Genomic DNA, 72,089 nt, shown 5'->3' on the forward strand with positions numbered 1-72,089 from the left:
ATGGCAAGCCTATGTAAATCTGATGAAAAATGATTAAAAGTGCCGCAGTTGGATGATCAAAAGTATTTTGCAAGGAAAGCAGTCGCGCATATCTCGTTTCATTATTATTTATATAATATAGCAAAGTTTTTTTTTGCCTAGGAGTGCATTTTGTATTTCCTCTCATAGTCTGTTACATAAAACTGCAAGCATTTCAGGTGTAACCCCAACCCAAAATTAAAAAAAAAAATTTGAATTTGTTTGCCTAATTTCAAATATTTCTTAAAAATAACTTAATCATACGTTGGACACCTTTTTTAAAACCTTCGGTTGGGAACTGGGGCTGACCTTTTTCCGTCCCTATTCATAAATCGATAAAAAATTAAATTTTAGGCAGCTACCTGGAAGCTCAAGCCGAGTCGTTAGCTATAATAAAAATATGTTAAATTCACGTCCAAAGACGAAAGGTGTCCAGGTGGCCAAAGGAGGATTAAGATGCTGCCGTTAAGTAACACTACCAAAAAAAAAAATAATAATAATAAAATTCCGACAATTCTAATAGAGAAAGGGAGAAAATATGCGTGTTTCGGCGATTTGAAAGCTTTCACCTCTTTGCACATTCTTCTGGTAAATCGACACAGCTCAGCGGCTTTATAATTTCCCTCAATATCTCTATACCCAGGAACTCAAATAAAGCTGACCTTCAATATGAAACGAATATAATTTACGGCTGCCCGGAACTCCTGTGCAACCTTTGGTCTTAGTATAGCCGCATTCATTGATTTTTGTGGTACATTTTAACTCTCTAAGCTCTGTAATAGGTGATACTTTCTTGTCTCCTTGGCGTTGAGTTAAAATGCACCACAAAAATATTTATTAATATATAAAATTCTACTATAAGTCTGGTAATGCACCAAAGCTAAAAATTTAACGTCATTTTTTTTAAGGGGGGAGCCTGCTTCAGAGGCTTCAAAATATCGATTTTTTTTTTGGATAAATGTCTTTCCAAACTATCCAAGAATGTGTCCTCAAAATTTCAAAATATTTTCGGAGTTGCAGAAGAAATTGTGAGCAAGCGTCGAGCAGGTATACAAGCGGCCGGATCGCCCGAAATGCGATTTCTCGGATTTTTATTTTTACGATTTTTCCTAATTGGCGGGAAAGATAGGGAAAAAGTTAAACGTCCTATCGAAACGAGATAACATTGATTGTATTCGGAATTAAATTCTCTTCTAGTTGAACCTAAAAAACCTTAAGAAAGTCATGATTAACCCACTTTTTTAATAATAATCTAAAGTAAATATGTTTTTCCAAAAAAAATATTATTTTTTTAATTAACGAAAAATTGTTGAATTTCTCACTTTTTGTTGAATTTTCTTGGTTTAACTATAAGCTATACTATACCAAAATAAAAATTTTTTTGGGTTTTCGGTTTCAGGCATAATATGACATATATTTTAATGAAAAAATTTGAGAAGACTGTTGAAATATAGAACAATAAAACCTGAAAGTTTCGTTTCAATCGAATATTTCTTTCCTTCCCAAAAAAATCCACGAAAAAATCGATTTTTGAAGCCTCTAAAGCAGGCTCCCCCTTAATGCGTAATAACGAAGTTAACACTTAACCAAATTTTTTTTTCGAAAACGGTTTTCTAATATATTTCTATATTTTGTGTTTTATATTTTCGAAAATTTTCATATTTTTGCAATAAAAAAATTTATTTTTTCGAAATTAATAAGACATTTTTGCGATTTACATTTTTTTCCTGGATCCAAAACCATTTTTCGCCATATCTCCGAAACTGATTGGCAGGAAAATTATGGCATACTTTGGGACTCAAAAACTTATGGTGAACTTTCAGACCTTACGGACAGTGACTTATTTGTACATAGCAATTGGGTGCTCTGGTTTTTGGGTGTTTTCGTGGTTGTTTTAGTTTGGCTAGTTTTATTTGAAAAAAACGCTTCAAAACAGCGCGGAGAGCTTTTTTCTATGTTCATTTACGTTTTTCAATAACTCAAGCAATTTGAAACCAATGCTTTACATTTTTTTGTGGAAAAAAACTCCCAACACCGTCAACATTTTTTTCCATGAAAGTTTTTTGAACCGTATCGTTACTGGTGCTGAAAAATGGGTCCTTTACAATAATCCTGTTCGCAAACGCCAATGGTTAGATAAAGATGAAACACCAGAACCGACCCCTAGAAGATTCTCTTGTCAATTTGGTGGGATATGGCCGGTATTGCTTATTATGAACTTCTGGAACCAAGCTAGACAATAACTGCTGATTATTATTCCCATCAACTATTAAACCTGAATGAGGCACTTAACGAAAATCGACCGTCTTTAGTGAATAGACGCAAAGTTTTGTTTCACCACGACAACGCAAGACCTCATACCGCAAGGCAAACATTAGGCAAGCTGAACGGGCTCGGATGGGAGCTATTGCCGCATCCACCATACTCTCCGGATATTGCACCTTGTGATTATAACCCCTTCCATGGACTTCAATCCCATATGAGTAACAAGAACTACTCCTATAAAAGGGATATCGAAGCGTATTTTGGCTCCAAGGACAAAAAATGTTTTGAGCAGGGAATTAAAAATTTGCACAAATATTAAAACTTAGTCTTTTAGGGTTTTTGGTTTGGACTACATTTTCATAAAAAGGTTATTAAAATTTAGTAAAAAAAAAATTTAAAAAAAAACTTGGCGGTAAGTCCCAGTGCTATAGTTATTTAGTTACATATAGTAAGTTTTTTTTTTCTATTAAATCATTTATAATTTTTGTCTATAAACTTTCTTAGCAACTTTATTTCTTTGCTTTTGTAAAGTGTTTATATTTGCATGCATTTTTTTCCAGAAACGGTTACGCCACTCTGGATAATAAATATATTAGACTTCAAAAAGTCTTAATTTTTCTTAATTTTGATCTTTATGCGTGCGCTCCAGAGAAGCCTCTGCTTGTATAATGCGGCTGTCTAGTTCACAAATGTCAAATATGATTGACGTACGACGTCATGTGCAAAAGTTATAAATCTTCCGATAGGGTGATTAATTTCGCGCCACCTTTTGAATACATACTACGCAAAACATTTAGAAATCTTTACTTCGCCTTATTTGTTTTCCACGTTCACCCCTGCACACATTCTCGACTCTTGGTTTTGAAAATCCTTGAAAAGATTTATAAATCAACAATGGATTTCATTATCTTACTTCATTACTTCAGCTATCGCCTTCAAGTGGCATAGAATCCAAAAACAAAAAAAACTGCTGCTACTTAGCACACCACTGACTGCGTACTTGCTACAAAAATTCTGCCCTATCACGCGCGGTAGGCGTGAAGTTCCCAATTGCCTGCCGTGTACAGGCAGCCGCTTCACTTGTTGCATTTAGTGGCCATATGAAATTCAAGTGCGAGATCAATTTGCCGATAGACATAGAAAAAATTCATTAAGCGAATAATTCAATCAGAAAGTCACGCAAATTCTCAGCAGTCAGTCAAAACAAAATCCTTCAGTCATCGTTTAACATATGAGTGCAACAATTGTGTGGCATATTGCAGCGCCTCTTCATGCCACATGTGCGTGTGTACGTAGCTTGAAAAATATAAAATTTTTTCTTTCCAATATTTTTATAGTCGATTAGCTGTATGTTGGTTGCCGTCTGCCAGCCCTCATGGGAATGACGGGCGAGAACTTGTCTAGGAGTATTTGTTGCAGGCAACATTTCAGACACTCGATTGTCTTTCTCTGCATAGCTCACTACAAACCTTCAGACAAACATGGACACTCTGTGCCAGCCATTTTTCTTTTATTCAAATTATGCAGCCATTGGTGCACATTTCAATGCTTATTTTCTGCATGCCTTTTCCATATTCGAATCCGCTTCAGCATTCCCTTGACTTGGCTGTTGGCTGTTGGCTGTCGACTGTTGCTGCTGCACGTGCTACGCATGCATAATGTGTAGCAATGCATGCGGCATGTTGCATGTTGCATATAGAATATGCTTTGCGCTACAAGTGCCAAGCACCCGTACACCACCGATGATGAGGTGAATGACATTTAGTGTTTAGATACAAATTGAAAATTAACACCACTTCTTTCTATTTTTACATAGCATTTATGTGTTTGTACTATATCTCTCTGTGTGTGTGTGTGTGCAAGTGTTTATAAAAATTTTTAAATGCGAGTCGATTGAGCTTTCCATATTTACAACTCTGTTAGATAGTAATCCATATTTCGATTTATATTTTTTTTTTTTGGTTTTTTGTTTTATTTACTGTGCTACTTAACAGAGTTCGCTTGTTTGCGTGTAAATACTGTTTGAAGCATCCAATGCATGTCGCATATGGGTTAAGTCAGAAATGAGTGCTGTGAAATGTTTTTTTATAAACTCTAAAGCATGTTTTTTTTAATTCTCGTTTGCAACTGAACATACAGTGCGTTTCGCTGAATGTCGTACAGCGATCAGGTGAGTCCATAACTTCGTGCGTTTTTTAAAGGTGGTTTTAAAATTAATAAAAAAGATGTTTAAAGTATTTATTAATCAATAATATATTTTCCTTCATTATTTACAATAACTTCCCAACGTTTAGGCAAATTTTTAATACCCTGCTCACAAAAACTTTTTGTCTTTGGAGCCAAAATACGCTTCGATATCCCTTTTTATAACTTCTTTTGAGGAGTAGTTTTTGTTACTCACATGGGATTGAAGACCACGGAAAAGGTGATAATCACAAGGTGTAAAATCCGGAGAGTATGGTGGATGCGGCATTAGCTCCCATCCGAGCTCCTTCAGCTTGCCTAATATTTGCCTTGCGGTATGAGGTCTTGCGTTGTCGTGGTGAAACAAAACTTTGCGTCTATTCACTAAAGACGGTCGATTTTTGTTAAGAGCCTCATTCAGGTTTGATAACTGATGGGAATAATAATCAGCAGTTATCGTCTGGTTTGGTTCCAGAAGTTCATAAGAAACAATACCGGCCAGATCCCACCAAATAGACAGGAGAATCTTCTTGGGGTGAAGCATTTCTAGGGGTCGGCTCTGGTGTTTCATCTTTATCTAACCATTGGCGTTTGCGGACCGGATTATTGTAAAGGATCAATTTTTCATCACCCGTAACGGTTCAAAAAACTTTCATTTTCAAGCCGTTGCAGCAGCTGAGAACACACATTCACTCTCTGCTGAAGGTTGGCGACGAAAAGTCTATGCGGAACCCATTTTCCCAGCTTTGAAACCTTTCCCAACTGAACGAGGTGCCTGTGAACTGTTCCATGCGATGAATTTAACCTCAGCTATCATATCGACTGTCAAATTTGGCTCAGCTTCCACGAGTTTGAGCAAGGCGTCGGAGTTAAAGACTTCAGGACGACCAGCGCCCGGGGCATCCTCCACGTCGTAGTTACCACTTCGGAATTTTGAAAACCACTTTTGCGCAGTCCTTACACTCTCGGTATCCTCTCCGTGTACACTGTTTATTTCTGCAGCAGCAGTTGTTGCAGTTTTAGCACTTTTATAAAAAAAATACAAAATATGCCTCTTATACGCGTTCGAGGATTCCATTTTATTTTTTAAGAACACGTGATTTAAGATTTTTCTTTTTAATATAAAATTTTATTTTCTTTGTTAACTTATGGAAAAATTATAGTTAATTTCTTAACGTAAACTGCATAAATCACCAAGGAAAAATCGTTAATATTTTATCAAAATTTCAACATTTTCAACCCATTCTGGTAAGATTACGAGATTCTCTCGCGTCATGAGGCTAAAGTTACTATTGAATATTTGTTTTTATTTATTTATCAGTTTATTTTAAAATTTTAAGTGTACTGTAGGTGACAACATTTTTGTTACTTGCGCAAATATTACAAACTCTATCACAAATTCAGTATCTTGAATTGCTCACCTGCAGTGGCCCTCGGTTGGCTGAAATTGCCCCTTTTTATGTTTCTGTTGTCGGTTCTCGGGCCTTAGAGCGTCACTTTGACGGAGTAATTTGGGTTTCTCAGTAGCGCGCTATTTCACGACTATTTCACGCAGAGTTCTTCATTATTAAAACGCAACGAAAACGCAATCTGATGAAGCTTTGAGTTTGAAGTAGCTGCGATTAACAGTTTAGGAACTGCGCGGCTTTTTTGCCAAGCATTTTCTCCATGAAACGCATTTACGTATTTTTTTGTTTTTTTTTTTTTCGACCGAACCGATCCAATTTCAATGTAAGGTTTGTACAAAATGCGTTTTAGTTAAGCAAATTTAGCACAAATTATGAACCCAAAAAGAAAAAAAAAACAAAAATACAACGCTAACTTTTGGAAAAATGTACGCTCATCCACATTTAGTTTAATGTAAACAGTTTTATAATTGTTTCCCTGGCAATGCAAGTTCTCCGTATAAAATGCGCAACACCTTCAGTGGAAAAAACTATTAAAAAATTATCAAAAATCAATAACAATTGTTCGCCACTTGAAGCTTGCACTTTATTGCACTAGAATTTAATTAACTGCACAACTGTCCAAATCAAAAAAAAAAAAATTGTTATTAAAAATTTTACAATTTTGGTGAAAATGAATTTTTATGGTCGAATTTTTATAACTCATAACTCTTGCGCAAAGTTTACAACTTGGATTAATGTGGTCTTCATTGCAGAGTAAATTACTTTTTTATAGAAACAAATAATTTAAATTAAAAAATAAATAAGTAAATAGTCCAAACATGTCCATGTGTTACCCACCTTTAAAATAATCTCTTAATTATTCCAACTCTGGTTTCTAGACTTTACAACTAGTTTTTATACAAAAAATATGAAGGTTTTTCATAAAATTTTTTGAATATGTCTTATTGAAAATTAAATAAAGTTATTTCGGCCGCCGTAGCCGAATGGGTTGGTGCGTGATCACCATTCGAAAATCACTGAGAGGTCGTTGGTTCGAATCTCGGTGAAAGCAAAATTAATAAAAACATTTTTCTAATAGCGGTCGCCCCTCGGCAGGCAATGGCAAACCTCCGAGTGTATTTCTGCCATGAAAAAGCTCCTCATAAAAATATCTGCCGTTCGGAGTCGGCTTGAAACTGTAGGTCCCTCCATTTGTGGAACAACACCAAGACGCACACCACAAATAGGAGGAGGAGCTCGGCCAAACACCTAACAGAAGTGTACGCGCCAATTATTTATTTTTTTTTTTTATTTCCACCAAGAAACAATTTTTCTTTCAAAGTTTTATTATTTCTTGCAATAAAAAGTTAAATTAAAATTCCATTTGTTTTTAGCAATTTTATGAATTTTTTTCCATTTTTCGTAAATTTCTATAAATGTCTGGAACTTTTTGTAAAATTTTCGTAGTTTTCGCACATTTTAACTTCGTATCTAATCAGTAGGAGCTTCAAGATCAAGCGCGATGGCACATCTACAAGCCTGAAACCAATAAACCACACAGTTCCTTGGCCCTATACTTTATGTGCTTTTCACATCTGACTTTCCAGTCTATATTACAATAAAAATAACACAACGGCTACCTTCGCTAACATACGTGCATTTTAGCAATCGGTGATGCTGAGACTCTTCCCACTCGTAAACCCCAGGAGAAGGTTAAAAAAATTGGTGAATGTAATATGAAGTGGCTTATAAAGCTTAATGGCACTAATTCTATTCATGTAGATTTTACCAACAAAAAAATCCAATATCCGCCTTATAAACACACAAATTTCCCACTGCAACTCTGCAAAAATTAATTTAGCTTATAGGAAGAACTTCACCTCTTTCCATTCAGAAAAAAATTTTAATTTATAACTAAGTATTATGTTGGGGAATAACTCGTAGCGCTTTTACCGAAGACTTTTATTTAAACAAAAAACAATAATTATATTAATAAGTTAATCAATTATATATTCGTCGTTCCTATTTACAACCTCTGCCCAGCTCTCGACCAATTTGTTGATGAAATCGCCTGGTCAAAGAAGTTGGTAAAGAAGTTGTTGAGCCAGTTTTTAAGAACCTCTTTGTTATCGAAAGTAACGTCCTTCATATGGTTTGACAGAGAGCGAAAAAGATGTTAATCGGTCAGTGCAAGGTCCGGATAATACGGCGGATGCTAAAGGACCTCCCATTCGAGCTTTTGGAGTGCGCCTTTAACGACTTGTGCAACATGGGGCCTGGCGTTGTCGTGAAGGAGTATAGTTTGATTAAGTCGATCAGATATTTTCAGTCAAATACCCTCATTCACGCGTTGTAGCCGGGCAATGTAGACCTCCTTGTTGACCGTGTCATTCTTTTCAAGCATTTCCCAGTGCACCATGCCCTCCCGGTCCCACCAAACACATATCATGATCTGCTTTGGATGAAGATCTGGCTTGACTCTCAGCTTTAGCGTATCTCCTGGAGCAACCACTCCTTTTTTTGCTTCATATTAATGTATAGGCACCATTTCTCATCTCCCGTGACGATTCCGTACAAAAAACGCTCTTTATGACCGCATGTTGCTCGATGGCGGGCGAGATGCTGAGAAGCAATTTGATGTCGACTTTCTTTGTTTTTATTCGTTGAGCTCGTGAAGCACGCAGGCTCCCAGGCTCCAAATTTTTCGGTAAATCCTATTGAATGAAGATGATTGAGAATCGTTTTATAATCGCAGTTCATTTTTTCCGCCAATTCTCGACAGGTTCGGCGACCGCTCACGTCCTTAAAAAGTGATTTGAGACGTTCTTCATTGAATTCAGAAAGCCTTCCGCTGCGGAATCGACGTCAAAGTTGCCATTTTTGAACTTTGCAAACCATTTCCGTGTTGTAGATTCGCCTATGACACCTTTTCCAAACACGTCGCAAAGGTCCCGGGCTGCTTCGGTTGCTTCGGCAGCTTTTTGACCTCGTTGAAAAGGTGTCGACCAAAAAAGAGTAGGTGTCGAAATGCTGATTTTTGCCTGCTGGAGATTCCATTTCTAAGGCTCAAAACTAATAAAAAATTAAGTAACTCAAAAATACAATTAATATATAATTTTGTAGAGGAGAAAGAGTTGTGTTAAATGAATATTTTCCCTTTGCCAAACAGCAAAGAAATCGTTGTGAATTAAATGCAAATATAAAAACGCTATGAGCTTAGTCCCCAACCCAATATTTGGTTGCCACTAAAACAAGTTAAATCAGTATACAAAAAAAAAAACGAGAAACGATAATTGTACGATTTTCAGTGGCAGTCACTGTATGCGGTTTTTTTCTTTTTGTTTTTTTCTTTTTTACAGTTAGATACATATGTAGGTATCATGTCGCTAGTTAGGTTATCTTTCATTTTATGACTGCTGTTTGTTGGTATAAATGAGTAGGTAAGTTTTACCAAATATTTTTGCATAAAAAATGTCTTCGCTCGGCACGCATGCGCACATATGAATTGGGTTGGACTAGAAGAATGTCACACTTATGGTATTTCGAGATGGTTGTTTATGTCATAAGCAAAATTGTGTTTTTTTTGTTTGTCTTTTGGATAGTTTTTACATGTGAGGTGGCTATTTTTTTTCAATCATATACTTTTTTCGACACTGCTCCTAGCAGATTCAGACTCAAAATAAAATTATAAAAAATACTCATTACTACATAACTCTGAAGTCAATTTCGAGCATCCCAAATTTTAAAAGAATCTGATAAGAAGTTAATGTGGAGAAGGGTGTTTCAAAAGTGACGCCTAGTCAGAAGACGGTACCTTTTTTATGGCATCTCCGGCATTTGTCAATTAGAAGGATGCGTAATTTTAAACGGTAACACAACGCGTTAAGGTTATTGAAACTTATTACGAATATGGGCGATTTTCAAAAACAGCAAACGCAAAATTCGTGCTTTTTTTTGTAGAAATAATCATCCAATTAAGGTTGGAACGATGTCGGAAAAATCATATACAAATTATCGCGTCCTAATAGATTGTTACAATAGCGAAGTTTCGCAAACCGACTGGCAACAATAGCGAACGAAAAGCCAAAATTCGTCTGTGTGAATTGGAATTAAATCGTCCGAATATGTTAACCAGTGGTCGGAAAGTAAAAGCGGTGGTACTCTACCATTCCCGATCATACAACAGCAGCGGGAAATCACTGGGGTACTGCAGGCAAAATTGCTGCATTGATTGTCTCGCTCAAGAGTACGTCGAAGTACTGCAGGCGGTTCCAGAAGCCGATCGGGGTAACTACGAGAATCGGATGGCAGCAATAGAGAGACGTTACGGGAGTGAGTACAGGCAGCAAATGTTCGAGATGGAAGGGACGAATCGCTACCAGAGAACAATTGAGAGCTTGCAGGAATACACGACAGGGACTGAGCGGTTGGCACATTTGGCGTATGCGAAAGAAACAGCATACATCGTTGAGAAGATGAAGTGTCAAGCATTCATAAGGGGTATACGAGATCCGGACACGAAACGGGCAGCACACTTGACACCGAAGCAGACGTTTGATGAAACGTTGTCTTTTGCACTGACTCAGGAAACAACAGCTCTCTTGAGCAAACCAGTGCGCAAACTCCACCGGGTTAAAGTTGAAGAGTCTACCTCGATGGAGGAAACCATGAGGAAAATAATAAATGAGTTCTTTCCTCGATTTACAAGACCCACGAATTGGGATATAAAGTGTTACAACTGCCGTAAGACTGGCCAAATTGCTTACAATTGTAGAATACAACTTAGCCAACCGAAGACGAGCTCTCGAGTGGAAGGAGGAAAAATATGCTGGAGAAAAACCATATTGAGCATCGTAAGGCGAAACAACATGGTAAGACTAATTTACTACCTCGGCGACCTGGTGATATCAAGTGTAAGGATTGTTCTGAGGTCGGCACGGATAGTTAATGCACTTGAAACCCGATGGTGAGTGGGGGCCAAGTGCGATAAGGAAAAGTCAATTGAATGATGCTGACCTGAAAGATATCATGGACGCGAAAGTCGTTGGAAAGAGACCATCCAAAACTGAAAGTCCTTTGGCCAAGGCATATTGGGTACAGTGGACTATATAGTCTTAAAGTAATTGATGGCGTTCTGCATCGTGTATGGGAAAGTGAAGATGGAAGCCATTCCCGTAATCTAGTAACAGTTCCTAAATCCAGCATTGCGTCTGTGTTAGAAGAATTCCACAATGAGCCAAGTGGAGATCATCTGGGTATCACTAAAACGTTGTAAAACATTAAGCCCCGGTTTTTCTGTGTAAATTGAAGAGAACCATTAGCTGAATGTATTCGAAAGTGCGCGGAGTATATGTCAGCGAAAGGTCCAATGGAAGAAAGTCGTGGAAGATTACAGGAATACAACGCAGGTTCACCACTTGAGCGAGTGGCCATAGATGTTGCAGGCCCGTATCCAACAAGTGATTCCGGCAATAAGTACTATATGTGCTCGTTGTTGTTATGGACTACTTCAGTAAGTGTCCAGAAGTGTACGCTCTACCAAACCTAGAGGCCAAAACTATTGCTGTAGTTTTTATGCAAAATTGGGTGACTCGATTTGGAGTACCTATTGAGTTTGAGCATTCAAACCAAGGAAGGAACTTCGAATCCGCAGTATTCAAAGAAATGTGTTGCTTGTTGGGAATTAAGAAAACATGTACAACACTCTTGCACCCCCAATCAGATGGAATGATCGAAAGATTCAACCGCACTCTGGAGGAGCACTTGCGAAGCGTAGTTGGAAAGTGCCAACGAAATTGGGACAAACAAATCAAAATATTCCTGTTAGACTAACGCTCAACTGTACATGAGGCTACTGGCCAATCGCCTGCCATTTTTAGAAGCGATTTAATCCTTCCGACGATTTATCGTTCGGTGCTTCGTGAATGGAGAATGGAATGCAAAATATAAAGGGTGGTTAAATTTCAAGGGCCGATGTTGAATGTGAACCACACCTATACGTCAACAACACCGTTGGACTTCTTTCTTTAAGGTTATTTGAAAGAAAAGGTGTACGTCGATAAGCCAGCAACAATTCAAGAGCTAAAGGATGAGATAATTCGGCACATTAACGGCATAGAACCTCAATTATGGCTCAGCGTCATCGAAACTTTGGACCATCGGATGGAGGCGGCCATTTGGCCGATATTTTGTTCCATACGTAATTGAGCCATACCAATATTATCATAATAAAGAGAAATTACAATAATTTTCTAAAAAAATTGTATTTCATTCAAAATCAACACCGGCCCTTGAAACTTAACCACCCTTTATATACGTTATAATGGCACCCTATTTTGAATAATATTCTTCTACCGCTAATTGAAAAGCAGTGTTTTACAAATTTTCTTTGAACGGGTAGAATAATAAATTCGGAATATTATTGTAACCTTTTAGATCAAGTGAAAAAGAAACTTGCGTCGTCGTGATTTTCTGCTCCGCACTTTGAATTGATGTGCTCTAGACGGCGCTTCGATGAAAGATTTTTCTCTTGCCGAAGCTAATTTCTGTTTTTTTAATTTTTATTTCTGCAGGTCCACACTAACGGTCCTAGATTTTGTATTTATTTGGCCTCTCATATAAAATTTGAACATAGCTCCTTTTGCCTCTAAGACGGTCATTTCATGTTGATTTAGCTTTAAGTGGATATTTTCCTAAATTACCAAAGGAAAATTCAAAATCTTGTATATTTTCCATCATATTTTCCTGCATCACATAATTCAGCTCGTCGCTTTAAGTGTTCAATGGAAAAGAACTAACGATGACAGTAAATTAATTAGCCTCAAAACAGAAGCACTGACCTTTTGACTCACTTTACAAACGAACTTAAGCCAAAATGAGCGTCAACTTGCGTTCTCCTGTTGCAATGCAAAATTGTCCAACGGAGACAAGCGGAACACTTTTTGTCTTCAGCGACTTTTACTCTTTGGCTGCTTTATAAATATCGATTACAGAAAAGCCGAATGTGTGCCAACACACAAAAAACAAAAAAACAAATCAACAAATAAAATGAAAGAAACAGAAATTGGTAGTCTGTAACATAGCCGAGAAGGTCGCTACAAAGTGTGAAAAGGTGATATAATTTTTTGTATTAAAACACTTGTCTACTCGTAGGTGAAGAAAGATACGTAGAAGTATACTTAGGCACACTTACAGCACTCAAAAAAACTTTCGCACCTCAACATTTTGGTGAGGTTTCAATTATTATTTTTTTTTTAATGTTTATTAATTTTTTTTAGTGTTAATTACTTGCTTGTTTTATAAAAGTACACTTCTTCATATATAAATATTATAAAAGTACTTTATCAAAATTAGAAAAACTCTACAAATTTTTCCACGATTTTTGGTTAGAATTTGTAGAAAAATTTTTAGTACGGCTTGTTAAATTTTAAGGGCAGCGATGAATGTCATGTCATCTAACACTTATTACCGATTGAGGACTACAGCAAATAACTGGCAGCGAAATCGGCACTTACATAGGTTAAGAGAATCTTCTAACTTAGCCATTAACAGAAGAGGTCGCGCTAGAATACTAAACGAATACCCCTTCCTACATCAAACGACAGACTTTTGTAGCTCAGTAGAGTTGCATTTAAACACATCCTTTACCACAACTTTCCCAACGAGAGACGATTGGGACAATGGAGTAATGGACAATAGAAGCGGAATCAGTATCTATACTAATGGTTCCAAACTAAATGATCAAGTGGGCGGAGGCCTTCTTTCTGAAGGAATGAATGCCAACATCGCATTCCGGTTACCGGATCACTGCAGTGTATTTCAAGCTGATATTTTGGCTATCAGGGAAGGCCTGCTAGCCCTAAATAAAAGTTTCCTCCGCACAAGAGATATAAACATGTATTCAGATAGCCAATCGGCCCTGAAAGCTTTAAAATCGCCTAATATTAACTCGAAGACAGTAAAAGAATGTATCGACGTTTTGACGGAACTATCACAGTACTTTGTAATAAACCTGCTCTGGGTGCCAGGTCATAGAGACATAGAAGACAACAGCAAAGCAGATCCAACCAGACAAAGCGAACATACCTATACCTTTAGCAACTTGTAAAATGCTCATAGATAAACATACTACCAGTACTGCCAACATGCTATGGTCTCAGTCCCTAACCTGTGCAACTAGTAGAATGACGTGGCCGGAATAGAATACGGGCCGCACAATCCGACTGTTGAAACTAAACAGGAAAAATATGAGAAATTTTCTCGGGGTCCTAACAGGGCATTGTCTGATTGTAGACTGGGAGCACCCTATAACGACTATTGCAGAAGCTGTAACGACATTGAAGAAGAAGAGCCCATAGAACACTTTCTATGCGGGTGCATGGCTCTGAATAGAAGAAGGTTCAACATTTTAGGAAAAAGTTCCCTGAATTAAAATAACAAGCTTTGTTAGATATATCAAATCCACACGTTGGTCCAATGAGGACAATGTTGAGTGAGGAGAGGGGACAGGCCTGGTGGTATCACAATCGGCCTACAGCAGGCCTAGATGTGTCAACCGACCACCACTATACCTACCTAGATTTTTTTTCTTTTAATTTTGATAAATATTTACAAAGTTTCAAATTTGGAATAATATGGCATCTGTTATAGAATGAACTATGGATTTTTAAAAACAAAAATAATTGAAATTAAAAATTAAAGCAATTCCAGAAATAGTCAAAACTTGTCAAAATGTTTAGGTGTTATGATTTACACGCCGGATGTATCTATATGGCCATTAAATGGTTTTTGAATACTTTTTTATCAAATCGTTGAAAATTCAATTTTAATAAGCAGACTAAGAAATGACCAGCGCCGAAGTTTTGATAACACGAAAATACGGAGGGTAACGTGCGAGTGCCAACCTAATCTTCCTCTGATACCGACCATATATATGCCCATACCGGATGGTCCATATATATCTATAATTGGCGCTTACACCTAGGGTTGTTTTCTTGGAATCCTTCAGCTTGAAATACACACTTCGCTACTCGAGCTCGGTCGGCGTGAACGGTTGCCCTCCAGAAAAAGAACTCCCCGTGTCAATTCGCAAAATCGTTTCAATATCACTACCTCACGTGCTGGACCCAGTAAATTCGCGTAGTACTGGCAATTCATTGCAAGACCTCTGGGCAAGTAAGCAATTAATTACATTACCTCACTATCCCCTAAAATGGTAACCATAGTTCGTTTGCTATCTGCCAAAATTTAATTTTTCGATCTTGCGAATTTTTCCGCCTTTTGAATAGTTTTTCGATCACTATCATCAATGGGCGAAATACGAGTAAGGGACGTTTTCACAGGTCTCTCTTCCTTGTTTAAATAACCGGTCCCAGTTTTTGTACCGTTGTCAATTGGAATTGGGTTGGAATTTTTAAGAATCGCTCACATTTCTTCACGAACGTTTTCGCGCGTATTTTGTTTTTTTTTTTACAAGGAATTTAATCACAGCGCATTGGGATCGCAGCGATTATGGTAACTTAGGAGGCAAAAAATGTTTTAAAAATCATTTTTTTTTTATTTTTATGTATTTATATATATATATTTTTTAATTATTTTGATGCCAGCAGTATTTTCGTATTTTACTCGAATATTTTATCTGAAAAATATCCGAATAAGTAATTCTGCGGATCCCGCCATTCTAAGCACATCTCTAACTTATACTTTTAGCACAGCTCCACACACATTCTGCCATACGCTTTTTCTCTCAAAAAACAGTGCTTGCTATTAGTCTGCGTACGCTGCGCTTGCCAGTTTTTTATTTTATCGAGCAACAGTTGAAAGGAAATAATTAGGTGCTTGTTAAAAATAGAATATTTTCGGCATGAAAATTCTCATAACCGAGAACGCACATAAACATATATACTACATATGTATGTACATTAGGGTGGCTGATCAAAAAGAGTCTGTTTTTTCACTGGAATTTTATACAATTCCTTTTATATAAAGATTTCCGCCAAAATTATCGGAAAAATATTAAGATTAAAGTACCACAAAGAATCGATTTTTTTTAAATGAAACTAGTTCTTAAAAACGTTTACTTAAAAAAACTTTTTATAACTGAAAAGAGTATAATATATATATATAATATTTTAGAGTTAAAAAAAATCCTTTAATTAAAATAAAATAATTTTATTAATAATTATAAAAGTTTTAATTCAAAAGACATATGTTTTTACGAAAAAAAATTTGCTACAATATAATTAAATTTGTTCTTAAAAATTATTTTTATTATTATTATTATTTTTTATTAAAATTTTTTATTTTTTATTAAAACCATTTAAACTTAAATTGAAAAAATGTAAATTTAAATAAAAAAAATATTTTCTTTATGATAAAAAAATTGCTATAACTAAATTTGTTCTTAAAAATTATTTTTCCAAAAAATTTTAATTTTAAGAAAAAAACCAGTTTTTTGTAATGAAAAAAAAACAAAAATATTTTTTTATGATAAAAAAATTGCTATAACTAAATTTGTTCTTAAAAATTATTTTTCCAAAAATTCAAATTTTAAGAAAAATCTATTTTTTGTAATTAAACAAAAATATTTGTAACTCAAGCTAAAAAATTTTAATTTTTATTAAAACAAAAGAGTAACTTCATAATTAAAATTCTAATTAAAAAAAAATGTCAAAAAAAATCGAATTTTTAATACTAAAACTACTTCTCAAACACGTTTATCTAAAAAACTTTTTATAATTAAAAAAAGTAAATTTTTTTATAATTAAAGAAAAAGATTTGTTAATTAAAATAAAATAATTGTATGATTAAAAAAACTTTTAATTAAAAAAATATGTTTTTACGTCAAAAAAAACTTGCTATAACTAAATTTGTTCTTAAATATTATTTTTCTAAAAAATTTAAGTTAAAAAATTTAATATAAAAACTTTAAATTAAAACAAATATAATTTAAAAAAAGTATGTTTTTATGATAAAAAATATTTGCTATAACTAAATTTGTTCTTAAAAATTATTATTCTTAAAAGGTTAAATTTTAATTAAAGAAATAGTTTTTTTTTTATAAAAAAAATTATAACTGAAACTAGAAATTTTAATTTTTATTAAAACAAACAATTTATTTTATAATTAAAATTGTAATTAAAAAATATACTTATAAATAAATAATAATTTTTATAATATTAAATTCCACAACCAATAATAAAACTTGTTCTTAAAAGAGTTCATTTAAAAAAACTTTTTTGAAATTAAAATGGTGTAAGTTTTTATAATTAAAAAAATTTTACTTGTAATGAAAATAAATTAATTTTATGATTAAGAACAGTTTTAATTAAAAAAATTTTTTTTATGATAAAAAAAATTCGTATAACTAAATTTCTGCTCAAAAATAATTTTTTCAAAAAAAAAATTAATATAAAAAATTTAAATGTGAAAAAATATAAATTTGGATAAAAAAAATTTGCTATAACTAAATTTGGTCTTAAAAATTAATATACTTTTCCAAAAAATTTAAATTCTAATTAAAAAAATTGTTTTTTTATAATTAAAAAAAATTATAACTAAGGATAAAAATTTTAAACACTACTAAAACACAAAAGTTATTAATAAATTATAAATAATATAAATTGTAATAAAAAAAGTCTTTTATATTATAATTACAAACAAATTGTTATAATTAAAATTATATCTTAAAAATTACTTCATATAATAGAAGAGCTTATGCTTACAAGATCTGCATAAAAATCAAAAATCAATCAAATTTTATCAACGGAATCAAAATAATGAGATTTCTGAAATTACTTCCACATCGATGCAGCTCACGTAAATCTTAACATCTTTCGAAAATATTTTAGGGGACGCTTTAAAAAATAACAGATTGCATATACATATGTATAACTCGGACGGAAAAACCGTACCGATTTTTTTTTGTTTTTTTTTTTTTTTTTGTGTGGAGAGTGGTGAACCCTAATGTACATCCATACATGCATTACACACTCGATGACGTTAAACAAAATACTCGTACACATGTACATATAGTAAATAAATATACTAAAATATACCATTTTTGAAGAGAAAAATGCGAGCACTTCATTTTTTTCTCCTGTTTTATTTAGTTTTTTTGTCTTGCTCTTTTAATTTTACTTGTAATTGTGAGTCTTCGCACTCGTAAGCATTTATTTAAGTATTTTTCCACATGCGTGCATTTGTATTAGTCTGCATACATACATATATAAAAGGCTTTTTAGCTACTTTAATTGGAATTAAATTTACATAAAATAAATAAATTTCAACAAATTTGACATCAACTATTAATAAGAATCTGAATTTTCAGTTGATTTGCAGTCAGATTTTACAAATATTTTATTTACTAACAACTTGTGCTCCATTTTGATGTTGGATGGATGAAAGCCATTTGAAAAAACATAGTTTTGAGATAAGATTTAAACTTTTTCTCTGGCTCCCGAACGCTCCGGAGCACCCGAGCGCCTTTTGTTAACTGTTCAATAACTCGAAATGTATTTGTCGGATTCACTTCAAATTTTCACACAATATTTTTAAGATATTATACAGGGTGGCTGATGAATTTTGCTACATTAATAAACTCAAATAACTTTTTTTTTAGTGTATGGAATTCATTTATTTTTTTTCAAGTTGAAGGTCATTAAATTTTATTAAATGTAGCTTAACTAGTTTTAAAAATAATTGAATTTAAATGCCCCCCATGCTCGTTGACACAAGTGCGGCATCTTAGTAAAAAGTTGTTCATTGCTGCTTTGAGAGTTGCGACAGGAATAGCCGCAATTGTTGCCCGAATGGATTGTTTTAGTTCATCCAAATTTGTTGGCTTTGTTTTATAAACTTCTTGTTTACATAAACCCCACAAGAAAAAGTCAGGTGCAGTAAGGTCAGGCGACCTGGGGGGCCAACGAAATTCGGAGTTTCTTGAAATCAGTTTGTTGGGAAATTTTCGTCGCAACTCTGTCATAACAGTCTGGGCTATGTGAGACGTTGCCCCATCTTGTTGAAACCACACAGAGTTGAAAGGAATTCTCTTTCGGCGTAGTTCTGGATAGAAAATTTCTTTCAGCATTTTCAAATAACGGTCCCCAGTAACCGTAACGGTGTGACCATTTTCTTCAAAAAAATAAGGCCCGACAATACAGCGTGAAGAAACCGCACACCACACTGTCACGCGAAGAGGATGCAATTCCATCTCGTGGAGTATCTGTGGGTTAGCAGTACTCCATCGACAATTTTGTTTGTTCACATTGCCGTTTAAATCGAAATGGGCCTCATCAGACATGAAAAGGCAGTTTAACAAGTTTTTTTTTGGTCTTCTCCCACCATTTGCAGGATCTTCTGGCAAAATTCCAAGCGAATCGGCAAGTCTGCTGCATTCAGTTTGTTAACCATTTGAATTTTGTAGGGAAATAAGTCTAAATCTTTGTGCATTATTGTTTGCAAAGACTGTCGGCTGACACCAAGTTGAGCAGATAAGCTTCTTGTTGAAACCCTTGGATTGCTTTGTATAGCTGCAGGTACAGCAGCGATCGTTTCCTCCGTCCGAACTGGTGGGTTTCGATGATAAGGCCTTCTTGCGACTGTTCCTTGCTCAGCAAAATTATTCACCAGTCTCATTATGGTCCATCTGCTCGGGGGATCGCCGCCAAACATCCGCCTGTACTCTCTCTGTACCAAAACTACGGACTCCAGTGCGTGATAGCGGCGGACTATCCAAATTCTTGTTTGCGTGTCCCAGTTATCCATTTTAATAAATTTTAAAGATCAATCTGCAAATTAAAACAAAAATGGAACAGATAACTTAAAAAGAAAAAAAGTTATTCAATTTTTTTTTTGGTAGCGGCTTTCATCAGCCACCCTGTACTTAAAAAAATGCAAAACAAATAACATTTTTTGAAAATTCTGACTACTCCTAACCCTTTAAGTTCATATACTTAGTCCTGCTACAAATTAAGTCCATTATGGATATTTGTTTTTTTAATGTCGTCAGTTAATTCAGCTATTGCAGCACGCACGGTTGCCATGGATCTTGAAGTCGCTGCTCGAATCAAAGATTGTTTAAGACTCTCCAAATTTCTGTGAGGTCTTCGACAAGCCATGTTCTCCAATTCCGCACACAAACTGTAGTCCAAGTTTCTGTGAGGTCTTCGACAAGCCATGTTCTCCAATTTCGCCCACAAACTGTAGTCCGATGGATTTAGATCTGTACTTCCAGACGGCCAATCTTCTGCGGCTATGAACCCAGGAATATTCTTTTTAAGCCGCTGTTGGTTAGTTTTTGCCTTATGGGCTGGAGCGTAGTAATCTTGTTGGAAGATCCAACGCTCCCATTGAAGAGAGGATTCCTCAACTGCTTCATCATTCCTTCTAAGACATCCTCCTGGTACACTTTTGCCCCGGTCATAACCTTTTTTTCGCAGAAATGAGACGCTTTATCAAGACACTCCCCACCAAACCATTACGGAGGCTAGGTGGTAGCCACGCTGAACCCTTGGAACAACATTTTTTGCGTCTTTAGAAGTTTTTGCATAGATTTTATCGTTCTGCTTATTAAAAACTTCTTCAACCGTGAATATTTTCTCATCTGAATATTTCCATTGCCGTGGGCCGCGTGCCACTGAAGCAGCTGCTTGCATCTGTCGAGTCTAATTTTCTTCAAGCGCGTTGTCAAAGGATGACAAGTTGAGCGACGGAGGGCTTTCGTGTAGAGATTATCTCTAATTAGTCTTGACCTGGATCTGGTCGCGAAAAAAGATTCGCGTCATCTGAAGCATTTTCTACATTGGTTATCATCATCATCTTTTGGCACGTACTATAGCTCTTTGTGAGCTTTGGCCCGCTGCGCGTAGACGACCTCCATACATCTCGGTCGCGTTTGCGACTGTTTTCGAATTCCTTAGCCCAAGTTTATTGATGTCCTCCTCTAGTTCGTCGACCCATCTTGTTCTCGATCTTCCTCTTATTCTAGTGTTGAACGCTCTGGCTTCAATATTATTTTGTTCAGCGCCCTCGTACCGTCCATTCTTGTTATATGACCCAGCCATCTTAATCGGTGTGTTTTGATGGAACGTATAACATTTTCGCTATTTTCGCCAAGCTAGTCCAAATCATCGTTTCAACTTTTACGCTACTCGCCGTGATCTTTGTTTGCTCCAAAAGTTTTGCGCTTTTTTATATTAGTTATTCAATCCAAAATTTGATTTTTTTCAAGTATGCAAACTTTTATTGGGAGTTGGATGATTCAGATGAAATTTTTAATTGCAATGCCATGAAATCCCGAAAAATCTCGCGACTTCGTTATTTTCGTTATAGCAATTAAAAAAAAGAAAAAATTTTAAATCGCTTGTTTAACATCATCATGTAAGTGCAGTCCATATTTAGCATCGCGAGTGTGCAAAAATATCTTTAATTGCTCAGTGTCGTCCCATTAAAAATACCCAGTGACCTATTTGCATCAATCGTTTTCTCATCCAAAGCGTCCACGTACGGTTGATTTCAGCTCGCCTACATGTTCGATAAGCATACATACTCATATGTATGTATGTATTTCGGACTGGCCTGCATTCACTTAGGGGGCTACAAATTCAATATACGAAATCGGCAATTACACAATTCGGCAAAGGGCACCATTTATTCTTTCATTCTTGGTTGCCCACATACTTACGCTTACTCTTTCTCTTCTTTTTGTTTATTTTCTATACTGACGTCACGACCCTTGAGACGGTTCAATCTTGTATTCTATCATTCTTGTAGCTAGTCAGTATGTCCAGTAATAGAAAGAGTTTTTGAATTACTCGATGTGTTGAGAGATTTTTCAATTACGTTAATACGTTTCCATCAAAACCAAACCCAGGGTTTGCTGGTTTCGAATTTGCAATAACAAAAGCGAAAAAATCACGGAAATGAACTTAGTTCGATTTATGATATTTGTGTGGAGCTTGACAAGTGTTTAGCTGGTTTTCGTGCCTAAACCCTAAAACGGCATACCCAAAAGTAAGCTGCAGTGAAAACGGTTTTCGTAACTACAAGGGTCGGTCAATAAGTACTCAACTTTAGAACTTGAACGGCAATGCTACTCCCGATTGCTTCGTGGCAATCGTGGGATAACTTGGAAATACTGTTCGAAATATGGATCCACCGTAACACACTACAGGCCAAGTAGCAATCGAACGGTGTGGCTTTCCGAGTAAATCGACACCGAAGAAGGCTAAGGTGTGCCTGTCGGATAACAGAGTTTTGGCCATTGAAGAAAAAAACGACCGCATTTGGACAAAATGAACTTGATGGAAGACCAAGGCAATGCACGAACGTAAACGTGTCTCATGTCGAGAATTTATACATTCAGCTACGAACCTGAAGAAAAACTGTTGACTTCAATAATGAAACCAGCGTTTGAGGGTCTCGAAAGTGAAATTAATTAAAAAACTAAAGATACAAAAATTGAGGAACCGCTGGACAAATTGTACAGAGGCTCACTACGTTGCGACGGCCGCTGTGCCTGAATGGGATGGTGACTGACTACCATGAAACACCAAAAGACACAAAAAAATGTGTCTAACAAGCAATGGCAAACCTCTGGGTGTATTTCTGCTATGAAAATAAATTGCCTTTCGGGGTCGACGTAAAACTGTAGGTCCCTTCATTTGTGGAAAAACAGCAAGACGCACCCCACAAACAGGAGAATGAGCCCGGCCAAACATCTAAGAAAGGGTATAAACGCTTAATATCTACATATAGACAGGATGGCGCAAAATTAATCACCTTATCGAAAGATTTATAACTTTTGCAAAAAGCATCGTATGCCAATTGTATTTGACACCTGTGTCATAAACAGCCAAGCAATGGAGCGTGTAAAAGTCAAATTAAAGACTTCTTTTTTTCTGGATTTAGTAAAAAAGTTATTAGGTCACATATTGGATGATTAATTTATAACCAAGGCTAATAGATTACCAAAAATTACCAAAGTTGTGAGAATAACTTCGGCTGCACGCCATCGGGTACTCGGCAGCAGAATACTGCTCGCTCATTTCACACGTATTCTTACATTTGTGCAATCAATCGTTGTTCAGACGGCAACGAAGCTGCTGAGTTAGGGCTGTGTTGATATTTTTCGTATATCACCAACACAATCTCAGTTTTTTCTTAAACAAGCCATTGTCATGACCCCGGTTACGTCAGCCAACCAGCTGATTCTTTCAAATTCGCTGAGGGCCTGTTAACGGTCTGATGCTGGCAACACCTCTGTACCTATGTATACATAACTATGCTGAAAAGTAAATCCCTTTTGCGGTGCATCATTCAAACAGTCACGAACTTATTGAGCTAGACTCGTACAGTGTACATGTGCTCGTTTTTCGAGGTTTTGTTCTTCCGCAATCTACACACATACATACATACCATACATGCACATATCGCCCATATTCACAGCAATAAACCGTGCGTAATATGAAGCGACTCCCAAACACTTTCATAGTCGACTCAACACTTTTGACGAGCTGTGAGGACATTTTTGACCTATAAAATATAATTTTGCACTGCTATGCCAAGTGCCAAATTATGAACAGATACAAGCTGTTTTATGGACGCCATGCTATTGTCGCCTACCGCTACAGGAATTTACGAGCAACAAAGTGCATTCATCACAGGCAATTGCGGAGAAGCACTTCTGCCACTTTATGTGCTCAAGCACTAATACCAAAAGCCTCAGCTTTAGTGCCAGCGTCAGCATCAGCATTGCCGCCAAACAAATGGCATACTAGACGCTACTAAATGCCAGCCTGCTTGCCAACCAGTTAACACTCTCCATCGCCTCCTGGGCGCTGCATTTTTTGCCGGATGTGTTTTTTGACATCTATGCGAGCGACCAATGCAGTGATGCGTTGTATCGTCTCATAAGTGTCGCCTAGCTCATGCACACTCAATGCAACTCACGCAACGCAAAAAAAAAAAACAAAAAATTCTTCATTTCATCGTTATTTTTTTTTTGTTTTTTTTTTTACGTCCGAGGATTTCTCTAGTTTTTCTTTTCCTGCAAATGAGCGAAGTGTTTAAAATTAGCTGCATTTGGTTTCTTTTTGTTTACATTATTCTACATTATCTTACTTCTGCTTTTGCCTACTTTTCATTTAAATTTTATTTTTATTTTTATCAAAATAAATGTTTCCTATTTCTTCGTTTGCCAGTATGGGAGTGCCTGTGTGTGTGTGCGTTGGTACATCTGTATGTATATTTCATTTCGTTGTTGGTTTTATTTTGTCTTGCTTTTATACACATTTGTTGTAAATTTAAAACTAAAAGGCCTTTATGATTTTGTTAATTAAACAAAAAATGTAAAACCCACTGAGATTTTTATGTGTGACGTTAATCGATTGATATTTATACTCGCCATTTGTTTGCTACAACACATTTTTCTTCATCAAAAGGGATTTAAGGCTACTAAAGCTCAGTAGTGGCGTGAGGCCGTAAATATGTCAATTGAAATTGATCCGCTAAGTGGAGCACTGGAAGAGCTTTTCCAAGAGCTTATGAAGAGAGGAGGGTATGTATCGGGTGGTTCAAATCAAATTTCCATATTGAATGAGGAATTCTTTTGGCATTGACGACGACGCCATCGCGCTTGACTACTAATTTATGTTTTTAATATTTCAACTTTCAATGATAAATGTAAATAAAAATTCGAAAAATATCCTGAAATAGGCGCACGTTTCACAAAACTCAAATTAATTACTAAGAAAAGTAAAATCTATGGAACGAAAAAAGTATAAGACCAAGAAACAAAAAAAACAGCAAATTGAGTTCTTGGGATTTAGTAATTTGTGCTGGATTCTCCTTTGATTATAGCTTTTGAATGCGTCGAAACATCAATGTGATTAAGTTTTTTATAATATTTTGATAAATTTTTCTCCATTCGACATTAATCGCACTTCTGCAGCTTTAAGCGCTAGCAAACTGTCCTCCATTTCTAAAAACCGATTGAGAAGTATTGCCCAGCTATTTTCGATTGGATTAAGGTCAGGCCATTCTAAAATGTGTTTTTTTCCGCTGTCAAAAACTTTTTTGTTGCTTTGTACGAATGAATGGCTACGTTTTCATGCTTAAATCCCGTGAAGTATCTTCTATGCTTTTTAATAAAAAAAATTGTGTAACCTTTACTTTTGAGTTTTATCCAATGAGCAACTTTGCATGTGCAACTTTTGCAAAAATTTTGCTTTTTTATCATAATTTTTGAGAAACAAATTTTCAAAAATAGACCTTCCTTATTTTATACTATTAAATACCTTTGTTAAATTTTTTTGTTCATTGGGAAACACATTTTTACAAACAGCCCCACTCGGATTTCTTCCCCATTTTTTTTTCATTAATAGCTGAGACTATGCTCAGTAATTCCTGCAAATTTCCTACAAAATGTAATAAGAAGTAAATTGAAAAAATAAAAAGAAATATAATAATTTTGCCATTTGTTCAAGGTTGAAAAATTTTGTTATAGAGTGAAGTATCTTCGGCGTATTTTTAATATTAAAAAAAAAATTTTGATCAGATATCTTTGTAATGTCTTTTTTTAGAAACAATTTAAATTTTTTGTTCATAATATTTGGGAAACATTTTTTAAAACAGTCCCTTTAGATTTTTTCCTGCGAATTTCATGATGGGGTTCTTACAAAACGTAATAAGAAGTATACTAAAAATATATAAAAAAAATTTAATATAAGATTTATTCAATGTTGAAAATTTTGGAGTATCTTCGGTGCTTTTTAATATTTTTTTTTAACTTTTTAAACAATTTTTTATACATTGAAAAAAATGTTTTTGTTTTTAATTTAAACTTTTTCCTCATAATACAATATTTGGGAAAATTTTTTTAAAACAATCCCTTTAGATTTTTTCCTGCAAATTTCATGATGAGGCTCCTACAAAACGTAGTAAGAAGTATACTAAAAATATATACAAAAAATTTAATTTTGAGACTTATTCAATGTTCAAAATTTTGGTATAGAGCGAAGTATCTTCAGTGCTTTATCATATTTTTATAAGCTTTTAAAAAAGTTTTTACTATAAAATATACTTTGCAATTTTTTTTGTTTTGCAAAAATTTTACTTTTTTGTTCCTAATATTTGGGAAACAAATTTATAAAAACAGTCCCCATCAGATTTTTTTCATCAATAGGGACTACGCTCAGTAATTACTGTAAATTTTTTCAATGCGTTTTCCACAAAACGTAATAAGAAGTATACTGAAAAAATTAAAAAAAAAATTATCTACATTTGGGATTTATTCATTTTTTTTCTAGAGTGGAGTGTCTTCAGTGCTTTTTAATATTTTTATAAATTGTTTTTTTTTTGTTGCTTTATGTTTTAAGATAAAATGTAAGTTTTTTACAAAAATTTTACTTGTTTGTTCATATTTTTTTGTAAACGAAATTTTAGAAAATATAAATTATACATGATACATCTTTGTAAAAAATTTTTTGTGGAAAAATTTTACTTTTTTCTTCATAACGTAAGCGAAACAAATTAAAAAAAGTATTTCGCACCGATTGCTATTTGTAAAAATGTTAAAGAGAACAGAAGGTATTTCATTCTAAAGAACGCAATAGCAAAATTTTCTCAAAATTGTGAAATATTTTTCATTTGATTTATTATCTATTTATTGCTAGTAAGTCTCTAAAATATAAAATTTATTCAATCATAATTTGAAAATTTGTTTAGGAGATAAAAAAAAAAAACCAAATAATTTAAAATTTTATTGAATTCATTAATGTTTTATGTATCGAGGCATAAGAGGGCATAAATCATCGCTTCGCGATTTTTTTGCGGAACTCAAAAATAAATGCATTCTCAAAGAAAAGAACAGTTAATTATAGCAGTCAGGAAGACAGTCAATTACACCACTGATTATATCGAAGGTTAAGCAGCGTGAAAGGAAACTTCTGCTACTTTGTAAATACTGCAAATTTATTAAGGGGTTAGTGGTAGTCAGAGGCCCGAAAAAATGAGGATTTTCAATAAATTTTTTTTGCTAGTCAGTTGCTTTATTTTAGAAAAATAAAAAACATATTGTAGTATTAGTACATCATGTTTCGACTTGACTTAAGGAAAATTTCAAAAAAAAAAAATTAATATACTAATTGTAAAAGTTATTGCTGTTTGTGTGGAGCTCGTTTCTCCAGAAGTCCCTTGCGGTGATCATCACAAGTCCTTGGAGATTCATCTAAAATCAATCGGACAAGAGAAATTAGTTTTACTAAAAAATAATCTTGTGCCGGATCGAAGCCTTTTTTATCAAAATTAACAATATGGCGGCCTCAGGAAATATTTTTCAGATTTTCGAGAAAAAACCGACAATTAATTGTTTAAAAAAATCGAAATTTCTCAAAAAAAAAAATCCTTCGATCAGGCACGGCTTTTTATGTCTTTCAAAAGCAGTATAAATTTTATTGAAATCTAACAAGTGGTTTCTAAGTTACAGTGATCACCAGTTCAAAAAAAAACATGATTTTGAATAAAATGCATTTAAAGTTTTGCTATCGAGCCCCGGAGCGCCTGAGCGCCCTTTTTTAATTGTTGAATAACTCAAAAGGTATTTGTCGGATTAATTTCAAGTTTTCACACAATATTTTTATTAATAAAATAAAATAAATTATACTTTAAGAAAATGCAAAAAAAAAATCAAATTTTTTGAGAACTCTGACTACACCTAACCCCTTAAGCGGTTTCATGTGTTTCGTCGCGTAAAAAAAGGCTTATTTTCAATATTTTTTTTTGTCTATGTAAAAAATTATTCATTTAATTCAAACTTTTTTCTGTCTTATAGATACATATTTAAAGAATAATTTCTGAAGTTAAAAAAAAACAAAAAAAAAATTTAAACTCGTCCATTGTGACATCATTTCCGGTGACCCTTCGAAAAAAAGGTGCGTCCGCGTTGTCAGCATAACTCCTGACAGGATTATCGAAAATGAAGGAACAAAAATAAGTATTTTAGGTAAGACCATAAACTCTTGCTTGAACGAAGGAAAGAAAAAAGAGTAAAAATTTGAATTTTGTCAGACATTTTTCCAAAAAAATTAAAATTTCGGTCAAATTTGCTTGACATTTTGTTTATTTTAAAATAGTTGTAATTGAAAAAAAACAACAAATCCTTCGTTCAAGCACGAGTAAATTGTATCTCGAAAACCTGTGTAAAATTTCATCAAGATCGGTTGAATAGTTTTCGAGAACATTTGACAACCGACTTTGAAAACACGGTTCCGAAAAAAACGCGTTGCATGTTTTGAGTAACAATAAAAGTGGCTTCGAGCGCACACCTTCCAAAGGCTGTATCTCCGAAACTATTACTCGGATCGACTTGAAAATTTAGAATAATATTCTTGAGATGTTGTAAAAATTAATAAGCCAAAAAAAAAACAAATCGATTTTTTGAACTCACGAAACCCATGTAGCTCCTTAAGGCACATCTTGCAAATCATTACTGCTTTTTATACTCAATGCAACAATAAAAGAATTTTTGGTAAACTTCACTTGGTTAACTTCACGTGGAATCGCTAATATTGGACTTGCGAAAATCTTTTAATTTATTTTATGTGCACATAAATGCTGGTCAACCGATTTGCTGTCCAACTCAAGGTCAAGGAAGCATTCGAGGAATTCCAATGATCAAACATCACATTAGACAGTTAGTTAGTGTTTTGATTTTTTTTGTCAAATAAACAACATTCAACAACTCGACAATACAACAATAAAAGCGATTAAACTATATGATTTAGCGTCAAATTGAAATAACGACAGTCATTCACGTAATTAACAGTTATAACATTTGTTGTTGTTGTTTTTTTTTTTTTTTTTGCCTCCAAATCACTTCATACTCTGCCCCATTCATAAAACAAATATTTCCCACACAATCAAAGATTTCCCACACAATCAGCAAACAGAGAAGAAAAAAAAACAAGAAACCAAATTAAGTAAGTGTTAAAAAAATTATTAAAAGTGGCGCACAAAACGTAGTAAAAATTTTAATTTTTTTCTGTTACTCTTCTTAAAAAGCCATTAACAAAATTACCGCAATAGCTTAGACGGCTACTCCACTTTACGCTTACGGCGTGGCGTTGATCAACGCAACTCACTGCCTGCCACCCGGTTACGCTCGCTTCACTTGCGCTCTCAGGCGCGCACCACACGCTTACACTCGTTTTGCAGATAAAATAGACTTTACTATTTCGGGCAACAAACCAAACTAACATTTGACGACGCACTAACACATACATACCTACTCATAATATGTATGTACTTATGTAGATGTATAAGTGTAGTATTAGCAATTACTTGGTGGCTCTTGAACGCTCGTATGCGCTTTTATTTTTGTTGCTCATAAAATAGACGCTCTGGTTTTGTCTACAATTTGGTGGCGGTTTAGGTGGCTCGACTATTGCCACTTGTCTTTTGGCCATTTAGTGGCCGAGTGAGAGTGATCGTGGGGTGGTTACGCCGCAGCAAGCCGTACGCACAGCCGCATAGTGCGACGAGTCGCATACATAAATTTTTAAATATTTACGAGTCTACAATTTGCTTATTAGTTTTTTTGTTCCAAATTGTTGGTATTTCGAAATTTTCGAATTGTATTTGAGTGTCGTGCAAAAATTAGTAAAACAAAAAAGAAGTGTTTCTCTAAAAAAAAAGAAGTAGATATTTCTTTTTTTCCAACCTTTTCAACGCCTTTTTGGTTTGCAACTAAACATTAGTTTGTTGTTGGTGTTGTTTAGCTATTGTGGCGGTGTTTTTTTTTGTGTTTGATCATAAAATTTATTATGTGCTTGTTGCTGTTATTATTTGTTTCTTGTTTGTTGTGACTGAACATTTTTCGTGGAGGTTTATGTTGTGGTGCAAATGAGAAAAATTAAAAAAGTTGAAAAGCTAGAGACGAAATGAATTGTAAAAAACTGCTGCAACAGTAAGATTAGTATGACTTTTAAGACTCAGAGCAGTAAACCAAAGTTGCCGGTTCAACGTACTCGGTTTTCTAAGTCACGTTCGTTCACCTGTTTTTTTCATATTGGCACTATACTGCTGAAATGTTGCACAAAATCCCCACTTCATATAACAGTAAAGCATTTTCAAAGTCACTACTGCATCAACTGACAACCTTTTATGCTAAATTAGGTTAGGTTGTAGTGAGTATCCATTTGTGGAATAACATCAAGACGCACGCCACAAGCAGGAGGAGGAAGAGCTCGGCCAAACACCCAAACAGGGTGTAAGGGCCAATTTTTTAGATATGTAGTGGCTATCGCGTATACAGGAACACCGGAAGGAGAAAAGTGTTTATTTGAGAAGAACTCTTCGCTGATCAGAAATCCGTCAAAGTTTCTGAATTTCTAATATATCAAAAAACAAAAAACGTAAATGAAGTGAGGACTCAATCAGTTTAACCTGACATTTTCTAATAAAAACAGTAACATATACGTCGAGCGAAGCTCGCCGAGGCGTACCACAAGTAAATAGCTTTATTTGACAGCTTCGTATGTCCTACACCGTTCCATACATTCTTTATTATGTAGTAACAAGGCGCATTTGTGCATATAACTTCGAATTGTTTTTGGAATTTTAGCTAGCTTTTAATTGTCGACTGGAATTCTGTTCCACTACACCGTAAATATCGAAATATTTCAATATATTTTTTTTTTTTTTAATTTTGAAGTTTTCTAATCTTGCGTTGTACAGAGTCAAAAAAGCTGCTAACTGAAAGTGACAGCGTAGCAATCCTTAAATTTTAAGGGTTGCATCACCGCAATCTTGATTAATTAGGGTAATCCATCGGCTGATTTCTTTTAAACCGCATTTTATTTTGCCAATGGCAACTATTTCGTGATCCAAAAGTGGCAAAAACTCAGTGATGTCTTTTCCATGTTACTAAATTGATCGGTTTACGCTCAGAAATGTTTCGAAATATTAAAAATCTGCAACCAAAGTAATGGCTGTGCTGCTTAAACTGTGTATGATATTTATTGAACACAATTTTTGGACGATGCGAAGTTTCGTGTCGTTGGATAAGCTGACATATAAATTTGCCATATCTGCGGAACGGAAAACATAAGAAAAGGAGTAACAGTTTATTGATAAGTCTCACTCCCTCTGTTAGGCCCACTTGGCCTATGTTGTTTGATGTACGGACTTTTTCTGGTTTGAAGCTGGATTGAAGATACTCGTATATACTTGAACGACCTTAGGTGTGATACGAGTCGTCCAAGAAGCGCTCCTCTCTGCACCAAATTCGGCAATCGTGACAGTTATTTTGGTAATTTATCGGCCTGCGATTTGCGGCCGTTAAACTTGTTTTCTGTAAAATATCGTTAAAAACGATTACGACGATCTGTTCAGGCATTTGAATGCTATATATGGTAATTTGCGCTTTTGCTGAAATAGAGGCCAAAAACATCCGCAATGTGTAGTGAAATCAGGTTGTCGGAGTGGACTGGCTACTGTAGTGTTAGCGGAGACAGCCATTTGAGTGAAATTACAAATGTTTCATTATTTTATTTTATTTAATTTTACTTTATTTAATTTTTTTTAATTTTACTTTCTGAAATACAAATTTTACTTTATTTTATTTAGTTTCACTTAATTTTTTTCATTTTACTTTGTGAAATAAAAAATTTAATTATTTTATTTAATTTTACTTTGTTTTATTTAATTTTACTTTATTTTATTTAATTTTACTGTATTTTATTTTACTTCATTTTATTTAATTTTATTTTATTTTATTTCATTTTTCTTTATTTTATTTCATTTTGCTTTATTTTATTTTATTTTAGTTTATTTTAATTAATTTCACTTTATTTTATTTTTTTTTAATTTTACTTTGTAAAATTTATTTTATTTTATTTAGTTTTATTTAATTTAATTTTTTTCATTTCATTTCATTTTACTTTATTTTATCTTATTTAATTTTACTTTATTTTATTTTTTTTAATTTTCCTTTTTTTATTTAATTTTGCTTTATTTAATTTTTTTAAATTTTACTTTCTGAAATACAAATTTTACTTTATTTTATTTAGTTTTTCCTTACTTTATTTAATTTAGTTTTTCTTAATTTTATTTAATTCTGCTTTATTTTATTTAATTCAATTTTACTTTATTTTATTTTATTTTGCTTTATTTTATTTTGTTTAATTTGACTTTATTTTATTTAATTTTAATTAACTTTACTTTAACATATTTCTTTTTTAAAGTATTTGTATTTTTATTTTTAAGGTTTGGTTTGGATTAAATTTTGTTTTGTTTTATTTTATTTTGTGTTTTCATTTCATGTTATTTTATTGTATTTTATATTACTTAACGTTAATTCATTAATTTTTTTGTACATTTCATTTATTTTACATATTAATTCCAATGTTTTATTGTACTTTATTTAATAAATTTTTCTTTGTTATTTTTATTTCTTCAGTTCTTTTTATTTTTCCTCGAATTTTAACTTTACTTTATTTTAAAATTTTCGTTTGTTTTTGTTTATTTTACGTAATTTTTTATTTTACTTTATTTTGTTTTATTTATTATATATTAATTAAATTTTTCTTTTTTTGTAATATTATTTTATTTTGCTTTTGTTTTTGTTTATTGTACTTAATGTTTTTACCATTTTTTTACTCTCTTTATTTTATATTATTTACTATAATTCAATTAAATTTTATATCAATTGTATATTGTTCTTGTTTGTTTTTTTTTTTTGTGATTTTACTTTATTTTATTTAAATTTTTTTTGTTCCCAAATTGTTCTTTTTTAGCTTTCTTTATTTTTTTTATTTATCATAATTCAATTAAATTTAATACCTTTTATTAATTAATTATTTTTTTTTAAGTTTGTTTTGTCTTACTTTATCTTATTTATTTTACATTGCATTGGTTTCCATTATTTTGTAACCTTAGTTTATTTTGCGCTCGGTTTTGTTTATTTTACTTAATTTTTTACCAAGTTTTTGTTTTATTTTACTTCATTTTCATTTATTTATTAAAATTCAGTTACATTTTATATAAATTTTATAATCTTTTTGTTTACCTTTTTGTTTGTGATTTTACTTTATTTAAATTTTTTTACAATAAATAAATTTTAAATTTTATATTCTTTTTGTTTACTGTTTTTTGTTATTTTTTTTGTGATTTTGCTTTATTTTATTTTATTTTTCCCCCAATTTTTGTTCTTTAACTTTCTTTATTTTATTTTATTCTATTTATTTTAATTCAATAAAAATTTTTATAAACTTTATATTGTTTTTGTTTACTTTTTTTTTGTGATTTTACTTTATTTTATTTTATTTCGCCAAATTTTTGTTTTTTTTTCTTTAACTTTCTTTATTTTATTTTACTTCCATTTTCATTTATTTATTAAAATTCCGTTAAATTTTATAAAAATTTAACATTCTTTTTGTTTACTTTTTTTTTTTTTTTTTTGAGTTTACTTTATTTTATTTAAATTTTTTGCCGCCAATTTTTTTTTTTTAACTTTCTTTATTTTATTTTATTTATTTTAATTTATTAAATTTTATATGAATTTTATATTGTTTTTGTTTACTGTTTTTTTTTGTGATTTTACTTTATATTATTTAAATTTCTTTCCGCCAAATTTTTTTTTTTTTTTGTTTAACTTTCTTTATTTGATTTACTTATTATAATTCAATTAAATTTAATACTTTTTGTTTACTAATTCATAATTCATTTTATTTAAGTCCACTCGTCATTATTTTGTTTATATAAATATAGTATTTCTTTTAGGTAAATATATTTCATGTTTCTATTTTACCCCCAACCTCTCCGCCATTCACTGCCTTTCATTTCTATTTCTTGTATGTTTTTCTTGGCAAATTGCCGGCCACACTTAGTTCGCCTGGGCGTATGCTGAGTAGCGTTTCCCATTTTTCACAATATTTTTCCGGGCAAATTATATGTATGTGCACATACATATATACATAAGCCTGTATATTGTATGTAAATATATTTGTGCATTTAAATGTTTCGTCTTACGCCATTGAATGTAACTATGTATAGATATTTCGGCAATTTAGAAAATGTCGAAAAATGTCAAAAAATCTCGTATTTAACAATCACTTTTTTATATTTTTTTGTTCATTTCATTTCACTGTAGAGCATTTGACAGCGTATAGATCACACTTACCATAAATAGTTTCATGATTCCAAAACCTTGTCGCTTTGGTTAGTAAACAATTGAAACTCCCTGCGCTCCCCTGGCACTCGACGCTTACGAAGCACTCCGACGCTAAAATACTAATCAAAACACTTTTATGATATTTACGCGCATTTAAATTTGTACCAACGCCAGATTGTAGAGCATAAAACGTGTTGCAAATTTTAAATACTAAAATCATATCGTACATTACTAAACAAAAAAAAAAAAATGCCAGTGCTACGTCAATTCTCACGCAATCCGCAAACGCGCAGCAATGAGGAATTCATTTTTATACGCTGTGGTAAAAATACAAATGTACGTGTACACGAGACGAGTATTCCGCAAAGCAATTGCAATAGATTTATAAGTAAAAATGTGTTTCTATGTATGCGTGTAGGTAATAAAAAAAAATGTGTAAAAAGATAGACAAACGAATAAATTATTCTCGCATGTATGTATGAGTGTATGTAGAAGCATATACTTGAAATGTGTGTTTGTATGTGTGCATGTGTGTACTGTTATATTTATACGAGCATATGGCTAACTACTCATTATGAGCAATTGAAGTTTGCCTTTGCTATCAGCCTCTGTTGTGATAATTTTGGCACCTCTCCGTCCACCCCTGCACGCCGCTGCTCTGCCCTATCCTCTCTACATAGATATAAGTTCTTAGCATATAAATTATACATTTTTTTCCAATTTCGTGCGTATTTTATTTAAACATTTCCATTTCCACAATCTGCCACACCAAATGGTCGTTTCTGTTTTTTTTTTTTTTTTTTAATTTTATGTTTTCAATAAACAATTGTTATTTCAAAGGCTTAGTCGAAAAACGATTTTTCACAGCCGTTGGCTCTCGTTAGATGGCTTTTGTGGAATTGCTGATGAGTGAAGCTGACATTATGAAAATGTATGTTTGTATGTATACTATGAATATGATAATATGCATATATAAAGTGATCTCAAAATTGCACCAAAACTTGCTCTGCAGACATAAAAAAGAGGATAAATTTTTTTATAAAATATTTCTCAAAAAATTCCCGTGCGACAGAGTGAACTTAGCACTTTGAGTATCTCGCGCTGCACTGAACCAGCATCGAATTTGCACACTTATCGGCATAGGAAGCTGTGAATGGCAGTAGTAGATCAACTTCAGATCGATGGCGGAGGTACACATGCGTATACTTATGTACCTATGTATGCTCAAAAGTCCTTCCAATCCTATGTTGTTAGGCACTTGGCCTCTTGTGTTTGAGTTGCCACGATCGAAATGGTGATGAATTTTGCTTTGATTGAGAGTAACAGTAAGGTTTTCATAGACCGCGCGCGGCGTCATAGAAGTATTTCGTTTAACACCATATTTGAGTTTTTAGTCATATGCTGACTTCCAATGGGGCACAAACTTAAGGGGGGCAGCTCCTCCAGACAACGAGTTTTTCAATCAATTTTTGCGAGAAACTGAGAGTATTTATTAGCTTCAAATAAATTACATATTAATATTCATGGTTATATGAATATATAGTACAAACATTTTTTGGAAAAAATAAAAAAAAATGGTGGCGCTACAGCTGCCCAAACGTGTCTTCTTTAATTCGAAGTGAAAAAGAAACAAATTGCACTTTTTTTTAAATAAAGAAATTGATCAAAACAATATTTTAAGTGATAATTAATATAAACTTTGAAGCACATGCAAAGGTCAATATGTTAAAGACTTGTAAAAAGTTGATATTTTGATTACTTTTTGACTTATATGACAGCGCGATGAAAAAAAATATTTCAAAAAAACCGCGATTAAGGTTTTCTTTCTTTTACTCATCTTTCGTTCGACGCTCATCACTTCATTGACTTTATAGGGACTTTTTAACTTTCTATTCAACTTAAAACATTGAAAAGATATTTTGTAGATTGTAAATAAGTTTTTAAAGCAAAAAAAAAAAAAAAAATGGAAAATCTTAAAGCTGAATTCGTCAGAAACAATAATAAACAGTCTGGATCATTTTTTGTGACTTGCAATGAGATTTGATTAAATATAAGATTAGGCAAATTGAAGTGGAATTTGGGAGCGAGAACTAAGGGAGCGAAGTCAAAATAACAAACTTTTGTAAGAAAACATGAAAATTTTATGTAAAAATGTAAAATAATAGAAAAATTCGTATAAAGAGACGAAGTGGTTTCAAACAAACTTCAAAATACTAACAAAAAAATAATAAAAAAAAAACAAGATTCTCTGTGAACCGAATATAACGGTAACACTAAGGATGATGGTTTACAAGCTTTGGCAAAAAAAACAACAAGATTCTTTGGCGATTCGAAGCAAAATTGTGAGCAAAGCGTCGTCATAGGGGATTCGCTAGGCGAATTTTTCCAGCTCACTTCACGCATATTCTAACGCTCTTCCAAACTGCCGTTATTCAGACAGCAACGAAGTAAACCGGATGGAGACTACGTTGATTTTATACTTTTAACACAAAAATACTCTCAGTTTTATCATAAAAAAACTGCTGTCACATCCCCTTTTATGTCAGCAAATCAGCTGTTTTCTTCGAAATCGCTGAGAGCGCATTAACAGTCTGATGTTAGCCACGCCTTTTGATGTCTCTCAACCGCGCGGAACCTTCTGTATGCTCTCCGTCATGGTTTTGTGCGCTATGCGTTTTGTGGCGTATAAACAAAATTTGCTGTAAAAAATAAAAATAAAAAAATTAAAAAAAAATAGAAATAAAAAATAAAAATAAAAAATAAAAAAAACGATAAAAAATTAAAAATTTAAAAAAAATATATATAAAAAAATAAAGATAAAAAAGAATAAAAATTAAAAATTAAAAAAAAAAATATATAAAAAAAACATAAAGATAAAAAAAAATAAAAAAAAATAAAAAAGTAAAAAAATAAAAAAAAAATAAAAAATAGATAAAAAGTAAAAAAAACATAAAAAAATGAGAATAAATAAAAAATAAAAAAGAAATAATAAAAAAAAATAAAAAAGTAGAAAATAAAAAACAAAAAATTAAAAAAAAAATTGCTGTAATCGCTTTGCATTGTTGTTGTCAAACCATTTCTGGGATTTTCTCTACATTCTTTGAACCAGAAGAAGTTTTTTCCTGTTTGAGGTTCGCTTGTTCCAGACGCTTCTATGCTTGAAAGTCGTGGTAAAAAGATTGAAGCCTTCATGAGCTCTGTCACAGAACCCTAAGTTGAAGTGGTTCAAAATCTCGGAAACATTAATTTAAATTAAATTTATAACTACGCTTAAGTTTTAAATTAAAATTATTCTAAACTATCAGCACACTTAAAGTGCTAGGGTTCCCTCGCCATTCAATTTCCAAGCTCATAGTGGTAGTCACCGGTCACTGGGTGATTGGAACTCATGCGGAGCAGCTTGGACTTCTGTGAGAGACCCATTGCAGCAGCTGTAGGGATCCGGCAGAGAAAGAGACTGTTGAACATTTTCTCTGCAAATGTTCGGATCTGCCGGTTAGGCACTTGAAGTTCCTAAGCGTGCCTTTCGGGGAAAACCTGAGGCGTTCTAGATCGTGAGATCTAGATGCCGTTTTTCTCCTCCACTACATCTTTACAGCACTAGATGACTGTATGTCGTATTTATTCCTTTAAGTTTGTGAAATTTTTCGGAGGTAGTGGCCTACATTTTGGCATCAAAACGGCACTCTAATGCCACTTGTAGTGCGCCCGTGATACTCTTACCATCTAACCTACCCACCTACCTATGTATATAAACTTTTATTGTAGTCCTTCAGATGAAAAGTTTGATTTTGTTTTATTTTTGCTGAATACTAAAGCCTGCTCGTGGATTAATCGTGGCCGTTGTATGCTTTAAAGAGGAACTTTTATCACAGATTGCCTATAATTTTCATAATTTATTACAAGAAAATTTAATTTTTTTTTGCGTGTATGTACATTAGACCCTACCACTAAGAAAAAAAATCTAAATATATCTTTATAAAAGCTTAATTATTTTGGCGAGCTTTAATTTACTGCGATTAGGGTGGTAGAAACTGAAATTTTGTTTGGTAAATACTGGAACGTGGTACTTAAGGAAAATGAACTTGATCCGACTATAAATTTCGAAGATATAACGATAATTCGAAGAAGGTTACTCCTACGTTCGACCAAAGCAAAGAAAATTTTTCAAAATTACGGTACGGTCTAATGTTTAAGTACATGCACGACTCTACACCTATAAGCAGTGCTTGCCGTGACAACATCACTTATCATTTCCCGTTTATGTAAAATTTCTGCTTGATTTCAAACTCATCTATTTGCTAATTGCTTTTGTCAGACCAACAAAATAACATTTTCTTTGAAATAATAAAACGGTTAAAAAAAATTCAAACATATTGGCACTAATATGAACAGATTTATATTTCATTTTAAAATTATTCCTCTCTTCTGTTTATCTTTATATTCACTTATCTTTCACCGAGATGGTGCATCATATTCTATTTACATACGTATGTACATATGTAAGTGTGTATGTGTGTAGCTGGCAGTTGACTCCTCTTATCAAAGTCGCTGATCGTCAACTGCGTCAAGTTGAATAGACTTTGCTTGTGTAAATCATATATGCGTATATGTGTGCGAGCATAAACGTATGTATGTGTGAGTGTGTACTTGTATAAATGGCATACTATTCACAGTCTCGTACATTGTAGTAAACGTTTTGTTAGTGGCCCTGCGTAGCCTTGGTATTTGCAGGCAGTTAATATTTGCGTACTAATCAGAGTGCAAATAATAAATAACTCGACAATCCAAGAGATAAACATAAAATGAAATTCTTTATTAAGCTCAAACCAATTATTGTTGCTTTTTGATTTCTTTTTTTCAATAAAAACTTTCAATTTTTTTAGGTATGTTGGATTTTATTTTGTATTGGTAATGCAAACTTTTTGAGCGAGTTGTGCTTATTGTATTTGTTTCTCGCCTGTAAGTATGCATTATTAACAAATAAAATCCAGTTATTTGCCTATCGAATATCAGCACTTCTCAATCGGTTTATGAAATTGCATATTGAAAGTGTACACTGCCCAGCGGACAGAGGTTCCACATTTTTCGAAAAATCCTATTTGTAGGCGCTTCATACGATACTATCTTAGTGTCGATACTGATACTGAGTCCTGGTATAGGAAAGTAGTATCAAGTTCCGTATATATATTGAAATAAAGTATCGATACGAGAGTCATTAATTTAATAAAACAAAACTTTGTTCATTTTCCTTATTTTATTTTCAATTAAGGGGGGACCCTCATTTATCGGGTCAAAAAAATCGATTTTTTGGAAATAATTTCAATCTATTCTACAACTATTTAAGAATATACTTTCAAAATTTCAAGTCGATATCTGTATTTTTGAAGGAGTGACAAAATTTTCAACAGGACGCGACGGGTGGCCTGATCGCCTGTATCCAAAACTTTAAACGCGTTTTTCTCGAAACATCATTTTTCGATTTTGTGTACACAATTGAGAACGCTGTATTGAACCAATCAGGCTTTACAATAGCTCATTTTAAAATTAATTAAATTGTTTTCAATGTGACATTAAGTGTTTTTTTTAAAAAAAAGATTTTCATATTTTTTTGTAATTTTAAAGTCAATTTTTATGCATGAAAAATCACTTTTAACATAAAACTGGGTAAAAAATATCAATTTCGACATTTTTTTTTTTAAATCAAAATGTCACATCGAAGGTATTATCCTAAAGTTTTAAAAAAAATTTGGTTTTTTTATTTCAGAAAAAAATTCAGAGCGCTAGAATGTACACAGATAGAATGAGGTGCCATGGACGAGGTGTATATTTCCATACTTAAAATGTTTTTTTTCTTCTCCGAAAATTTTTGTAGACAGTCAAGACATTTATTAAAGTACTTTATGAATTACAAAACGTTTGAAGTTATTTTACCTGAGAAAAAAATTCCCAAAAATGATGCATTTTTCGACCGTCTAAATGAGGGTCCCCCCTTAAACTACAATAAAAGGTGTAGCAAAAGCGTTGCATTTTCTTTTTTTTTTTTTGTTGAGTTGGTCTCTAAAATGTCAAAATCTATAAACCAAGATTGACAGTTTAGAGCAATTTTAACAAATTTTAAGGGTTTGGAGACCAAGTAAATATGTAGAAAAAGAGAAATCGAATCAGCTGCTCTACTGCCACTACCTATTCAGTGTACCAGCGCATTCAAATCTGTTTCACTCTTAGGAATACCGGAAATTAGAATCGAGTACGAGTAGTTCGAGTATAGAGATTTTTCGGACAAAAGAGTAGCGAGCGTTTACTGTATGCGCCAATAAGCCTCTTGAGTCTCGTACGTCTTAAGCTAAAGAAAATAATCCCGTAACGAAAGGAATTTTGCTCACTCACTGCTCTCTCTCTCCCTCACTCCACATCGCGCTCACACTATATCTCTCGTTGGCTCTATTTCTATCTCTCTAATTCTCTATTTTTATTTCTATCTCTGTCTTTCTCTATTGCTCTCTTTCTCTATTTGTATCTCTTGTTCTGTTTCTATCTCTTTCTTTATCTATTGCTATCTCTCTTTTCCTATTTCTATCTCTCTCTATCTCTATATCTATCTCTCTCTTTGTCTCCCTCTATTTCGATTTCTATTTCTATCTCTCTTTTTCTCTATTTCTATCTCTCTCCCTCTCTCTCTTTTTCTCTATTTCTCTCTCTCTCCTTTTCTCTATTTCTCTCTCTCTCTTTTTTTCTCCATTTCTCTCTCTCTCTTTCTCTCTCTCTCTCTATTTATATCTTCCTCTTTCTCCCGCTATCTCTGTCTCTCTCTCTCTCTATTTCTATCTCTTTCTATCATTCTACTTACACTCTTTGGTCCTCGGTCCTCCACTTTCGCAAAGTCATTCAAAAACTATTTACATTTCCTGTTCCGACTGGTGTCGTAAATTTCCATCGAGTTTCAGTTTTCGAAGTTCAAACAAAACCTATATTCGAACCAGCTGTTTTTGCTTTTGTTTACTATTTATTCAATGCTGTGCCCATTTGCTATATTTCTATGTATAAAATAGCAGATTCCAACTTAAAATAGCCATATTTACCAAGTAAATGAGTCGGATTGCTAGCCGACTTCGATAAAATGGGAAATTTTCATCTTTGACAAAGTGTTACAAATTTCTCTATTTCAGATGCTCGGAAAGTTGCCAGTAGTTAATTTTTTTCCATAAATATTCTTAAGCAAACTTAACTCTTCAAAAACTTATAAATTTACCCTCATCTTTGCTTCCTTTATTCTCAGACTGTCCAGACATCTTGGCGACCTCAGCTGCCGCTACCCAAAGAACTTGACGACAACTCCACCGATGCGCAAGAGGACTCTACCACTGATGCTGTCGATATGGAGCGCTCACAATACCACAACACAGCGTCACTTGCCAGTAGCCGAAAAGACAATTCCTTAAACGCTTCACAGGCCTCTACGAATCATGCGCCATCCAGCACTTCGCATAAGAAATGGTCCTTTGGGCGCCTCTTTCGCCGGAAGAAAGATATCGCCTCGGAATCATCGTCCGAAGAGGATCGCAAGGCCGGCTTCATACCCAACCAAAAGAATTCACGTGCCACCACCGGCGGCGGCAGTATTGCCAATTTGAAACCAAAATCGAGTAAATCAAGTAAAGTCAATCGCAGCAGTAAATTGAATGGTGCCAGTTTCGATCACATCGTCGTCAATCCACAAACGGGTGCCCCCATAGTACCACCACATCCATCACACCCACCGCAAGTGGATCATGAATTCTTTTTGCCTGTGGAAACCATTTCACCCACGGAGGCATACTATCAGAACCAGCAACAACAGCACTTGCAGCAAGGTGCCGCATATACGCGTTCCTCAAACTCACTGGATCGACGCGGTGCGCGTGCCGCCCTCAAAACACGTTCGGCCCAGCGGCTGCCGCATGAAAAGGCACTCGGTGCGCACTCCTCCAGTGAGGAGGAATTAATTTCGTTGAATTCATCAACGTTCTCGAAATACCGCAGCGATGAGAGCATTCATAGTGGTGGAGTGGGTGCCGCCAACAATGCGCAGAGCAAGCGTAGTCGCGCAGCACGTAATGAACGTTACTACAAGCGGCTTTCGCGCGATGGAGAGCCAAGTAACGGCCAAGCGCCGGTCATGTATGCACCACAGCCGACACAACGCTGGAAAACGCAACCGGTGCCGCTCTCCATTTACAATCCCTCAGCGCAGGCACCGCCACCCAGCGCGATGGCCAATGTGACTGCTACGCCCCGTTTACGCAACACCGGTAGTCTACAACATGTTGCACCTTATGTGCAGTGGGGCCAACTGCAACAGCAGCCAAAGAATTTGCAGAATACCGTCAATGACGGTAAGCGCAGCATTAGCTATGACAGTCACATACATTTACAAAACATTAATGGCCGACTGCAGACAAAGCCGCTGCCGCCGCCGCCACCGCCGCGAGATCCACTGCGCCGTGTAAACGTCAGTGGGCAAATGCAGAATGGCAGCGCTGGTGACCTGCGTCCCATTTCATATGCCTTCGATCAAAGTGGGCTACCGGTGCTGCCCTCTGCAAACCAGCGTCTAGGCGGTCGTTGTGTGTCAGATGATAAGATTTGGTCCGGACCCGCAGGCCCGCACTATCAATCGGTACATTCGTTGAATACACCGACTATACCAACTCAACATATGCAGGCTGGCACGCCGCAGCAGGCGATGGCACCCAGCAATACACCGCATCATCGGCGTTTTATAACACGCGCTGAGCGCGATGCGCATCCCTCGAAGAAGTCGCTGCCGAATGGCTTAGAGTTTCACTACGTTACCGATGCAACGCCGCGTTCACGCAAACCCATACACATGTTGGAGCCGCAGCTAGATACAACGGCCAAAGAGTCAAGTACCGCTGGCATTTTACGTACGTCCAAAAGTGGTCTGCCTTCGCCATCTTCCCAACAAAATGTAAACGACTTCTGGAAGCGTTTGGATACAGGCTCGCAACGTCGCGGACGTGAAGTGGAGCGTCCGTATGCAGATAGTGGCGTAAAACCTCGTTCGATTTCCAGTTCACGTGTAGGCGAATTGCGTGCATACCCTATACCCGTTTACTCGGAGGTGCAGAAGCCAAACAGGAAGCCACGTGCGTCCCCACAACCTGGTGTTGATGAGGTGGACAATGTCGTGTGCGGTAGTTTGCATATAAAATCTAAACCGGACAATTCAAGTTCTAATTATGTAGAGATACGCAACAAGGATTACAGTAAAAGCAACTCAATGCCAAATCATTATCAAAGACGCTCGGGTGAGATACCCAACACGCCGAATAAGTACGACGAATATGTCGCGGAAAAGCGCGAGCAACATCACAAACCCATTTTCACACCACCGACGCCACCCCAACGTAAACTATCCATACCGCACAGCAGTGCCGTAGAGCTGCCCATATATATACCGCGCAAGAAGCCCGCCAATCTTGAAGAGGCAATAAATGAGCTGGAGGCAATCTACAAATCACTTGGTCTCACTGAGGAACCAGAGAAGAAGGAACGTATACCCACTCCCAGCGAGTTTGAAAAGTACGCCTTAGCACGCGCGAATGAATACGACGACGAGGATTCGCCTACAGGCGAGCCCGATCCGATACGCGATGACGTGGCCTATCGCAATATGCAGTTGGCGAATTTGCAGCACAAAACCGTGGAAAAGCAGCCGCCTTTCGGCATACCTATTGGCCCGGTTGTTGCAGCGCCGCAAAACGACTATCTGCATATTACGCCGATTGTGGAGCCCATCAAGTGGGTGAACACGCCCGATATTGTCAAAGATGATTTGGCGGTGCGCGCTTTGCGTAAAGATCCACCAGGGCCCAAAGATAGATTCGTCTATCCCTACAGCTCGTTCCAGAAAAAGAATCGTGCTACGCGCACACAATCCGCAAACATTTACAATCTAATACATCGAGACGCCGCCAAACCATCTGGTGGTGATCTCCACTCTTATCTAGAATTGACGCGCAAGTTAGATCGCGCTGGCAGCATGTCTGACTTGCACAAGGATGATGACGAGACGGCCACAGATGTGCCGACAACACTGGCACTGCTGCGCAACCTTAAGGAACAGGAGCAGCAACAGGCAACGCTAAAGAAGGTAGCGATTCCCTTCCGTCATCCCAGTCAGGGCGGCGCTATTTGTGCACTACCAGAAAAGTTGCCTAGCAATGGAATGCAAAAAGAGGAAGTACACAAGCCGCCAGTACCACTGCCGCGCAAGAGTCTCACACCTGAGCCCACGGTGGTGAATGCGCAAATGGAGGATGCTTTAAATAGAATTGCAATAGAGGCGCAAGAAAAATCGGTGAAACTGACGAAGGAGCTGCAAGAGCTGCGCAAGGAAGCGCTGATAACTGCATCGCGCCCCAAAGCCGACACCGAAGAGGAAAAAATCGAGAAGGATTTGCAGGAAATAGAGGCGGTGTCGGAAGCAGCGAAGCGTTGCGGGAAGATGCTTTTAGACACTTTGCCGGATGCAAATGAGAGTCAAGCACTGGCTAAACCGCGCAAATTACACAAAGAAGGTAAACTCATCGAGGCCATCGACCAAGTATCCGAAGCGGCTAACGCTGTATGCGAGAAGATACTGAAGGATATTGTGACCACCGAACCACCAGTAATAGTGCAGGAAGCGGTGCAAGTAAAGAATAAACAGACACCAACTGAACTACTTGTTATGCCAAATCTCATCAAGAAACTGGATCCTATACAATCAGAGCAGATAGAGGCGATAGCCAAACGTTGCATGCGTCAGCTAAGCGCATTGGCGGACGACAATCCCGACTATGATAATCTGAATCAGGAGCTGAAGCAGCCAGGTGCACCTAGCGGCCCAGCAGCAGCTGTTGCCTGTAACACCGAACAAATACAGTTGGAGTCAGCGGCAAAAGTTGATAATCTTGTTTCTACCGTTGCAGAAGTGGCGACAGCGCAGCAGAAGGCAGCGAAGCAGAATATTGAGGAAATCGATCAGATCATGCAAGAGTGTGAAGAAAAAATGCGCGCAGAAAGCATAAGCGCACCAGCAGGGCCTCCCATCATTACATCGGAACGCACCTTGGCCGCTGCACGCCAATTGGCCACGAACAGCAGCAGTGATGGTCACACAACAGCGCCGAGCATGAACACAAGCAGCTGCAGTAGCGGCCCTAATATCAACGCTGCTGGTGTAGCTGCCAAAACAGGCGCCAGCACAACAGCCTCCTCATTTTCCTCATCAAGCGATTGCCTGGCCAAATCATCAAGTCCGTCCGCTGGGCGACGACAATCTTCGAGCATTACCTCCTTTAATCCCTACTCCTCCAGTGATTATATTAAGTCACCAAGTAGTGAATTTCGTACACCCAGCACCGATCCAATAAAAACCTTCAGCACCACCTCGTACGATGTACCATCGACTACGAGCGCCACACCAAACATAAGCGCCACAACGAACAGCACGTTCAGCTACTCGCCATCGCCACCGTTGAATCTGACATCGGCTACCGCAGGAGCAGCTAAACGCCCATCACAAGAGCGTACGCGTACGCGTTCCTCCTCATCACCCTCGCATTACAACTCTTCCGAAGAGTTGGCCATGATTTTCGGCATCGACGAACAGCCGAGACGTCCGCGAACGCACCAACAGTCGGCCGAAATGAAGTCGGCACAGCCGCCAACAAATGTTTCAGGTAAAGATGATGTAACTAAATCAGTTCATGCGACGCAAGCGCCATCACCAAATCATGCATTCGCTCTCCATGCATCCATGCTCGATACTACTACTACTACTACTACTACTACCACTGCTGCAAATGCTACCCAACTACACACTAATCCCAATACTGTTGCTGTTGCCAAGGCCTATGATGACTGCGTTAAGCCAATCGCTACTAATAACGCTGAGCGTTTGAATGCCATTGTTGTTGTTGATAATGCTAATGATGTTGTTGATAATGTTGATGTTAAAAATACCACTACCACTACCACTAGTACTAGTACCATAGCTACCAATAACCCCATTTCCATAGCCACAAATTCCAGCACCAACAACTCATCCACTAGTATAAGTCCAATTCTTAGTTATAAGCTTGAATCTGTACCAGAGTCACAAGTCGAGAGCGCGAAGATGGAGTGCACCACATTGAAGTTATCGCCCAACTTCAACAAGATCTATGCTAGCCAAATAAGTATCGTAGTTGATAATGTGACGGAGAAAAGCGCTATAAATGTTATGGTCAAACCATCCGACGCGCTGAGCGCATGTGAAGACGACACTTCATCCAATCCGGACTCGGGCAATGTTAGCTTGGCGGATTTTCCACTGGCTAGTCTAACAAATAATGCTTGCTTGCAGTTGGAGAGCGCCTGTAATAGTCGTTTTGAGGTAAAAAATAATTTTGTAAGTGAGGTGTCGATAGAACGCAAAGCCGAGAAAGAAATTAAAGGCCCTAGAAAAACTGTGGGGGACATTGAGAACGAATTGCACGTTAGCCTAGTCGAAGAATTGAATACAAATAACGCGAAAAACAATGACCGTGAGAAAATACAGCCTAAGCTAGAAATGGAAGGCACAGCTCAAGGGGAAGAAACCGTAGAATGCGTGAAATTGAACGGGCACAAAACAAGCGAAGCTGGAACGGCAGACGATAAAGTTACATTGAAGAAGTGTAGCTCAGAGAACTTTAAAGAGTGTAGCTCAGACGGCAATTTGGTGAGTGTAAATCCACTGGCGCACATTGACTCTACCACAGAGAGTGCACGGATTTCTATAGACGATTGCAGCACTGACGCATTCCGAAACGACGCGCTTATTAAGAGCCAAGCAAATGATGTACTCGAACGCGATGATACGCATTTAATAGAATTAGCGCAATTGATTCGAAGTAGTGGTTCTAGAAAAAATAGCGCCTCATTATCGGATGTAGAATGCGTTGATGTCGTAAGGCCCCGGCCACCCACCGAAATTGCCGACAATACACCGACGCGCATATGTACAGAATTGGAACATCTGCGTTTGGCTTTTTCGCAGCTCTTAGAAACAAATCTAACCGAGCTCGATGAGTTGCCACGCATCGAAGAAGAAGAAGAAGTAGCTGCAGTTGGCAACGCTACCGAAAGCGAAGCGCTGTCTGCCTTAGAGCACACAAATGATGCTGTCACCGCCAGCACCGAGACAGCACTTAACGTAGCGCCGCCACGTAAACGTAGTGTCATCTATGAAACTCCACCACTAAATCTCAATATCTCTGAAGTGAAAATAAGCTATTCGCCTACTGATGAGCTAGATGACATGAGTGCGATGAGTCCAGTGGCGTCCACTGCGTTGGCACAAATTTCACAATGCACCGCCGAATTGGAGCAGCTCAATGCAGCACTCAGCGAGATGCCACGCAGCAAGATGGAGAAAAAAACCAAAACGCATAGTTTGGCCGATGACCGTACGTCGCAAGCCATGAACACTACCAGCCTGCTACTAGCCAGGCAAGGGGCAAGTAATGGGCGCAAAGACTACACAACGCATGTTGAGGGGTTCGGCGATGCTGACGATGAAGGTGCTGATGATGATGAAAAGCCCTCAACCAGTGCCAAGGCGGCGGCGTCGTCGGCGTCAGTTAATCAGAAGCGCGTACTCTCGGTATTTGGGGAACGGCGACCGGTTGCGGCTGCGGCGGCGGCGGGTAGCTTGACAACACTTGAGCACGTACTCTTGGCTTGTTCGTTGGGCGTTATCACACCCACAGATCTATACACATTGTGCCTAATCATAATTGGCATGATAACTATTATAGCGATTGTTTTGTTTTGAGTAGCTTGAGATTCGCTCGCATCAGACGAGTTTGAGTCTATGAGCAAATGTTGTTGAGTTATATCATTGGTAGTTTTTTGTCGCGTTAATGTATAAGACAAAAAAAAAACAAAAAAGCAAAAAGCAACTTCGCACATTGTTAAGTTTGGTAGAATTTGATGGAGGAGCAAACCAAAAAAAAAAAATAAATAATAAAAACAAGGGAAAATATTTGATGAATTTTCACAAGCGCAAGAATTGCACTCACCACTAAGTAAGTTGTGGGCGCCTCAAGGTGACCAGCTAGTATTTTAATTTTAAATAATTAACAACGAGTTCAAAAAAAACGACTAACGAATGATATGTTAACGAAATTTATTTATTTCTTCATAAGTTGTATTACTTAAAAAAAAAAAATTATAATTTCATATATATTTCTTTAATATAAAGTACATAAATGCGTATGTATGTAATTTCTCCATTCTGATTTGATACTTATTTTAGTATCGCGTACAACGAATGCTTTTATTTCAAAATATCGTTTCAACATGCGACGAATTCGAGATTTAATACAACGAAATTTGCTGTCAAAAACGAAAAGTAATTTTTAATTATTTAGTTTGTAAGCGGAGAGCGTCTTTTTTCCTATGGCTGCAATATTTACCTACTTAAGTTCCGAGTACCGTTAATTGTTTATTGTATTTACCGTAAAATCAATTGAAAATTTTTTAAGTAAAAAAGGATGTATAAAAATAAAATTTTCCGCAATTTACTAACTCTATATTAATTTTGCAGTTTACATACCGATTTTATAATAAAACCTAGCATAGTACTAACTACCACATACACACCCCGAATGTGTGTATCTTAATTGTATTCATTGTTGTACATATTTTCTTACGTTACCGTTACATATTAGTAATATCTTAATTTAATATTAGACTGCAACTTGTGCCAATGATTTTTGTCTTTTTTGTTTTAAATATTAATTTTTTTTTTGGTTTGATGATAAAAAAAAATGCAACAGTCATTTAAGTTTCAAACTCAAACGCCTACATCAACGTACATAAAATTTTTAGTTAAACAAAATAATAATAATTAATTTCGAAAATTCATTAAAGCGCCAAACATCGTCCCACTACACTTACATGACGATATTTTTTTTATGAATTTTATTAAAAGCAAAAACTCATTTTCTCTTTCCCTTGTACTTTCAGCTCAAGCCGTAGTCTAAGCATTTACAAAAACAAAAATTCAATGTGAATTCTAATTAAAATTATTTAAAAAAGAAAAAAACCAAAAAAAGCAATCGAACGTCAACGAAATTTTCATTTTTGAATTTTCTTTGCTAAATCACACTAGCTCATTTCATTTATTTTTAATTTAGAAATTTGTAAAGCCGAAACGAAAACTACACACACACACACATACTTATATACTCATTGTATGATAGAAAGCGTTGTATTTGTAGTGTTCTTTTTTCAAATTAAATTTAAATTTAAAATTATGGTTTAAGTTTTTATTTGTATTACAGTAAAAAGTGTATGAATAAAATGTTTTGAAATGTATTTTTGAAAATGTTTTTATTTTAGTTTCTAAAATTTGCTTTTAATGTGCCTTTTTTAAGCTCCTTTCATTTGTTGCTTTAGTTCTTCTTCAACTCGTTTTACTGCAGTGCTATTGCCGCTGACTGAGAATGATATATGTACGAGGAGGCGCAAAATTAATCACGCTATCGGAATTTTATTTTTTTTTTCAAAATCAAAACGAGATGATTAATTTTGCGCCACACAGATAAATACTTCTTCAGAAAAAAAGTGATTCACCATCGAAATTGGGTGATTAATTTTGCGCCACATAGATAAATATTTGTGGACAAAATAATAAAAAAGTTATTCAAAACCATAATCGGATGATTTATTTTGCGCCACATAAATAAATGTTTCTGGGCAAAAACATTATAAAGTTATTCAAAATCAAAAGTGGATGATTAATTTTGCGCCACATAAATCAACATTTGTGGACGAAATAATAAAAAAGTTATGCAAAATCAAAAGCGGATGATTAATTTTGCGCCACATAGATAAATATTTCTGGGCAAAAAAAATATAAGTTATTCAAAATCAAAAGCGAATGATTAATTTTGCGCCATCTAAATAAGTATTTGTGGGCAAAATAATAAAAGGTTATAGAAAAAAAATAGGATGATTAATTTTGCGCCACATAGATAAATATTTCTGGGCAAAATAATAAAAAAGTTATTCGAAATCAAAAGAGGATGATTAATTTTGCGCCACATAGAAAAATATTTGTGGACAAAATAATAAAAAAGTTATTCAAAATCAAAAGCGGATGATTAATTTTGCGCCACATAAATCAATATTTGTGGACGAAATAATAAAAAAGTTATTGAAAATCAATATGGGGTGACTAATTTTGCGCCACACAGATAAATATTTGTGGACAAAATAATAAAAAAGTTATTCAAAATCAAAAGCGGATGATTAATTTTGCGCCACATATATAAATATTTGTGGGCAAAATAATAAAAAAATATTCAAAATCAAAAGTGGATGATTAATTTTGCGCCACATAAATCAATATTTCTGGACGAAATAATAAAAAGTTATTCGAAATCAAAATTAAATGATTAATTTTGCGCCAAATAGATAAATATTTCTGGGCAAAATAATATGGGTTCGCCACTTTCTGCGTTTGATTTTCCATAGAATAAGCTGCTCATTCATTGATCTCTTCCGCATCTCGTTGCTGATGGGATGCGGCCAGAATACGAGTATTCTACAGATGAAGAGAAGGCATATGTTGACGAAAGATTGTAGCCTCCGTGTGATGGTTTCCATGTTTCACTTAGGTACAACAAGACGGACTTCACAGATGAGCTGCATACTCAGAGTTTATTGCGCCTGGAGATTTGCGAACTCGCCAAACTGTTCCCCCGAACTCCGCCCTTGCTTTGCTTAGCCTGCAGTTGACATTTACCTCTGCTTCGCCGTCGGTCGAGGTAGCAGAAACTTTCGCCAAATCCCATCGCGCACCCGTCAACCATAACTTGTCTTGCTTTATTGTGATTGACTCTCATAGCCCTCGTCTTGCCGATGTTGACCTCCAGTCCGACAATGCGTGCCATCGTCACTAGTCTGTCCGCCTTCGCTTGCATGGCAGTGAGTTTGTGAGAGAGGAGGCATATGTCACCCAGGTCCTCAAGATGTCTGATGAAACTCCATGCGATGCCTCTTTTGTACAGGGTTAATAGGCTCATGACGTCGTTTAGGGCGATGGCGAAGTGAAGTTGTGACAGGCGACAACCTTGCCTTGCACCTGTGTTGGTGGTGAATGAGTCGCTAACGTTGCCATTGTGAAGCACTGCCAGTGCGGAGTTCTGAGTTCTAGTGAAGGACTTTAATGAGTCAGAATATCTTAGCGGGAACTCCCTTTCGACTCAACGCCAGCCATATTTTGATTGTGTACAAAGCCTTCTTAAAGTCAACGAACTGCTCGCAAAGCGGGGAGCGCCACTCAGCTGATTATTCTGCTATGATGCGGAGAGTGTTGGCTTGCTCAACACAGCCTCGGTGAGGGCGAAATCCAGCTTGTTCGTCCCTTAAAAGAGAAGTTGTATGGGGGAAAATAATACGTCAAAGTAAAAACAAAAAAACACCTGAATTTACCCCTTACTTGATTCATATGTTTTTATCACATTGGTTTTGTATAAGATTTCCCATTCTACTCGGCATAGATTATCTATATTTTCGACAGGTTTTCAATACAGTAGAGCAGCATTCCACACCTCCTGGGTTTTCTTTCACAGCTGCGCCTTATTCCGAAAAGAAATGGCTGCCAATCGCCGCTTAAGGTCACTCAGGAAATTTTCAGTCGTGTTGAGCTCAAGGGGTTAACTTCACCATTGCATACAGGCCACATTTGCAGCTCTGAGCGACTCAGGTACCAACCTGGAAGTATGTTTTGGGTAGTTTTCTTGTTGAAACACAATCTGAGGGACATCTTTTTTTACGCATATGACTGCGTTACATTTTGCGAATTATCTCTGTACTCAACAGCTTGCCAGGAGAAGCAGCCCCGGCCCGTGCTTAGAAATAGTTTTGGAATAAATAAAATAAAATGTTGTTGGTTTTCCAGGTTGCATAAGTTTATTTGGTTAAAAAAAATCTTTTAGAATAACAAATTGCAAAATTGTTTTTTTTCGTCCGAAGGAGTCGACAATTCAAAGGTTGATAAAAAAATGTCTAGAAACTGCTTCTGCCGCGAGAATAGAAAAAGAGCCAAGGCAGGCCAGACTCTGCTGGATTTGAAAAGTAAAGCCTATGTGAGTAAGCCAATAACGATTCCAGAGCTGAAACACAACATTCGGATCGAGTTTTCTGAACTCAGTGCGCTGTGGGAGCGAGTCCTTGAAAATTTTAATTCTCGTACGACATCTCGTACACGAAGCTCATTGTGGTCATTTAAATGATGTAATTTTTCATTATGTTGCATTTTATTCATTTATGTTCAGCGTGCAAAAGGTGTTCTCTTCTGCATGTGCATCTTTCGTAGAAGAGGAGTTGCTCACCGCCCTGGTAAATAAAATGCCGAATTCTACGTCCGTTAAAATTTAGTCTATTCTCCATTGCAATTTGTGGATTTGATTTGTTGCTGAAATGTTGATCTTCAATTGGGTCGATTAATCTTGGACGACCAGGAGTTTCCTTCTAATTTGGTTTTCTTTAGAGCATCAGTCACAAAAATTTCTGATCGCCCTTATGTTTTCACAATGAATCTGTGCGTTGTTTCTTCAGCACAAAGGTTTTTTTACCAATTTATGTTCTACTTTGGTGCAGTGGCTATTACGCCCCATTCTGTAAAAGTTTTTTCTTTCAGTTTATGGTGCTCAAAGAAATATATTATAAATTGATTTAATTTATTCAAAATTCTTAGTTTGTCACGTGTCACTTGTCACTAAAGCGCAAAATTATCAAATGAGCAATGCAAGTTGTTGATATTTATGGTCTACTCTTTCGTCTACATCACAAAAATGCAGCAGCATCAAATTACAGTTACAAGTACAACAACATTGGACAAGCAACCGTAGAAGCTAAACGTACACCTATTAAATTGCCCACGAGTGTCATATCATAGAGATATTCTTACCAGTTTTTTACAAATAAAACTAGTATTCGAATATCTTTTTCGAAAAATTTTTGAACTCTTCAAAATTGCGTACCTAACAATTTTTCAAGAGTAGTTAAAATAAAGTAGTTTATTTATCAGAAAGAAAAGTATTGACAAGTTTTGTTTTTCATTTAAAAATGCTAAATTTTTCATTAAATGATGTACATCTTACTGGGACCCGTTTTGAGCAAAGAAACGGCCTTTTCACTAAATCTCATCCAAATGTATCGGCTGAAATACAACTTTTTCAAGTGTTGCACTCGTTTAAATGCTTTTCTAGCTTAAGCGCGTCGCTCACTTAAGTGTTTTGCTCACTTAAGTGGGTTGCTAACTTTAGCGCATTTCTCACTTGAGTAAGTGTATTGCCCGCTTAAATGTATTGCTCACTTAAGTGCTCTGCTCCTTTAAGTGCATTTCTCACTTGAGCTTACTCACTTCAGCACATTTCTCACTTCAGCGCATTTCTCACTTGATAACATTGCTCACTTAAGTACATTGCTCCCTTAAGTGCATTGCTCACTTAAGTGCTTTGCTCTTTTAAGTGCATTTCTCACTTGAGTTTACTCACTTCAGCGCATTTCTCACTTGAGTAAGTGCGTTGCCCGCTTAAGTGCATTGCTCACCTAAGTGCACTGCTCCTTTAAATGCATATCTTGAGTACGTTGCTCACTTCAGCACATTTCTCAGTTGAGTACGTTACTCACTTCAGCGCATTTCTCACTTGAGTATGTACATTGATCACTTAATTGCATTGCGCGCTTAAGTGCGTTGCTCTCTTAAATGCACCTAGGTGCGTTACTCACTTCAGCGCATTTCTCAATTGAGTACATTGCTCACTTAAGTGCTTTGCTCCTTTAAATGCAATTCTCCCTTGGGTACGTTGCTCACTTCAGCGCATTTCTCACTTGAGTATGTACATTGATCACTTAATTGCATTGCGCGCTTAAGTGCGTTGCTCTCTTAAATGCACTTCCCACCTAGGAGCGTTACTCACTTCAGCGTATTTCTCACTTGAGTACAAAATTAAAAAAAAAACTAAAAAATAAAATTAATTTTTTATTAAAATATTTCAATGCTCGCACTATTATTTTTAAGAACCCCAAACCATGTTTCAGCTTTCGCCGCCATCAGGGCTTACCGATAATTTAAATTTCACATTCACAGATCATAGAGCTCAAGATCATCGCTCAACTCGCAAAAACGACAGACGTTTGATTCTACTAATGCTAGTTTTCGGAAACGATAACGAACGAAGACTACAATGTTTCGTTTAGCCTCCAGTGAGAGCTCGTATCCAGATTTAGGAGTCTACCTGACGTTTCTCTAGAAGGGAGCAGATATTGTTTGGCCTACTTCTGTCCTGAACGTTCCAGCCAGTGTCGTATGAACTCCTTGATTGCCCAGTCGTTTCGGTGTAGCCGATTTAAATATCTTGGCACCCAGTCCAGCAAGATGGAGTTTCTTGCTCCCAGGGTGACAGTGAAGTAATCCTCAATGAGTTTAGATGTGTAAGACTGCAGTTCACATAGGGCTGCCTGGCTGTCGGACAAAATACAGATGCGCTTCGAAGTAGGACCTCTTCGTAGGCATTCTCTGACTATCTGCACGAAACCTGAAGTTTTATCATACACAAATCAAAACCTAGATTCGATAACTCAAGTTTTCTATTGAAAAAACTACGTTTTGTGCATTGCTGCTCAAACGTCTCAAATGGTCTTCTAATAGTCGGATTTTCCATTAGCTTGCCCAGATAGGCGATGTACAGTACAAAAGTCCCGGAAAGCATTAACACGTATCAAGAGGTCCCCTGTTGTTGCTAAGAAAATCATATACAGTGAAACCTCTCTTGAGCGGACACTCATCGTCAGTCCGTTTTTGTCCGTTCGAGAGAGGTGTCCTCCTAAAAGAGAGTAACTTCTTCCGATACATAAGATTTGGTATCGAAAAAAATGTCCGCTTAAGGGAAGTCTCCGGCTAATAGAAACGTCAGTTAGGAGCGGTTACACTGCGCATACTCGTACATATAAATAGAGACGAAGTCGTTTTACTCAACAAATGAAAAAATTAAAAACGCAGCGCGCTTAAAAAAGTAATTAAATTAAAAAACAAAATATATATTTTTATATAATATTTTATTAAAGAGCAAAAGAAGAGTTTTATACTACATAGGACATTTCTCAACAGTCTGGCAATGGTCGCAGAAGTAAAGCGAGAAATTTACATCGTTTAAAATGTATAAAAAAACAGTTTTCCTATTATGCAATTTTTTGGTTTGCTAATTTTGTTGTTTTTCAAAAAAAAAAAAACAAAAAACCTTATACTTATTTCTTTGTCATTTTCAAAAATGGAATGTTACCAAATATTTTTCATTTGTTACAAAAATAATAAACTAATAAAAATAATGCTAAAATGAATTATGCCGTCTTTTAATCTCTGGCGAGAATGCTGCTGCTGTTAACGCCGCCACACTTGTATGTATGTTTGTATGCTAGAAAGCTTTATCCAAATAAGTTGATAACCATTTTTAATAAAACATAATCTACTATTTATATAATATACTTATGCAATTTTTAAACCTTTCGCATATTTCAGTCTAATAATGAAACCAGATTTTTTTCTTTTTTTGATGAAAAAGTTATATGCATAGAATAAAATATAATATTTTGGGTACTGAGAATATCTGAAACGGATAAAACATTCATTTATTTTAATACTATTACTTTTTTTGTTGTAATGTGCTTGATCGCAAGCGCTGCAGACATTTAAAAGCTCTGATGTCAACAGGGGAATTGTCGCTTGAGGATACAATTATTTATATTTAGTATAAATTGAAAATGTTCCGAAGCAATAGGTTGGCTGGGCTATGTGGAAAGCTATAGCGACAAGCGCGCGCCTGTTGGTCGAGAGGAATAACCCAAACAAACGGCGGAGCTTGGATGCGCGAGCTATTGACCACTAGATGGCGCCCCTGAATGTTAATTAACATTCTCTGCCTTGATTTGATTAACATACTCTGCTCTGGCAACAAGCTATTGTTAACAGTGTAATGTTAACTTTTTAGCAGAGATATTTCATTAACATTATCTGTTTTTAGAAAACATTTCTTTATTATTTTGAAAAAATAGTCAAGTTGCTCACGCTAAAAAGGAGAAAAAAAATTTAAATAAAGTGGAAGTGGAAATCTAATTTTTTTTTACCAGATTTCACACACTGATTCTGCTTTCTGAGCGGTTAAGTATTTTGTATGTATTAAAATTACAGCTGATTGTAAGAGGAATACCGTTGAATACTCACTAAGCTTTTATATATATATATATATAATAAGTACCCGCTTTTTCAAAATTTTTTTTTTTTTTTAATTTTTCTACATAGTCCCCTTTTAGAAAGATGCACTTCTCTCAACTCTCCGGCCATTTTTTCAATTACTCCAAAAAATAGGTGTTGTCGAACTCTCCAAAATATGCCTCTGACTCCTCAATGACTTCCTCAATTGAACTAAATATTTTTTCCGCTAGCATTTTTTTCACAAAGCAATTAACGCAGTTTGGCGGTGACAACTCGGGATGAATGAGCTGGTGCATTGTCGTGGTAAAACAGCAGCTTTTTTTCGCCAAATGTGACCGTGGCTCCTTCAATTTTTTGTTGAAAGCGGTCCATTAACTGACTGCAGTGTCCAGTTTTTCTTTTTCTAAAAAATCCATGAAGATGACGCCGTTTGCAGCCAAAAAAATCTTCGCCATTATCTTTCCGCCCGATTGAACGGTCTTCGCCTTCTTTGGAGCAGATTCACCGGGAGAAAATCATTGTTTTGATTGTTGCTTAGTTTCTGGTGGGTAATTATGACACAAAAATTTCTTCGCACCTCGCTTAAATTGCTCCAAACACTGCTGCGAAGTTAACAGCTGCATCCGCTTATTGTCTACCGTAAGAAATCGCGGCACCCACTTTCGTTCGTCGATCAGCGAGAACCATGTCGTGGACTTTTTGATTGATTTCTTTGGTAACCACGCCTGCCGGGCGCTCTGGTCGCACCTTATCAAGAACGGATATTCGTCCACGTTTAAATTCGTTGAACAAATCTGTGATCTAACTGTGGTCATACATGGCGAAGCGTCCCCTTAGACAGCATCCAACTTTGATTTTATCTCCTCGCATTTTCTTCCATCCAAAAACAGAAAGGGATTTGCCGAACGATTCTGCTCTTTTTCCATCTTAGCGAAAATCACGAAACGCGTGTTACTCAAATAGCTGCCAAATCCAAACTAACCTATCAATCAGTCTGAAATTCGTTTTGCCGTCGTTTGATAGATGGCAGCACACGATCTTAGCTCCAACTTTCCTCAGGAACGTCCTCTGCCATCAAACACGGGCACTTTTTTGAACAACCCTCGTATATATAATTGACGCTGACACCCTTTTTGGGTGTTTGGCCGACCTTCTCCTCGTTTTTGTGGCGTGCGTATTGAAGTTATTCCACAAATGGAGGCACCGACAGTTTTAAGCCGACTCCGAACGGCAAATATTTTTTATGAGGACCTTTTTCATGTCTGAATACACTCGGAGGTATGCCATTGCCTGCCGATGTGGGACCGCTATTTTGCTGATGAATATTCGTGTCAAATTATATTATATTATTTATCTAGCCATTTGCGTGAATTTCCTGAAAATCGGACTAAAATATAAAAAAGCACATAAATCCTTGACAAAGGTCATAGTTCGATTTTTGCACTAATTATTGTTGCGCGTTTTGATGCTAAAGCGTTAAACTTTACTATTTCAATGATCAGACTGATTTATTTTCAAAAAGCGATAACGGAATAGAACGTAAGTACTTTTTGTTTCAATAACTTTTTTTTAAATACAAAAAACAAATATTATAAATGATGGAAGTCTTTACTTTGACCTTTACATGCTCCATTGCTTGTCTGTTTGTATACTGCCGCTGTCTAGTTCACAAGTATCAAATATGATTGAGGTACACCGCCATTTGAAAAATTGAAAATCTTCCGATAGGTTGATTAATTTTGAGCCACGCATATTGTACCTCGTATGAGTGGATAATATTTTACGAGACCACTTGATTGCTTGTTACTCGTAGTATTACACAAACAGGGATTTAATTTATTTATTTGCTGTAAGTAGACTAAGAATCAGCCAAAAAGCTTATAAGCCAGACAAAAGCATGAAACTCAACAGTATAAATAAAAACTTATAATCTGCTACTGCTGAGATTTTGTTGTAGCAGAATCCATTTAAGCACACAAGCAGTGAAGAAATGAAGAAAAAAATGATATAAAAATAAGTTGCAACAACTTCATGAAACTCATCAAAATTACGAGTACTCACTCGCCGACTCTTCGCCGCAGTCAGACAGATTTCACCTCTACTGCCGCGCGATTCTCGTTTCAGCGTACACTTTTAGTTTAAAGATTTTATATAATTGGATTTTAAGCAAATATAAGTATGTATGTACCTACCTACATATGTATGTATGTACGAGTATATCAACCTGCTTTCGGCGCTTAAATGATGAGTGAATGAGCGGGCGAGGTGGCGTATACGCAACATCGTGTATGTCTGCCTTTATTTCGTCTGGCATTTCTTTTTGTACAATGAGCGCAAAAAGCTGGTGATGAACAAAAAGTGGAGAACAAAGCCCAACAAAGGAGACAAGAAAAACAAGAAAACTTTGAATCGAAGAAAGAAAATTAAACTGAATTTGTAGAAAACTGAAAGTGTACTTGTATGTATTGTACATATACGAGCAAGTGTGTGTAGGAGAAGGATATTTGGTAGAGTATATAATAATACGGATACTAGACAATCAAAACACCGCCCTACAACTAGCAACAAACAATGAGATGCAGTCGCAATTGCATTAGCCAAAAACCACCGAAAAGAAGAAAGGCAAAGCGAAAAATCACGGGAGCATAACTTGTCTGTCTTACAATCGATGTTTCGGTGGGTGGCGCTAAGAAGGGCATTCAACTGTAAGACGCTAACACACAGATGAAATTTTGTACGGGCTAGTGTTGTTGTTCGTAAAGACTTAAATATTGCGGGCAATAATAATGGTAAATGCAATACATATAAAAGCAAAACTTGTTGCTGAAAAAATGAATTAAGAAGAAATAGAAAAATCATGATGAAATAATTTATTTAAAGATAATACCACGAGAAAGGTTAGGTAAGGCTAGCGAAGACAAGACACTCGGTGGCCTTAAAGTCCATTGTAATACTTGCATTTGATGATTTCCATCCCCCAACTAAGTCGCTTAAATCACGTAAATCTTTAAAAGTGGAAACTAGTCTCTCCTGTGAGACACTTTGCAAATTCCCCAAAAAAATAATCGCCCAGATATTTGGCACGGCTTCTTTGAAGTGCAAGGCATTCAGAGAGGAGGTGTTGTGCCGACTCAATTTCTTTTTCATCTCCACAACTCCTGCAGAATTCATTATGGGGCTCACCCATTCTACTGGCTATAGTGCCAATAGCGCAGTGATCCGTTATTACACCTGTGAGGAGACTCGTAGTTGATCTGTTTTGAATGCAAGCACACTTTTTGTACTTTTAAGATTCAGTATTGGCCAGAGCGCTTTGGAAAGCCTGCTGTAAGTAGTCAGAGCCCAACTTCTATTGGTTTCCGCGATTACACTCAAGTCAATTGTAGGGCATAGGACCTATGCTTATGTCCTCGACCATTCGCTGGCTAAGGTTAAGCTCAGAGCCTTTCTTGCGTTATCCACTCTTTTAAACCAAATACATAAAAGCATTTTTAAATACGTTTCATTTGATAGCCATATTTTAAGTCGCAAGTGAAATTTGTGATAAGTTTCTATTTTTGCCATAATATTCACGTGGCAACGCTATAAAGAAAACTGTTCTTGGAATAGATTTTTTCTTAAAAATATTTGCTTTGATGCCCTTGCTGTAACACGTAAGTCTATTTTGTAATAAATTACTTTACAAACTTTCATTTGCAAACAGGTGGCAACGCTATAAAGAAAACTTGTATTGGAATATAATCTTATATTGTATAATAGAGATTTATATTATATTTAGATTAATTACATAATTTTTTTAGTAAACTACTTTTAATACTTTTAATTGAAAACATGTGGCAACGCTAGTAAAGAAAACTGTTATTGGATAAGATATTGTAGCGATTTATATTTTATTTAGATTACTTATGACTATTTTTATTTAATTTAAGTACTTTCAATTACAAACAAGTGGCAACGCTTTAAATACAACTGCTATTGGAATACATTTTTTCTTAAAAAATGATTCCTTTGATGTTCATGCTGTAATACGTATTTCTATTTTTTAATAAATTACTTTAAAAACTTTCATTTGCAAACAGGTGGCAACGCTATAAAGAAAACTGTTATTGGAATACATTTTTATATTATAGAGATTTATATTATATTAAGATTACTTACGTAAATTTTTTAGTAAATTACTTTTAATACTTTTAACTCAAAACAGGTGGCAATGCTATAGAGAAAACTTTTACTGGATGAGTTGTTGCAGCACTTTATATTTATTTAGATTACTTATGACTATTTTTTAATAAATTAATTTAAGTAGTTTCCATTACAAACAGGTGGCAACGCTACAAAGAAAACTATTATCCAAATATATTTTTATATTATAGAGATTTATATTATACTCAGATTCCTTACGTAAATTTTTTATATAAATTACTTTTAATTCTTTTAACTGAAAACAGGTGGCAACGCGCTGCTAGAGTAAATGTTACACACAAATCATCTACAACCCATCGCCCCTTCAGCAAATTTTCAGCGACATTTCACACTTCTTAGTTACAATTTTTAGAATAAAAATATCTTCTTTGGCTGACGGTGTTGGGCGTTTTCTTTCATACAAAAAAATTTCGTGCTTTCGCTCGATGGCGAAAAGAAATGCTCAAGACCGCCAATAAAATAAAACTTTTCAAAAATGAATACGATATTTGAACCACTTGCACTTTATTAAACCAAAATTTAATGGAATATAAAACTGCATATCTAAAAGTTTTTTTTAATGCTTAAAAAATTTAAATTTTTATAAACATTCAATGAAGTTTTTAAATTTGTACAAAGTTTGAAACTTGTATGTATATAATTTTTGTAGAAGAATGAACTATATTTGCTTGGAGCGCCATCTGTGTTTCACATTTTTCTGTCAGAAGAATCGCATAGATGGTTGCGGATTTCGCTAAATTTGGTGAGTCTACGCTATTATCGCGGTTACCTGCTTCCTCTTGCTGGCGCCACCGATGCAATGTGTAACTGTTTGTTTTTCCTTGTTTTAGCAGCCACAATGCAAATAATGCGCCGACTATTGTGCGCCTATTGAGTAAGGGTGAAAAGGATAACTTTTTGGGTTTGAAGAATGCAATTTTTTTTTGTTTTTCTTTTTTAACCAGGCAAGTAGGTAAATTTGGAAAAGTGTGAGGACCGTGCTTTACCTGGGATTCGAACCCACAACCACTTGGATGGCAGGCTAGCGCACTTACGCTAGACTACCGAGGTCGCTATTATATTATTAAAATAAATTAATGTCACCTCAATATTTTGTGAAGTCTCCATTATTATTATAATAGGACAAGCACTGGCAGACTTCGAATCCACTAGTTTCTAACACTTCCTAGCAGGAATTTCTTCTCATTCCTCCTTTACTAGTCTCCACAGTTCGTCTTTTTTGGTTAGGCTTTTGCCTCTAAAAGCCACTCTAGGTTAGGTTAGTTATTTCTGGCTGATGTGAATAGATCTCACATAGACCACACAAGTCCGGTGGGCTGTCAGTGGTGTTGGAGTCATGTTAAACGTAGGTCGTGATATACAGTGACTCACAGCTTATTTGATGCAGTCTAAAAAAATTATTAAAATGTCAAATATATCCATTACAGAAAAATATCTTATATATTTTTTTATTGTTAAATAACATGTTTTATTTAATAACAAAAAATAACAAAAACTGTTTCTTCATAAGAAAGATGTGGCAAATTAAAATATAGTAATTCAGTTACAATTTTGAGGTCAGAGCTTAAATGATGCACTAAATAAAAGTATTCAAAAATATAAACACATTAATATTTCGATTTCATGATTACGGTTAGTATTTAGTGGGTATCCCTTTTGATTCAAAACAGTTTTTAATCGGGAATTCAAAGATTCTACAAGTTTTGCTGTATATCGGAACTAATTGTATGCCCGTTTCAGATCAAAAGCATTAGAAATTTTGTGGTTTCTTATTTTATTTTCCAGCACTGACCACAAATTCTCAATAATGTTGAGATCTGGACTCTGTACATGTGGACAGTTCCAGATAAGCCAAGTTTTTACAATACCAGACGTATACTTGGGATCGTTGTCTTGGTAGAACCTAAACGAATCCCTAATGCCCATTTTATCTACTTTGTACTAAATTATCTTTTATCAGATCCAGATACATCTCTTTATTCCTGTTTCCTTCGATAAATGTTAAATTTCCGATGACTGAATAGGACATGCAACCCCATATACCATCACACTGCCCCCGCCGTGTTTAACTGTAGAGCGCAAATTACATGGTCGAAGCGCGGTGTTTGGTTTTCTCCAAACGCAGGACTTCCCATCAGACCTGAAAAGGTTAAATTGGCTTTCATCCGTAAAAACAACAGACTTCCAGAACGCAATATCTTTGTTCAAATGTTGTCTGCAAAACTTTTCTTTGTTTTTTATTATGAGCTTATTTCGGGCAGACTTTCCATGAAAATTTTCTTCGCGCAGAACTCCACGAACAGTTTCAGGGTTACAGATCTTGCCTAAGTATTTTTCAACTTCGTTCGTTAATTTTAGAGCGCTTTAATCGGGTTTTTCTTTAACTTTGCGAACAATCCACCCCTTATCTGCACCATTAAATATTTTATTTGACGCAGATTATATTCTATCCTGTTTTCGTGGCGAAACCTTTCTATGTATAATGCCTGGACAGTTGAGGAACTAAGAGTGCCTTTTATATGTCGGGTTTAGAGAACAAAAACAAATTTTAATCATCGAAAATCACTTTATTGTTTTTCAAAATATTCTCCATGAAGATCTATACACTTTTGCATGCGTTTGAACCAATTGTCGAAGCACTTTTGCCACTCTGAATGAGGTACCTCCAAAACATACATTTGGCTCATCTTGAAACACCCATACAGTCGACTGCTGTTTTCTTTCGGGCTCATACGCGTAAATCCATGATTTATCACCTGTCACGATGTCATAGACGTGTTTCGAAGCCCCGCGATCGTATTTTTTGAGCATTTCCTTCGACCAATCGACACGAGCCTTTTTTTGAGCGATTGACAAATTGTGTGGGATCCAACGCGAAAAATTTTTTTTGACAGTCAAATGTTTATGCAATATTGAATGTATGCTGGTCCCACTAATGCCTAAGATTGTCTCAATCTCATGATAGGTCACATGACGATCTTGCAATATCAGTTCGCGCACAGCATCAATGGTTTTCGGAACAACAACTGATTTTGGACGACCTTCACGAAATTCGTCTTGGAGTGAACTACGACCACGATTGAATTCACCATACCATCGATAAACACTGGTCCTTGATGGAGCTTCATCGCCAAAAAATGAATTAAGTTCATCCATGCAATGTTGCTGAGTTAATCCATGTCGAATGTTGTAAAAAATAATCGCACGAAAATGTTCACGATTTAATTCCATTTTTGGACCGAGATGAATCTTTTAAGTTACTGTAAACAACACAAATAGCGCTGGTATTTCAAAACGTTCTGAGTACGTAAAAGCCAAAAAACGTCAAACTTTGCGATACAGCTGTCAGTTGCCAGATTGCAACACCAGGGTTGCCAAATCCCATCATATAAAAGGCACCCCTCGTATTGGTATGGCTCAATTATATTACGTATGGAACAAAATATCGGCCAAATGGCCGCCGCGGCCTCGGCGACACACCTTCATCCGATGGTCCAAATTTTCAATGACGCTGAGGCATAATTGAGGTTCTGTGCCGTTAATGTGCCAAATTATCTCATCCTTTAGCTCTTGAATTGTTGCTGGCTTATCGACGTACACCTTTTCTTTCAAATAACCCCAAAGAAAGAAGTCCAATGGTGTCGTTGACGTTTAGGTGTGGTTCACATTTAACATCGGACTTTGAAATTTAACCACCCTTTATAATAGAGGATTACTGAGAGATTGCTGTAGCTTTAATCTGATTATCTTGAATAAAGTACGTCACACACTTTGCAATGCCAGTGGAGTCTTATCAGTAAAAGTGCAATAGTGCAATAGGGCAAAAGTGCTTGATTTGTGGAGATTTATTCTTTTAAGAAAATAACAAATAACAAAAAGACACGTACAAGTACAATTCAAATATATTTTGCTCATATTTGTTTTTCTTTGAATTTTTCCTTAAGTCTTTCCCCAACATTTTCGATAGGGTTGTCATCAGTCGTCTGTGAAGGCCAATCCAACATTTCAATCCCATTTTGCTGTTTCGACTCCACGCACCACCTTCAGGTTCGGTGCTAGGGATCGTTGTCTTCTTATAAAATCCACGGTTGCCTAGTTTTTACAAATTTCTTTGGATTGATTTCCTTTCAATGATGCTTTTTGTTAAATTTTGTTCATCAAAACTGCATTCAAATTGGCGGTAAACACAAATAAACGGCCAAATCCTCTTCTGAAGCGGCAGCCACTAACATGAACCTTAACTGACTGATAGACTGTTCACTAGACAGGGCTAGTTTACTGGGGCGGCAACCCTTGGTCGAGAAAAACCCAAGTCATTCCGGTAACGTAGAAGCGTCTGCCGTGGGAATGGCTACTTATCCAAAATTGACCCCGACATATCAGACCAGAATTGAGAACGACACTAACCACCTCTTCACATGAATTGCTTTCGATAGTGCGTTGAAGTAAAAGGTGGCGCAAAATTAATCACCCTATCGAAAGATTTATAAGACAGCAAGTAGTGGAGCGCGTAAAGGTCGGAATAAATCACTCATTATAATCATTTTTTTATTCAGTAAAAAAGTTATTTAGAAACAAAATTTTATGATTAATTTTACGCCACCTTGTACACACATACTTCACTTGTGTTTTTACATATATTCATTATTATATTTCATGCGTATGTAAATATATAAATATTTATTTGCATGTCGAGTAGCTTTCACGCAGTGTCACCCCTTTGTTTGTTATTAAGAAGTCAAAGCTCTAATTTTTCACATCTGGAAGTGTTTACGCCACAGCGAGGAGCTAAGTGTTGCGTCTGCGTCTACATGCCACGTATTGCTCTTTGTATTTGTGCTTTAATATATAATTTCGTAGAGTTGCTAAATCGTTGCTTAAATTTATGTGGAAATATTTCCTTAGGTATTTTGTGGCAAAGTTGTCGAAACGAATATTCCAAGCCCTCAATTTATAAGTATTATGTATTGGGTGTGGGAATAACTTGCCGTCCTTTCTTAGCCATAATTACGAATTATTTAAACAATTAACTAATATATGAATGACATTATGTGAAGTATGTGCCATTGGAGCTACAACTTTACTCCATCTTTCAGGCAGCATACGGATTCCTCTACTGAAAAATTCGAGTTCTTTTCACTTAATCCAATCATTGAGACAGTTTGCGATGCTTTCATAAAAAGTGAACCGCTTTCCAATAAGGGCTCACTGCATTGATCGGAACAGCTGGTAATCCGAAGGTGCAATGTATGAGGAATACCCGCCGTAAGATTTTAAGATTTCCCGATTCAGTCCCGCTAAATATTTGTGGACTGATTTAGCAACGTGTGGCCTGGCATTGTCATGCAGCAAAATCAATTGGTCATGTCTACCGTCGCATTACGGCCGCTTTTCTTTGAGAGCTCGATTCAAATGCATTGACTGCAGTCGGTAACGATCGCCAGTGTTGATTTTGAATAAAATACACATTTTTTAGGAAATTTTTATCATTTCTATTTATTATGATAATATTGGTATGGCTCAATTACGTATGGAAAAAATATCGGCCAAATGACCGCCGCGGCTCAGCGCCACACCTCCATCCGATGGTCCAAATTTTCGATGACGCTGAGGCATAATTGAGGTTCTATGCCGTTAATGTGCCAAATTATCTCATCCTTTAGCTCTTGAATTGTTGCTGGCTTATCGACGTACACCTTTTCTTTCAAATAGCCCCATAGAAAGAAGTCCAACGGTGTCAAATCACATAATCTTGGCGGCCAATTGACATCGCCGCAACGTGACATTATTCGGCCATCAAATTTTTCGCGTAAAAGAGCCATTGTTTGGTTAGCTGTGTGACAAGTGGCACCGTCGTGTTGAAACCACATATCGTCCACATCCATATCTTCCAATTCGGGCCATAAAAAGTTCGTTGTCATCTCACGATAGCGAACACTATTCACCGTAACTGCCTGACCGGCCTCATTTTGGAAAAAATACGGCTCAATGATGCCGCCGGCCCATAAACCGCCCTCAAACAGTCTCTCTTTGTGGGTGCATTGGTTTTTCGGCAATCACTCTTGGATTATCATTCGCCCAAATGCGGCAATTCTGCTTATTGACGAATCCACTGAGGTGAAAATGTGCCTCATCACTGAAGATGATTTTCTTCACGAAGTGCGCAATATGCATTTTAATTTGAACGCCCGTTTTCATAATAAGCTTGAATAACTTTGACGCGTTGCTTGATTGTGTATCTTTCCAAGGTTCAAATTGAGTTAGTCTGAAATTGAAAAATGTCAAATGAAATACAGAAAAAAGCTTGATGTTTAGGTGTGGTTCACATTCAACATCGGCCCTTGAAATTTAACCACCCTTTAGATGACACCCTTCTGACCCCACCAGTTGCACAACATAACCTTTGAAGCATGAATATTGTTTTTCGCTGTCGATGCACCTGGTTCACCTTCGACGCTTTGGGTTGTCATAATAGATCAATTTTTTATCGCCAGTGACGATGCTATGTAGAAAACCTTTTCAATATCCCTCTCCTCAAGTTGATGTGGCTCACAGTTACCTGCTTTCTGGACCATTCCCATCGCGTGCAAACATTTCCCGACAGTTGATCTCTCAACATCCAACTCTTTAGACATATCATCAAGGGTTCGACATGCGTCTTCATACAATAATTGTTATAGTAGAGTATCTTCGAGTTTTTTCTGTGCCCCCTTGCGATCGTCGAAGTTGCTACTGTGGAAGCGTCGAAACCACTCTTTACAAGTTGTATTTGATGGAGCGGGATTACCGTAAGTATTGATCAATGCACTGTTTTTTTTTTAAGGCAATAATGAGGCATGACTTTCCGCAAATGCTGGAATACAATATTCGATGACTGTATGTTTGAGACGCTGGTCCTTTTGGCAAAATTTTTCGTGGCGTTTTGACAAATGGGCTGACCATTTTCATTAATTTGGACAAACGAAAAAAAAGGCAATTTTTTTTTACGGGTTTTATATCGAAAAACAATGGAATCGTTTCTCTTTGAAAATAGAGGGAATCAAATTTTGAGAATTTCGTGAACTTTTTCTTGGAAACTTATTTTGAAAAATGCACATAGGTATCTAGACCCATCTATTGAAGAGTTAAAGGGTTAGAATGTACCATAAAATTTATTTTTTATATAAAATTATTAACCAAAATGTAGTATATGTACTATGGTCACTAGGTTGTTCAATAAGTTTTGCAGTTCGATAAGAAAATCATAATTTTTTAGTTTGAAATGCACTTTATTTTTCAGTGGATTCTTCCTTAGCATTAATTCGCTTGTAACAAGATTCCAATTTATGAATTCGATCCCTGAAATGAGCTTCCGTATCTGTTAATACCCCAACATTTGATGAAAAACGCTTTCCGCGCATGTATTTTTTTTGGTCTGCAAACAGATGGAAGTCGCTAGAAGACAAAGCTGGTGAATACGGTGGATGCTCCAACAATTCGAAGTTTAATTCTTGGATTTTAGCCATTGCCAAAATGCTCTTGTAACACGGTGTGTTATTATATATATCATATTTGATCCTTTTATTCCTATATGGAACATAGGGGCTCACTCAAAAATTGTTGCCACTGGTCCCGATTTTGCGCCAATAATTAAATTTCATTGCATGTTTTATTCGTCTTCTCCATCTCCATCTCTATCATCCGTGTCCATGTGTTTGACGGTTGTTGTTGTTGTTCTTGTAGCAGCATAAACATTCCCCATACACTGCTGAAATGACAGTCAATGGCCGACTGTCGTGAGAACGATTTGTGTTTGACGGTCTTCCTCTACGGCGGCTGCCCTGCGGCTCCCACTCAATTACATTTCTGATGATGTCGTTGTTTGATCTGCGTAAGGGGTGGCCCAGCCAGTTCCATTTACGTTTAGTGATTTCAGTTTCAATCGTTTTTAGCTTTGTGACTTGCCATGGTGCATTGTTTTGATAAAAAAGAATTTTTTTCTTTTGCAAACTGTGTCTTTTTTCACGAATTTTTTCTTTCATCTGATCTAAAAGGTTACAATAATATTCAGAAATTATTGTTTTACCAGTTGCAAGTAATCCTCAAATAAAATTTATTTCGTATCTCAAAAAAATGATGCTGATTCCTGCTTGGCCGATTTCTGAACACGAACTGCTTTAGGAGCCGAAAAACCAGGTTCGCGCCACTCTTTACCCTCTTGTTTTGATTTACGATCTTGGTGATACACCCAAGTCTCATTCATAGTGATGAATCGACGCACAACATCCACTTTATCCTTTCAAAAACACTCTAAATATAGCTGAGAAAGTCGCATTCGAAGGTGTTTTTGTTCCATTGTTGGCGAATGCAGTACCCACATGGCGGGCACAGCTTTCTGAAACCCAATACTTTAGTAAAAAAATATTGCTTCCACAGCTTAGGCCTTCTTGAGATGCCTAGGGCTTCTACTAAATTTCTTTTTTGACGATTTTCTCATACGATTTCCTGTATTTTTTCTATGAATTCTGGTGTCAAGGCTTGCTCGCCCATGTTTAAATTCAGCAACCCATCTTTCTACTATTCTAATTGATGGTGAAAAATCCTTATATAGTACACATTCGTTCATAAATTTCCTTTGCTTTTAAACCTTCCACAAATAAAAATCAAATCACTATACGAAACTTGATTTTTTCCATTGTACAGAATTCTGTGACAGGTGGGTACTCAATGACTTGTAAACGAAGAAACTTATAAACAAAAAAAATTTTTTTTTTTCATTTCTGTGTTAAAAGAAGTTAAATAAAAAGCCTAAAAAATGTAAATATCGTTTTTCATTTTTTTATTGTAAAAAAAAAATCCTGAAAATACCAACAATTTTCGAGCTCTAGCTCGAGCTCCACCGGGGCGCCTAAATTAGTAACGGGCGACTTGAACAAAGCCTCGTCTCTATTCTCCTCACAATTGTCAGCTTCATAGATTTTAAAAGTGCTTCCTATGCACATTTCTCCACACATCGATAATTCATGTGGGTGTATTTATGTGTGCATAATTTTCATCTGTCAATATATGGCTGCATGTGTTTTTTTTTTATGGACGTAGCAAAAATCATTGAAAGCCGAAAAGTGTGAGACTTGCTTCTCGACTCATCCACTAAAAACCCACCCCAACTCCGTTTCCCTTCCGCGGGACGATCGTTAGGTAATACTTCACGGAAGGGGGAGCGGACTATTGCCTCTCCATGAAAATCTGGATTGGTATTTACTATTCTTGCCATGTTACTGACAGCGGACCAATGTTCTTCTGAGTCAAGCATGCTATCTACTAGGTTACTAACTAATATTGTCTTCCCAACCCTATCACTCAAATCTTCTCTTTCTAGTTCAAAACGAGGGCAAACAAAAGGTGCAATACGGGTCCTTCTCGTGCTTAAATCTATGCAGATAAGCCTTAAAGCATCCATGCCCACTAAGTACTTTTGGTCAGGTAGAAATCTACTATATCTGCCCATGTTTTCGATTTATCCATCTGGTGATATTCGAAATCAATCAATCATCGTCCGTTCTTGGAGTTCCTCCATTCCTCCTGCCAAGTACGAATGCTTCGCTCCCGTTCAGTCCATCGGTTAGTCAGCTGTGCTGGATCCGCTCGATGTTTTTTTTATTTCGGCGAATTCGACTGCAGTCAGCTTAACTGGTAGCATTCTCGCGAGGATTATTACAGCATCCTCCGATACTGTGCGGAATGCACAGCACACTCTGAGGGCACATAACCGGTATACCGATTATATGCCTTTCATGTATTAGCTGCAGCTTGTTGCTTCGACCCAGGCTGGTATCGCATATAGTGAGATAGACGATACCACACTGCTAAGCAACTTCCTAGAAGCCTGCTTAGGTCCTCCCGTATTTATCATAATACGTGTCAATGCAGTTACAGCCTTCGCTGCTTATGGCTGCATGTATACGAGTATATATGTATGTGCCTAAGTACATATGGTACATATTTACATAGTATTATGCATACATATATATTTCCAAATACCTTCAGACAGTCACAGCAAGCAATAAAATAATTTTATTTGAAATGCAAAAAAAAATTCCACTTGACCTGATTTTAAAATTCAAACAATACACCAGGATGAGCTGCACTGAGGCCAATGATGTGGTAGCAGGAAATCCCAACAACTACACATTTGCATAAATGGAAAACCCGTAGTCATGTGTTATACCATATATACATACATATACATTAGGTTGGTCCAAAAGAAATTTGTTTTTCTTGATGCAACTCGCTTCATTTGTTCTTTGGCCCTAAAAATGAGAAACTTATTTGTTAATTTTTTTTCAGTTTGTATTTATTATTACTCCTAAAACTAACGACTTTTTATTTTTTATTTTTTTATTTGTTTTTCCTTTTAACTCCTATTGGAGGGATAGCATCAAGAAAGAAAAAGAATTTTCTTTTTTTTTTTTGAACCCCCCTAATATACATACTTACAATATATAGTATAGTAAATCCACTTGTAAGCAAGCATTTACTACTCTTTCCTCATGAGTCAGCGTTAGGGCATTTCACTAGAAATATACCAACCCATGTTTGATTCTTCGACAAGTGAATGACTTATGCAAAGAAAAGAATTCATATGCACATACACACATACACACACACATCTTGAAAAGTGCATTAGTAAGTTGTTTGTGTGTATCTACCATACAGAGCAAGCATATAAAATTCCTGCTTCTCCACACTAAGGACATTAGATGTCATTAGCCCAAAGGAGTTTTCCGTTCGTCATAGCGATTTAATTGCCACAACCGGCGCTCAGCGCCATAATTTCACATTTCCGGTACTTGTCTAATTTCTTACGCCATCTGTGTGAGTCTGGTGTGGTAAGAATGTGAAATGCGACTGGCGAGCCATGGTAGTGAATCACAAACAAGAGAGACTAGAGGATACGTGCGGCAGCAAGCGCTCACATATACAGATTTATGTGGCTATGTGGGGCCATTTGCCCAGCAGAGAAGACTAGCAAGCAAAACTCCGTAGGTACCATATCCATTGTGGATTTCCTTTCTACTTTTTGTAAGTTGATTTGTCCCAGTTACTGTATGAGTTTATCGTATTGCAAACAAGACAGTGAATGTTCGAAGTACTGGCACTTACGTAGTCGAATGGGTTGCTACGTAAGTGACATTCGGTAGCTCCTGGATCCTTCGCAACCCGCTGTGGGCAGTAAATATTAAAATAAAAAAAAGTTGTAGAAAAGTTTTTGAAGTGAAACTTCTTAGGCGACGATGGACGAGCGAGAATGGAGAGTAAAATTTCAAGGTCATGCAACGTTTTGGGCATTTTCGTTCCGCGAGGGAGAAAAAAGATATAACGTAGAGGAAAAGAAGAGAGAGAGACAGAGAGAGCTATACTTTGTATATATATATCTTAGATACACTTTAGGCTAATTTCCCTGAGTTTTTCCTTATGGTTGCTAATTTCTAGTGAGGAATAACAGTGCCTACTTTTTTGCGCTTGTTTGTTGGTGCAAACTTGTAGGAAATATATTTTTGGTGCCTACGTTTTGGCCTTGTAT

The 72,089-nt window shown here is 35.9% G+C and overlaps 1 protein-coding gene across 6 annotated transcripts; it reads left to right on the forward strand.

Annotated features, from left to right (window-relative positions):
* Positions 1-29,330: 29,330 nt before the first annotated feature.
* LOC129241476 (uncharacterized) lies at positions 29,331-48,070 on the forward strand. 6 transcript variants are annotated; one of them, XM_054877813.1, is made up of 3 exons: positions 29,348-29,366; positions 34,003-34,359; positions 41,303-48,070. In XM_054877813.1, exons 2-3 carry the CDS (start codon positions 34,273-34,275, stop codon positions 47,867-47,869), a joined length of 6,654 nt encoding a protein of 2,217 aa, XP_054733788.1. In that variant the 5' UTR covers positions 29,348-29,366; positions 34,003-34,272; the 3' UTR covers positions 47,870-48,070. The 6 variants fall into 6 exon arrangements, with proteins under 6 accessions (XP_054733790.1, XP_054733788.1, XP_054733786.1 ...); XM_054877811.1 differs by lacking the exon at positions 29,348-29,366 and adding an exon at positions 29,375-29,548; XM_054877812.1 differs by lacking the exon at positions 29,348-29,366 and adding an exon at positions 29,376-29,460.
* Positions 48,071-72,089: the final 24,019 nt, after the last annotated feature.

This window comes from Anastrepha obliqua, chromosome 3, assembly GCF_027943255.1.
Source record: "Anastrepha obliqua isolate idAnaObli1 chromosome 3, idAnaObli1_1.0, whole genome shotgun sequence".
NCBI classification, from domain to species: domain Eukaryota; kingdom Metazoa; phylum Arthropoda; class Insecta; order Diptera; family Tephritidae; genus Anastrepha; species Anastrepha obliqua.

Bases quoted from the DNA above. Each gene is read 5' to 3' on its own strand.
- LOC129241476 (XM_054877813.1), top strand. From the start codon at position 34,273: ATGCCAGTGCTACGTCAATTCTCACGCAATCCGCAAACGCGCAGCAAT. The intron at 34,360-41,302 runs GTACGTGTACAC...CTTTATTCTCAG, and splicing joins GCTGTGGTAAAAATACAAAT to ACTGTCCAGACATCTTGGCG.